Here is a 60948-nt window from a genome sequence, read left to right on the forward strand (position 1 = left end):
CGCTAGTTATCATTGGATTAAATTTTTTTTTTTTTATATAGGTTTTTTGGGCCTTTTTTTTTTTTTAATTCTTAAAAATTCTAATTTTTTTTTCCTATAAATACCTAAACCATTCATTCACCATTCCTTTAAATTTAATTTGTAGTTTTTAAATATAATTCGTCGTTTTTAAATATAAGTTGTAGTTTTTAAATTTAAGTTGTTGTTGGATTTGAATTTAAGTTGTTGTAGTTTTTAAATTTAAATAATAAATTATGTTTGGCCCTTTGGCCCTCGATTGGAGACGGAGACAAATATGGCTCTGTACTGTTCATTAAAATATTAATATCTTAAAGGGCCAGTGGGCTAAAACAAGCCCTCTAGCCAGCCCTCGGTTGGAGATGGTCTCAGTTCCCTCATCCTTCACCTCTCTCATCTCTCCCTCAACTCTCTCGCTCGTGCTCCCTATCTACAAGTGCAGAGATATTCTATCACCATCACCATCACCCCAACTTGTCCCATCTCCTTGTTCCCAAGCCCATAACCCAAACTTGAATAACCCTCAGATCTTACATCGGAGAATAATCGGAAATGGAGAACTCTGGCGAGTTCTCGTAGCCCCGGCGAAGGTAAGCCTCAAAAACCCCTAAGATCTTCGTAGATTGTGTTTAAGAGTATGATAAGGATGTTTTTGAGATGTTTTGATGATGTTTAGATGCAGGAAACACCTCGAGGAAATACTCCCCAGTTTTCAGACGAAGATCCGACCATTTCGAGCCCTTTTTCGGCCACCTCCGGCCACGGTCGAGGAAACCAAAGGTGTATTTCGATTCCTCGTTATCTGAGCTTCGATTTGATATATTGGAAGGCTAGGTTTAGTTAAGTTTTTGGTGTGGTCGGAATTGGGTGGAATCTAACGGATGCAGTGGCAACCAGCCAGAGAAGAAGAAAAGGGCAAAAAAAAAAAAAAAAAAAAAAAAAAAAGGGCCAAAGTACAAACTTGGCCCAAAAACCCAGTCCAAGTCCTTGGCCCAAACCTTTGAGCCACTACTCCAGCCCAGCCCAATTTTCAAATGGGCTAAGAATATTCTAGGAATATTCCTTATATTGATTTTTCGATTTTTTCTTTGGAATCTTCCTAGGCTAATTTCGACGCTCGAGTCCGTTTTTGATGTTCATTTAGTGAAATTTCAAAGTTTTAACGTAGTTGACCGTCGGGACATCTCCGTTGACTTTTTACAAAATTTATCGGGGACCATCATTAGTGTATTTCGACGCCCTAATTCCAAATTCGTACTCTATTTTCCCAAATTTAATTGTTTTAGTGGAGTTTTACTAATGGATCATAATATTATGCTTAGGTGCGATTATTATCGATGACTTCAGCTATTCTAGTTCGAACGGGTTCGACTTGACGACATGATCTGTAAGTGAATCTTTTCTTTATATATAAATAATAAATATATATATATATATATATATATATATATATATATATTGGTTAGTTTCCATATATACAATTATTAATAAATTCTCGACGTGATTGCCATGATTAAATTAACGTTTATAAGAAATGCCTTATTGTTGGGAAATGATGAAATAATCCTACGGAAAGCACATGTAAGCTTATTACTAAGGGGGATGCCTTAATTATATTTATGGTCATGAATAGTATTATAATGACTAGAATTGTTGAATTGTTGTGGCATGATTATATTTAAGTTATTTGCTTATCATTGATGCACCAACGTTAGTACTCGCCCGGGCCAAGGCCAGGCTTCATGTGTATGTTCACATCGCACCGCACACTCACCTTGGATCCATTGTAGGTGTCAGTTCTGTTGTACAGGTTGTAATAGGCAACTCCATCTCGTATGTGATGCGCTTAGCACCAATCTTCACTTGATTGTAGTACTAGAGCGTATATCATTATTACACTCATTCCTATTCATGTCATAATACCTCTGCATGAGCTTGTGTGTCAGCATTTGTCGATGAGCATTCGATGTGATATGTTTATTTAGGCGAAAATATGTGATTGTCATGTACTTATTTACAAAAGTTATGACGTATGGCATCCTTGAAATATTGCTGGTTATGGTAAGCATTTTTATACTATAAGTAGTATGTACATTTTGGAAACTATATTTGTTTTACATCGAGGGGTTATAACGTTTTCAAAAGGTTTTTATTAAAACTTTATTTTCAGGCCTACTCACCCTTGTTTTTCACCCCTCCAGGTTTTAGTGGCTGAGCTTTCGTATCGACGAGGATTCTTGACAAATTTTGGTATTGGAGATTACCTTCGTTGGTATAATTCTCATCTTATCTTATTGTACTTTACTTATGCTCTGACATCACGTGTAAAATGGGTTCATTTCCGCTCACAAGCGCACTCTTATAATTAGGTACTTTTAGGTTTAAATTTATTCACATTTTCCACATCACTACACTTTATGACTTCATCACCCTTTGGGTGTTGGTCATCACAGCTCGATTCAAAGTCCAGATGGACATTCTGAGCCGAAGTGTGTCAAATACTTTGATTGAAGGACAAAATGTTAAATTTCAGTATTAATTAATTAAGAAAATAATAACAAAATTATTAAACTCTTCCTAAAATCATGCAAAGATTAATATCGCGTAGGAGTTTTTTTTAATTTTATTTGATCCTCAAATTTGAATTGTGTGAAATCTGATCAGATTTTTTTATTTATTTTAAATATTGGTATGTTTTAGACTAAAAAGGTACATTACACAAAAAGGGTACATTTTACATATATATAATGTGGTACATAATTTATAGAAAATGGGTACATTATAAATAAATTATGTGTACAAATAAAAGAGGAAATTTTTATGGCACTCCAAAAATCTGCATTCCAAACTTTCTATAATTAGAAAAAGAAATACACTTGTAAGAAGTACAAAATGAGATTTTTGGAGTACTAATAACAGTTCTCCTAAAAGATTAAAAAAAAAAACCTATAGGTACAAACAAAAGTTTTAAAGTATGGGCACAAAAAAAAAAAAATATATATATATATATATAGGTACAAATTAAAATTAGAAAATAAATTGGTGCATGTTAAAAAAACATACAAATTAAAAATAGAAGTATATGATACAAAATTTAGCCATGAATATAAATTTATCAAATGTAACGTTTCTAACACTAAATAGATCTATTTGAAAATGGTTAAATTATTTTTCATTATAAAATTTAAATATGATGACATGTAAATAATTTATTATTGAGATTATGACGTGGATAAAAACCAAAAGCCCCTGATCAAAAATTAAAAAAGAATAAGACTTCAATCTATAAAATCGAAAATTAGGGATGAAAACCTAATTACTCCGCTTAAGGTTTAAGGAAGCTTTAGTAAACATTGATCGGAGTATACTAATAAAGTGTTTCAAGTGCTCATTCTCCTTCTCCATCTCATGGTTTGTTAATCCAATTGTCATCCTCCATCTGAAGATATAAATATAAAATCTGAGTTGTCTTGCCCCACAAAGGGAAAGTTTAAAATATGTGCATGCATGGGCTAGGTTGGAGTTAATATATAGAAAACACAAAACTCACACGGATTGTAGCTCTTACCCAGCACCATTGAAGCTAACCTTAGCATACCACTTTTATACTGGTCGGTGTGTTTTATAGTTCAGTAGCACTTGCTTCCAATTTGTTTTCTTTTCTTTAATAAAGGCTAAAACTCATAGACCTATTACATTTGTCAGGAAGTAATTTTGCTAGTGCAGTCCAACTAGCTAGATACACAATGCACACCAATAGCTTCTGTGCTGAACGAAGCAAATGTGGTGGTGACAGCACATGTCCCCTTAACTTTCAACTTTATTATTATTATTAGGGTTATATGAGCTAATGCGTAAGTTACATTTGCAATACATTGATAAAAAAAATTCATTAATTTAATGGAGAATCAGATATTCAAAGAGACTGAATGTGTAGATCAAATACACTTTTAAAATTGCACGGTGCAATATGAGAAAATTAAAAATCCATGACTCATTGTAAAATCACTTTAAATCTGGAGGTAGAAAATGTAATTAGCTCTTACTATTATTTTCATTATCTTGTTTCGTTCGCGTGTCATCAACTTATACCATCATTCATCCAAATAATTTATTTAGATCCAAGGTCAAGATCTAAGATGTGACAATATGCTCAAATAGAATCAAATAATAAAAACATTATCATCCAATCAAACCAGTCCAACTTAAACTGCTCCACAAAGGTCATACGTGTATGATTTAGTCATCTTGTTTTCAGTCTTTTAATAAGCATAAAAGCATAATACTTCGTCATTGCCTTGAACAACAAACAACACAAGATTCCTTTGCGCAAGTTTCATTAGTTAACTAATCAACTTGTTAAACCATTAGAAATAACCTGAAAAGCAAAGCAAACATCCCAAGAAACCAGACAATATCTGGCAAGACCTTAAAAAACTGAAACTTTCATATAAGCTAGTTGTCACAAAGAATCTTGTGACGGTGACAACCGAAAATTTTTCTCGTACAATTATGTAAGTTCATAAAATTGATTGGACGAAACTATAGAGATCGAGTTGACATAATTTAGATAAATAATAACCTAATAGTATTATTAGTACATTCATATATCTCGGACCACCTAAATTAATTAGGAGACTTTCTTTTGGTTCTTGGCCTTCCAATCTTTGATATCAGCTTCAATCTTTGCCGTAACACTTTTATGAAACCCTGGATAGGGTTCATACCCAAAAGTTGAGTGAATAAGCTCCAGCAGCACAAAGTACGGCCCCATTAGAAGTCCCTGAAGAAAGTTGTTTGAAGGGGCTCTCTTCTCAAATATCCCGTGGCCTATGACCTGTCCAGCCCAACTGCAGAACTGACCACCCAGAACAACCTTCCACGACTTAGTAAACCCTAGCTCACTGCCAAGAACACTGGCTCCAACCCAGCAGAGAATACAGATCAAAGCTGCCAAGGACCCAGCTTTCTTGTCCAATTTGACGTAATACAAACAATACGCCAACGTGAAAACAAACCCCAAATTTAATTCGAGGCCATGAATTGGGAAACTGTAGAGGGAAGGTGTGAAGTGGAAAAGAAGAACAGAAGTGAAGAACAATGGCCACACCAAGAAAGTGTGTATGAAAATGTTAATTGGGTTGTTGTGATATGCTCCATGGAAGGCAAAGTTTCCTTCAAGATCAAACAATCCAGTCCTCCCCATGAGTTTTTTTTTGCAGAACTGATTTTCTTTTGCTGGAAACAGGGAAGATTTTCCTGGGAAAATGAAGATTCTGTGGAAGACTTGGACTTGAAGGAAAACCAGTTGGGGGTATATATAGAAGGAAGAAGTAGATAGAACAAAAGTGTAGAAAGCAAAAAGCCAAAAGACAGTCAAGCACATTGGAACGTGCAACCTATTTGAACTTTCGTTTATGGATTGTTTAAAGATAGTGCTATCATTGTATCCATTTTTACTTTAGGTATATTATCAATTTCCCCCCTGAACTTATGACCATTAGCCAATTTCCCCCCTCAACTTTAATTTTGGCCAATTTCCCCCCTGAACTCTCATGATTAGTCAATTTCTCCCCTCAACTTTAATTTAGCCAATTTCCCCCCTCAACTCTTATAATTAGTCAATTTGCACCCTACTGTTAAATTTTTAATTTGATCATAATTAAACAAGTGTGTGTAAAAAACTAAATAAGATGTATGTTAATCATGTTCCTATATCTTTATCCTATTACAAATAGATTAAAATTTAGAATTTTACAATTTATCATAGATAGTATTATTAGTCATAATAAATCAGTATGGAGTAATTTTATTTGATTTTTGACTATACAAAATTGATAACAAAAAGGATTGATGTGTAAATTTTTGTATGTGAATACAATTTTCTTTATAAAAGTGAAAGCTAAGTTCAAGTAAATTGCGGAGAATCGAGCTTTAGTAAAAAAATGGCTAGTCTATTCATAATTTTCGACTCCTTATTAAGAATAACCCATTTTATTGAAATAGGTTTGATCCATGAGTTTAGGATTATTATTTCTTTTTGTTATTATTTCTTCTTCTACATGCTTTAAACCCGATTCATAACTTTTTCTTATAATCAACCCATGTCACATACTAACTGTATTATGTTTTTGTACATTTTACCCTATATTATGCAGGTGAGTTTATGTTAATTTTAGTACTTTGTTGGAAGCTATTAGAAAGATTGAAAATTAAGAAAAGAATAGATGGAAAATTAAAAAAAAAAAAAAAAAAAATTAACAGTAGGGTGCAAATTGACTAATTTTGAGAGTTGAGGGGGGAAATTGGCCAAATTAAAGTTCATGGGGGGAATTGACTAATTATGAGAGTTGAGGGGGGAAATTGGCCAAAATTAAAGTTCAGGGGGGGAATTGGCCAATGGTCACAAGTTCAGGGGGGAAATTGATAATATACCCTTTTACTTTTTATACATTCTTATTAGTTTTTTATTATTGATATTTTTTAATTTAGATGATCCAAAAAATTGAAAAAAATTTATGAAAAATAAAAATAAATTATGTAGACAACACTACCCTATTTAAAATGCATTGCATACGCGTCAATGGTCAATCAGTATAATATTGTGAAATTGTCGACTTGTATTGAGTCCATTGACTCGTGTGAAAAGGATATGAACGGATTGAACTCCACGTTATTGAGATGGATTAAGCTATACTTTACAGGAAAGGATTTGATTGGGCTATGTATTAAGACAAAACTCTACCTAATACCCACCATTTTGTCTCTATGGCTGGCAACCCTGCATACACTCTTTTGATTGGGTCAGGCCATCTATTTCTGCAGAGTCATCTAGTGGACTGTGGAACTGAGTAAGCAATCCAACAAATGACTTATATATATATATACACACACACACAACTGTACAAGAGGGAATCTTTTCCGTTTGAGCTACGAATTCATTGCATGACACTTTTGTTCAACTTAATTTGGATGATTTTGTTATGAGTTATCTTACCTTTTCGAACCTTCCATTTTTACATCTTTTTTCTTTCACATCTTGCAATCACTTTGATATTATCTTTTTTTTTTTTTTTGGTGACACATTTAGAGATAATCTCTGCAAAAGATATATCAACTAAAACTGAAATCATCTTGTAATATACCTAGTTTACAGTATATGAAGAGATTATATCTTGCCAACCTTTGCTAATACAAACTAGGGAAACTTGCTAATCTTTTAGCCTCAAACCAAAACCTTCGCAATAGCAATGCTATGCTTTTGGCATTTTACAAAATTAAATACTTTAGGCTATAAATACTAGTCTAAACTATCACAATGTTAATTGTCAAAGTTAGAAAATATGAAAATACATACAACATTCAAGTGCATGCAAAGGAATATATATATTAAGAAAATATTCAAAGGAATATGCCAATATCAGGGTGAGTAACAAGAATAAATAATCTCATGCCAGTAGACCTAGTGGGCCCGTTTACCAAAACCAGTAGACCTAGTGGGCCCGCTTACCAAAAAACCTAATGGGCCCGTTTACCAAAAAGACCTAGTGGTCCCTTTTCTGTAATTTCGGGCCTCATCTATTCCTCTACTCCCTTCCTAATCTGATTCTCTCTTCTTGCTGGGTTGGTTGGCATTCATATTGAAGTCCATCTTCAAAACATTTTTTTATAGGATAAATTGGATTAATGGTCCCCGTAGGAATAGGATAATCAGAAGATAGCTTTTGTAGTGAAAAAAACTTAGATTTAAACCCTCGTGGTATAGTCCGTTGGGATTGAATCTTAAAATTAACATTTTCGTCAACTCTCCGTTAACACAACACGGGTAATCAGAAGATAGCTCCCGTGGTGAAAAAATTTAAATTTAAACCCTCGTGATGAAGTCCCTTAAGATTCAAGCCCAAACTTAACATTTCCGTCATCTCTCCGCTAACATAAAATTTGTGTTGTGTTGAACTCAACCTTTAAGAACCTGCTTGCCACTGTCAAAAAGTTAACTCAAGCCAGAAACAGTAAGCAGGGGGAATAATTTCCTCCATCAAGATGAAATTTCATCCTTGGGCTTAGGCAAGTTCTTTCTTTTGCTTCTTCATTTTCACGCAAGAACACTAGCATTCCTTCTGTGCATCCATACTTGTTGGCGTATGCACACATATTTCATTTGAAATCGCTTTAACACCAAACTTTCATGAGGAAATCGGACTACTTTTCGTTAACACCGGAAAATAGATTTTATAGATGTCAAATTTGGGTGCTCTTTCATTAATATAGGGCTGAAAGCGAGATCTTACTTGCTGCTACTTGTACGCATGAATCGTTTGGTTGTTGAGACCGTAAACGGTTTAATATCATGCCGAGTTTTGTAACGGGATGTATATCATACCGTTAGGAGTTTTTTAGTGGGAACAAGAATAAGTGTGACAAGGGTGGAAAGTGTTAATTTTAGGTTAACAGAGAATTGATGGAAATGTCAATTTTGTTCTTGAATCATAACAGACTTCACCATGATGGTTTAAAATGAATTTTTTCACCACGGTCCTATCTCCCGATTATCCTATCACCACGGAGACTATTAATCTAATTTAGCATTTTTAATTTTTTTCTCTTTCTACACATTGATATTTATTTTTATTTATAATTAATTTTTCAATCCAAATACTGAAAATAACAGAGACGTGTTAGGAAAAAAAAATGTGTGAAAATTACTTTCTATAAAAATAAGGGTAAATTACATTTTCATACCTCAGGTTTGGGGCCTATTTCAATTCCTTACAACATCTTCAAAACATTTCACTTTCATACCTTAAGTACTATTTTATTGCAAACTAATACATCTGTTACATTTTTCATCCATGGATCCATTAAGTGCTGACGTGATTACCACATATATGCCACGTGGCAAAAAAAATTTAAATTTTTTTTTAAACGTGAATTTAAAATAAATAAATTTAAAAAAAAAAAAAAAAAAAAAAACCCCATCCCTGACCCATCCATCATCATCAACCCCAAAATCCCACCCGAACCACCCTTCTCTCCTATCCCCCATCACCCATCCTCAAAAATCCCACCCGAGATTAGGTGGATCTACCACAAAACCATCTCAAACTCATCCCCATCTCAAACTCCACAAGATGAATCTACCACAAAACCACCCGATTGGGAGGTGGGTCGTGGGTCCCCCGGGGGGGTGTGGTGGTGGTGGGACGAACTGGGTTGCGGTTTTTTTTCTTCCTCCTTCCTTTTCTTCCTCCTTCCTTTTCTTCTTCTTCTTGGGCAACTTTGTTTTGGGAGAAGAGAGGGGGGGGGGGGGGGGGGGGGGGGGGTGTGGTGTTGCATTTTTTTCCTCTTCTTCTTCTTACAGGTGGGGGAATAGGTTTGGGTTTTTTTTTTCCTCCCTCTTCTTCTTCTTCTTCTTCTTCTTCTTCTTCTTCTTCATGTTTTTGGGTTCTTTGGGGATGTGGGTCGCTGGGGGGAAGGGATAATGGTTTTTTTTTTTTTTTTTTTTTTGAGAAAATTCAGGTTTAAAAAAAAAAATTAAAAATTTTTTTTTTTGCCCCGTGGCACACATTTGGCAGCCACGTGGCATATATGTGGCAGCCACGTCAGCACTTAACAGATCCATGAATGGAAAATGTATCGGATGTATTATTTTGAAATCAAATAGTACTTAAGGTATGAAAGTGAAATGTTTTGAAGATGTTGTAAGGAATTGAAATAAGCCTCAAACCTAAGGTATGAAAATATAATTTACCCTAAAAATAAAAATAACCACAAATGTCTGCCAGTTGTTACATTTTCAACTTATATAGTATTTAACAACAATTTGCATGTAACATGTAGTTTTGGCTTTATTTGTTCCAAAGTTCAAACACAGTGCTGAAGTGTTTCTCCCATGTAAAAACAATCACACCATTGGCCCACGCTAATCATACAAAACAAGCAACAAGCCTACCAATTATGATAAAATAATAAGCCGTAAGAATTAAGAAATACAGGTGATTCTCGTGGTCAGCAGTTCTTTTTTTAAGAATTTCGGCAGCTCTCCAATTATACAGAGCAAAAAAAATGAAGCTTCGTACATCTGCACTCATTTTTATTTGTTTTACCAAATGATGGTAATGTAAACTGTGGGCGGTTGGTGGCTTGGGACCATGGACTTCACAAATTTGGCATCACATTTGGGAAATTTTCTTCCAAGGGTCATAGTTTTTGTGATAAAAGTTTGTAGGCCAATTACATTTCGTACTCTATAGGTTGGAGTGATTTTCAAAGCAAATGAAATAGTCCCACTTTTCATATTGCACTATGAATTTTTAGAATCGTATCAGTTTATGAATTTAAGTAATATGATGTCTGTTATTTCATTAAATTGATGACGCGTCAAATATAAAACATATTTTATGGGTGAATGTGATATAAAATATACTCATAATAGCATGGGTCAAGCTAGAAAACTAACTAGGGAACCTTAAAATATTTAAGCTCATTTTTATGATACATAAAGCTAAGTTTCTTTTTTTTTTAACAAAAATAAAGTTAAGTTTTAAGAATACTACAAAAATTAGTTACAAAATAACGTATCTTATATCCCTATTCTCTCATTTTTCTTATTAACTATCAATAATCAACAATTGCTCAAGCATGGTAACAAAATATAAGCAACTCAACAAGGTTTAAACATGAGTAGGTGAGAAACAAAGTGAGAGGAGGGCCCCTGGGCCTCACTTCCCTCCGTACCTAATAGTAAAGCTTCAGCTTCTCTTGAGTCGAGCTTTAGGCTAAGCCAAAGAGTGTGTTATTCATATTTAGGTATCAAACTCGCCATCTGAGGTGAGTTTAACCTGAGATTCTCTACAAATAGAGAAAGATATCATTAGATTGCAATGGTAATGCCTCAAATCATTGCTTTAAATTAGAGGAATGATTTCTATATGTCCACCTTATCTTTTGCACTTCTTAATTATGTTTGTTGATTTATTCAATTTAATGACTACCGACTAGAAGAAAAAAATGAGATGAGAAAGAAAATGCAATAAGCTAATTCTTTAAATTTAACTCGAAACTAATTCCTCAACCATTTAGAATTAGCTTTTGTTCGCCCCCTAAATTCACCATGGGCCTTGTGGGTTGGTCGAAAATTTACTCAAATATGAAATTGGAGATTGCGACCATGCCACTACTACCTACTACTAGTAGAGGAATTTGAATGATGAAGATTGCATGCGCTTAATTGACTTCTAACTAAAAGATTATGTCATTAAGTGGGAGTGACTCAACTTTAAGTTATTTCTTTGCCTGGTTTATTAAGAACTTCACTTATGTAGAGATATAAAAAAGATAGTTGGAATAGGGATTGAATATAAACTGATTATATTCAACTGAAATGCTTCATAAGTAAAACAGTTGAACATAGACAAAGAAAACACAACTTGTACCAAAGAAAATATGTATAAACTGAATTGTAAATATACAAATAAGTAAATACATAAGCAAATAAAGTTGTAGTGATCAACCCATCAACCAATGTGTGACCGGATTACAAACAAGGCCATCGGATTGGCCTCCTGCAAGTTTGTTTCTTTGAGGAAAAGAGTGTCCCCTTCTCCCAAGTTCACCTGCAATGGGAATGGAATGCAAACAAATACATATACTAATGGATTTGGCATAAGGGCACCGCCCGAAACATGCCCCCAGATGCGACTCAAAATATCCTGATGCAAGTTTAGCTTAATTTCACAACAATCTCATAAAATGCCATAATTTTAAACCCAAATATTGGATTAAGAAAATAAAAGAACTCTAACATTAAGAAGATATCATTGTCACTCATATTGTCATGACATACAATTCAGTCTACAAAAATGAAATTTTGACCATCATTAGGGATTTAAAAAGACCAAAAAATCCATTAATTAATTGATTAACATGTATTCCATTGGAGTATAAGACCCAAAAGAAACTCAAACTGACCTGTGGCATAAAATTCCCCCACATGGTCCATACTCTTTAACCCCAAACTAAACCTTACAATCAAAAGTCACAACACTCCAAACCAACCACATTGCCTAAAGGCAATAGGAACCTGTTCTTTGTGGCACAATAACTTTGGAGAAGACATAAAGTAGAAAGTTATACACATTAACAATGAAATTATATTCCCAAACATAACAATACTAAAATGAATATATGCTATTTGATTTTAACAAAATGATATATCTTAAATTATTCTAACTTGAAAAGAAAAGACTTCAAACTCAATTGCAAAGAAATTGACACACTTTTCTACTCAACCATCCTAAACCAAGCTATGAAAAACAAATTTAATTTTTTTACTGTTACTAAGACCATTTCCAACTCTTAGGTTAAAATCTAAAGCTTTTAACCTAGAAATAATTTTTCTTTTTCAATAACTTTTTTTGAAATAAAATTGCTAGGGATTGTCAAATAAAATTTTTATGAACATTTTAACCTAAAAATATTTATATTCCAATGAAATTTGAAAATTTACTAAACCGACCCCACAAAGCATGTATTTATAGAGTTTTTAAGCGACTTTTGATTTAAATAATTTTTTTAATTGTATTAGCTGTTGGATGTCATTTGGGGTATTTAGAACTTTTTTTTTTACCCTTGGATTTGATTATATTTTATCACAGCCGTTGAAGTGAATGTATTTAAAAATTTTAAATTAAATAGGTTTGAATCTAGACCGTTGGTTCCAACAGTCCAATAATTAAAACGGTCGAATTGAAAAAGAGCCGTTGGGCTCGTTTTGGGTGGTCAACATTCTCGTCAGGGGCAAACCCCACTTCCTGTCTGTCGTCGCGCATCTCATGCGTTGGGTGCTTTGCCTTGCTATAGCCTCCACTTAAGGTGGGCTAGCCTTTTAACGCTGGCCAAAATTCTAGGTTAAATTTGCCCAAATTCTAAGTTTTAACTCAAAACTTATTTTAGGTCAAACCATTGGAGAATGATTGAGTTTGTTTGAAACCTAAACTTTCAATAAAAATTCAAAAAAAAAAAGCCTTTTAAATTTTATCTAATTTCATAAACCATTGAAAAATGATTGGAGATGGTCTAACAGACATTTCAGAAAAACAAGTTATGGGTATTATCTAATTTCATAAAAATAAAAATAAAAAATAAAATAAAATAAAAAAAACTCAAGGGGTAGTAGTTATGAACGACATGTCTCTGTTACGCTTGCAAAAATGTAAGCAGATAGAAAGGCAGAGGCAGAGTGGAAGAGAGAGAAGCAAAAAGCTTATTATTTGCTTTGCTTAGGTCATCTTACGTTAACTTTGCCTTCCTTGCCATTTTTAACGTCCCCAATACTCACCCTCAAAACAGCCCCCGGCCCCCCGGCAACCCACCCCCACCCCTCTCTCTGTGAAATCCAAGCCGAAGCCTCCCCCTCCTCTCTATGGTATCGTTTGGTATGTAGACGGGACGGAACGGAATGGGACGGGACGGGACGGGATGGAACGGAACGGAACGGGAGCAAAGATGCCCTCGGATGGAAACAAGGAGGAAGAAGAAAGAGACGGAGAGGTTATAATTTTGTGTTCCACGAATGTGGAACGAGTCGTTCCAGGAGGTGAGGTGGAACAAAAATTCATCCAAAACTCGTCCCGTGAAACAGCTCGTTCCACCCGTTTTAGGCGCACCAAACGTGGGACGGAACGCCTTGTCCCACTCTGTTCCGTCTCGTCCCACGTACCAAACAGTACCTATGTGAAATCGAAGCCGAAGTACCAAACCCAAAAACCAAAATAAAAAAGGAAGATTATATCAGCATATCTTAAATTACTTTTCCCACGTCTTTTTAATTTTTGAATAATTTTTTTATCAAGTGTCAGTGGCATGTAAAAAATATTAAAAAATTAAAAAGGTATGAAAGAAGTAATTTAAGGTGTGTGAATATAATTTCTCAGTAAAAAAATGAAAATGACTTGAAAATTTTAAATTTTAATGATAAAAATAAAATAAAAGATCAAAAAAATATAAAAAAAAAACCACACAAGGAGAGAGAAAAGGGTTAGAAAGGTATGAAAGAAGTAATTTAAGGTGTTTGAATATAATTTTTCAGTAAAAAAATGAAAATGACTTGAAAATTTTAAATTTTAATGATAAAAATAAAATAAAAGATCAAAAAAATATAAAAAAAAAACCACACAAGGAGAGAGAAAAGGGTTAGAGCGTTAGCAAAAGAAGCCAAACCCAAAAGCTAACTGTTTCCTCCTCCCAACACCTCCATCTCCATCACCACCTCAGCTCCCTGATCATTGTCCACTAAACCCAATATTCATATTCCTCTTCCAACCATTTTATTCTTTCTCAATTCTTATAATTTCCAATAAATTTTCAATCTTTTTTCGTTTTTGTTATTTTTGTTCAATTACGCTCTAAATTCTCAAAGCTCTAATAAACCCTCATTTTCCGAGGGACAACTACATACACAGAGAGCACAAGAGCAACAAATAAAGTTTCATTTTTTCATTTAATTCTTATAAATTTTCAATCTTTTTTATTGTAGTAGCAGTTTTTTATTTATTTATTTATTTTTTTATTTTATATAAATCTCTGTGGTGGGTTTTGATTCTATGGCTGCGGTTGCTGAGATTTCCGGGGAGGCAGCCTCTGCCAAAAACTCCAACTTGGATTCAATGTCAAAACCCATGACTGAATCCAAATCAAAATTCGATGTGCAGAAGCTGGTGGATATGTTCACCAAGCTCAACCCTTTAGCCAAAGAGTTCTTCCCTTCATCTTATTCTCCCCAGCACCATTCCACTTTTGAAAACTCTTTGGCTGTCAATAACAATAAGCTCTCAGCCAATGGTAATCAGGCCAACAGTCGAAGGGTACTGATCATTCTCTTTGATCTCCTTTTGTTTTGTTTTTGTGTAATTTGAATAATGGTTTGTTTTTATATTTTGTTTTTCGTATGATTGTATATTGGATTTGATCTAAATGGGGTTTTTTTTTTTTTTTTTTTTTTTTTTTTTTTTTTTTTCTAATTGTTGTAATTTGAATTGGGTTTCTCGTTGAATTGGTAATTTTGGTAGCTATTCGGGTTGTTTCTTGAGTTTTCTGCTGCAACAATTTTTTCCTTACTGATCATTAATTTTCAAAGGGTATACTGATTGCTGATTACGATATAAATAAAAAAGGTGTATATGTTCCAGTAATGTAACTGTATCTGTAGTGTCGGATTAAAACTCACTTGTTTGCTGGTATAGTTTGAATTCATGATCTCATGTTCGAGTTTTTACTTGTACGTGTTGGGAGCATACGAATTCTATGTATTTGTTTGCCCTTTTGATTTTCAGTTTATATTCTGTTTTTGTATGGGCTGTGTGTTTGCGTTGTAAAGTCAGCTGCACGCTCGGTTAGCAAAGTCTTTTGGGATATGTATAGCAATCACTTTTGTCATTCGACATGGAGTTCTGCTTGGTGCATTTGTTCAAGCATGATGAGAAACTCTCATCATGATCATTACTGTTATTGTCATCATGACCGTGATTTTTAGTCTCGTCAGTATACTGATTATTTCTTGGAACTCTTATCGACTGAGACCTTTGAAACGACTTAGTTTCAGCAAAACAAACATTGACAGTTTCTTTAGGAACTAGGAAGTTGCTTGCGATAATGCTACACATGTAATTACTATTTTCCTTCATTATATTTGGTTATAATAATTTGTACTTTTTGTGTTTCCCAGAGAACAAATAACTTTAATCAGGGGAAGAGAAGACTTAGTGGGAGAGCTTACAGAGCTGAGCGAGAAAATAGTATTAGGCGAACAGTATATGTTTCTGATATTGATCAGCAAGTAAGTGAATTATAAGATCTTGATTCCTGGATTGAGTTTTCTGTTCCTATCTAGTTTCAAACAAATAGCTGTTATAAAAACTCTCCTTTTCTTGTTTAGGTTACCGAAGAGCGTCTTGCTGCCATATTTAGTAGTTGCGGACAAGTAAGTTGCATTGCTTTCCCGGATTCCAGTTGATGTTTTCTGATTTTACAAAGAGTGGTTATTTCAATAAATTTGTAAATTCAAAGTTGGAGGCTTCCTTTTGATTTCTTTGCTTTCTCTAGAATTCTGTGGTTCTACTTAAAGAGCATGAATTCCATAACATACTTTTTTCCTTCATAAGATAACCTATCTTCCACTTTTCCCTGAAATGAAGATATTCATTTTCTCTGCCACTACAAGTTACAACAATCATTCCTTTCTAAACAGTAAGGACTGAGTTCACGTGACAAATATTGTATTAGTGTTGGTAAATGCCATTGCCATTTTACATTTCAGAGTGTTGCCAATGTATTTTAACGTTGAAACTTCTATGGGGCATCAACGAGATAATGCACCATAATGGCAGACTGAAAATTACTTTCTATACTTTTGCCTCTGCTGTCTTGAATGTTCCAGTTTAGTCCCTGTATTTTTCTATTTTAGACTTGTTGTTAAGTTTTTGAAATTGTCTCAGTGTGGTCTGTCCATCCAGGGTTAAATTAATGCGAATGAATCTTGTATGCTTAACCCACTTCCACATTCTGATTTCCTGCACATTTCACTTACATTAACGATGTTAAGGGCACTGGAAGAAGATAGGGGCAGTACATAGTCACCATGTTCCCTTTATGCAGTCTATGAGGGGGTGAAATTTGCAGGACAAATTGGTGCCATGAGGATTTGAGTCACATAAAGCTTCTAAGTTTTTAAAATAAATGTTATGCAGGAGAAAAGTATATAAAGTTGTTTGCTTTCATTTTCCAGATCAATATCAGTTTCTCAGAGACAGCTTTCTATATAAACTGGGACAAAAAGGCTTCTTCTGAATGGAGATATTAATCTTGTAGATTCGTTTAACTTGATATTAAATCATTTATGCTTTTCCACTTTTTCCAAGGTCAAATAAACTTGTAACATTTTGTGAAGCCTTTGTGATCATATAATTATACTGTAAAACACTTACATGTTGGAAAAAAAAGTTAATTTTTTTCATCCAGTGTTTATACCTTTCATGCAGGTTTTTTCACTCGTGTTCAAAATTAAACTGTAGAGATTTATTTGGTTTGACGTAGCTCAAATATGAAGACTTGACGATTAGGTTAAATTTATAGACTTTGAAGGGATTCTTAAGCAAGGGGGGTTACATAAAAACAACGATAAAATGAAACGTTCCCCCTGTGATTCTGCATGTGTCTTGTTTCCATTCCCAACTCAAGTTTTATGAGTTTTCTAACTTCCCCGTACATTTTCTTTTGTGTTATGTTGTACACTATTCATGTTATATGATCTGGGAGAAACATAAGAAAGTGTACGCCATATGGCTTCCTTCATGAGGGTTCAAACGTTTTTCCTAATGTCTTTGTAATTAGGAACTGTTATATATGCCATAAGCATTGAAACTTGAAAGGCATGTTAAGCATTATTATTATTGTCAAATATGTAATTCACGTTCACATCTTTTGCAAGGATACTAGGTTCTACTAATGTGGTTGCTTCTTACTTAATGGTTAATACCTTAGATGGCTGACCTAAACTTTTGTTGTAATCTTTTTATTTGAAGGTTGTTGACTGCCGAATTTGTGGTGATCCGCATTCAGTGCTCCGTTTTGCATTTGTGGAGTTTGCTGATGAGTGTAAGATTTTCTCTTGGTCTGCCTGTAAAACCTTATGATGCCTGTATTGCATGTTACATTGTAGTTTTGCTAACAGATGGTGCGAGAGCAGCTTTGAGCCTCGGTGGGACAATGCTAGGGTACTATCCTGTTAGGGTCTTACCCTCAAAAACTGCCATCCTTCCTGTGAATCCTACATTCCTCCCCAGGGTATGAACAACTCTTTAAAAAAAAAATTGGCTTTATCCTCTGAATGATGCGTGCACAAATGTTTTGTTAAGGTTTCACTCTCAAGATTTTTGCTTCATAAGAATATTATATTGTCATTTGCAGTCAGAAGATGAACGGGAAATGTGTAGCAGGACTGTATATTGTACAAATATCGATAAGAAGGTATACAATTTTGCTGTTTTACCAGAATGAAATTTTTGGTTTCCTCAGTGCATCCTTGTGTCCCAGACGATGCAAGGTCTAGAAGTTGAAATGACTTGAATCCTCGGTAATTTCTGTATGTGCGCAGGTTGCTCAAGCTGATGTCAAGAATTTCTTTGAAACAGCTTGTGGTGAGGTAGGAAGAGTTCCAAAGCATGTTATTCATAAGTTATTTATTTATTAATTCTCGGTGAATGGTGTTTGTTATTACAGTCTGACTTCAGGTTGATATTTTCTTGAAACTTTTAGGTTACTCGTTTGAGGCTTTTGGGGGATCATGTGCATTCAACTCGTATAGCTTTTGTTGAATTTGCAATGGTAAGCTTGCAACATTAAAATTGATCAAGACTAGAGTCAAAGTTTTGTTATGATATGTTTATTTTGTTTAGCCCTTAATTGAACTTTATGCTGAATCTACTATGTTTGATCTTTGGGGATGATTTATAAGAATTTCCATTTGCATTTGTTTTTCATTACAAACCGTGTGGAAAATTGATATCTGATCACACAAGCACACACATTAAAAATCTGTATTAAATGACTCTTTGCTGGTCCGGTCTATTTCTGAGGTTGGCTGAGGGTTTTTGATGTCACTATGTTTTTGTATGCCCAAATGTATCAAAAATAAATGAAATGGGAAATGTTTATTGCATTCCAAAGGTAACTTCATGAGCTGCTTTTGTATTCGTGCATTGGGAAGGTCCTTTTGGAGTGAAAGTATCAATTACTATTATATTTAAGGGTTTTCTTTTTAGTTTTTATATTTGATTTTAGCTTTTACTTTTTGAAAGTTTTCCTAGGCTCTACTGCATACACTTTGGTATATAGCTTTGAATTTAGGAATACTGATCCTACCGTGTTATCTGCATAACTAATGAAAATATATGGAGCAAACGTCTGAATTGTTTCTCTGAGAAAGCTCCTGTTCCATCTATGGAAGTTTTTGTCATACCATCAGTTAGGATGAATTCTATAGGAATCTATATGTCATACCGTCAGTTAATAGTCTCATTTCGGGTAAAGATGTACACAGACATTTGTTTTTAAACTCGGAACTATTGTTCCAAGTAAAATGGAACTCTGCACATTAGTTTGTTTTGGAATGATATGAGCTATATCCTTTATGTCGTCATGATGTGTTTTTATGGTGCTGGACTCGACACCTCTGTCGCAGTTCTTTTAGTTTGGACACTCATGTGCCGTTCCATTCTTTTTCAATGTGATCATTCGACTTTAGAGTTTCCTCGTAATTTTTTACTGTAATCCCCCAACACAAAGGATCTTTGTCATGGAAGCTCTGTTGGCTTACTCTCTTGTTTCGATGAACAGGCAGAAAGTGCTATACTTGCGCTGAATTGCAGCGGAATGGTGTTGGGAACACAACCCATCAGGTGTGGTCTCTGATCCCATGAGGTTTATCGTAATTATTCAAATGATTCGATATTCTAATATCTTGCATATATCGTAATCCTGTAGGGTAAGTCCTTCAAAGACACCTGTGAGGCCACGCGTTACCCGTCCATTGCATTAACCAATACCACAGGAAAAGATCCGTGGATGGAGCTTGGAGGGCTTGACAAGTCTTGAGGAACTTTGTTGTTTTAGTCATCTATTCCTTTCAGTATTTCCATCTTTTCCGTCGCAGTTTACCCTGCTTCAGTTCAAGTTTTAAAAGATGGTTTGGATCTTGGCAATCGTACGCTTAACCTCGTTCATTTTAAAGTTCAAGTTCAGTTCGGTTCGGTTATGATCGAGCGTATGTCCTTTCTCACTCTGTGCACGCACTCTGAAAGCTTAAATACCAATTTGTATTTTCTGAATAAATGGTGCAGTGTTCCAGTTTACCAATGCTCTAGTTAAGTTCTGGTATGATCTAGTTCCGGGAGGGTTAAAACACCAGGCGACTAAGAAACCCGGCAACAAACTTTGCAGCAAGGAACCAGAATATATATTTTCTTGTCTGGTTGATGAGATGTTTTATGCCTTATAGGGTGTAGTAGGAATCATCGATGACGGATTACGGTGGGAATGGCTCCTAGTTCATTTTATGCATAGGTTGAGGTTGTCTAGTAAAATGGCAACAGATGAGTAGTGTCTACCATCACCACCACCATTACCATCGTCCCCGCCGCTCTTCCACCGCCATTGCCACTACCGCCACCTCAACGGCCCCTCCCTTAAAGTAGAATGTTATAGTATTAAAACAAACTTGATGACCAATTGAGGATGGTAAAGCTGCGTCTAACTGGCCATTTATGTCACGTTTGGTTCAAGATTGGATTGAATTAACAACTCATTCGATTTAATGGAAGTATGCTCAAGAAACAAATGAAGTCACACTTCCTAAGTTTTGTCTAAGTTGAAGGAGACGTTTTGACGTATTAGTTATATGGTGTTCACATCCTATAGTTTTGTGGGTATCAGAAAGCATAAGTTTCCTTCATGAATAATTTGTCTTATTCCTTCAACTTGGACAAAATGCTACTTTTATCACATTTTCTATACCACATTTGTAACATTTCTCTAATAGAGATGAGACTCACGTGTTGGTGGGCCCTATATCTATTAGAGAGATGGTATAAATGTGATATGAAAAATGTGGTAAGTGCAGCATTACTCAAATTTAAAAGTTACCCTTTATTTGTGTCTCCAAGAAAATTTTATGAATTATCTAATCCAATTCAATTCTAGACACCAAACATACCCTTAAGAGGCAAGGGGGTTCTAGTTCAACTAAGAGTCCTTGCACTCTGAATTTTGTGTTTGATTCCCCTTCTTTCAATGTACATTTGTGAAAATAACACGCATGTTTGAATCCCGTAAATGAAAAGTTCGATACTAATTTATTCTTCATCCCTAAGCATAAAGCTGATGGGGTTGTGAGCCATCTAAGACTTGAAATCATAAAGCTAATTCTTAGCTACAACTATAAACAAGATGGAGGGCTTTGTGAGCCATAAGAGGAGCCTTTGGCATACTTGCAGAAGGAACGCAAACGTCCTCTGGGATTAGAATGGGACATTTTGATGCTGTCCAGCAGTACGTTCTTGCATGGCCAGGTTTTGCTGCATCGGAAACTGACGGCTACTTCCGACGACGAACTTCCCCATATATTTTTGTACGTAACGTCGCTGATTTGCACATTCGAAGAAGTCTGCGCACAAGGAAGAAAAAGAAAACCTTGTTTAATTAAGTTCAAATTTCTTTGGTCGAATACTTGCAGTCTAAATCATGTGAGTAAGATATGAATCATGTATATATTATATTAGGCCATGCAAAGAGGTACTAGTATGAAGCTAGCAAATAGGTCATGTATAATATACCTGTTGATTGCAAGGAGGGTTGGGGCAATATTCTTGATCGATGGTAATAGGATTCAGAACATCATCCATGAAAATGTCTTGGAATGTAAAATTTGAAGCCTTGCTGGTATAAGGAGAAGCCCAAGTTTTGATCCTCACACCATTATCCGTCCCCAAAAAGGTGCAGTTTTTCACAGTTACTCCGACCACATCGTCTTCTTTGTCATTCCCTCCTAGGCTTCCGATGCTGATTCCATGCCCGGGACCGCACACAACTTTAGAAATGTGGATTTTCCTACTTCCGTGCACCATCGCGACACAGTCATCGCCCGTGGCGATCGTAGAGCGTGCGATTCTGATTCGGTATGAGCTTCCAATCTTAATGCCATCGGTGTTCGGACTGTCAGCCGGAGCTGAGATTTTGATTTTCCTAAAGCCCATATTGTGGCATCCGAAAATTTTGAAATGTGCATTTTTGCTGTCGTATGATCTTATGTATTCGACTCTTGCGTTTGTGATGAAATCAAAACTCATTGACTGATATGATATTTCACGGGACAGAACAAGATGTTAAATTGCGATCACTAGTGGAATAATTAACAACACAAATACTATGTATTTAGAGCATATTTAAGGGATGTAGCAAAATTTTAAGATACATACGTACTTTGATGGCTTACGTGACAATTGTTTTTAATATTTGCCTCAGTAAAATTTAAAAATTAGTGGCTCGAAAGAATAAGACAAGGAGAAATTAGGTTCTCATCATTCCTTTTGCTATTCCGTTGATTAAAATCTTATTCCTTTTCAATTTTCAATCAAGGTCCTTGGGTATTAATAACATCATTAATTATTTCATTAATAAAATATTTTTTTATTTCTAAATATATTCGTTTAATGTTAAAAATGTTACAATTATTATATTTATATTTATGACTAAATTTTTTATCATATATTTTTAGTTTTAGTTTGTCCCATTTTTAATATGTAATTCTTTTTTAATTTGTACCAATTTTCTTTTCAGTTTTAATTTGTACCCATATATTTTCTTTATTTGTACTTTTTATTTTGCTAAATGTACCCATGCTAATTATATGTACCCATTCATGTAAAACTTTTTAATCTTAAAATGTAATCATTCTTAAATATACCAATTTGTTATATGTTCATTTTTTTTAATCCATTTTTAAACTTATATGGGTACATTCTTTCTTCTCTGATTTTAAAATGTATCCATGTCAAGTTTAATCGAAGAAATTTACTAATGTTATTAAGCCTAATATCTTTCTTTCTTTTTTGTGATTTTGAAGAATGTACCTATGTTTTGATACAATAATTTTTTTGGTTAATTTTGATGAATGTACCCATGTTTATATATATATATATATATTTACATACAAACACACACAATAGTATATTTATATTTTAATATTTTTAATCCCACAAATTATGGTTTTTTTATTTAAAATCTCATTTATATAAACAATTAAAATTTCTAATTTTTAATTTAAAAAATATAGTAACGTACATAGAAATAAATTATCATATTGATTTCAGGGACCTCGATCAAAAATAAAAAACCAACAATGTTTTAATAAAAGAATATTCATAGCTAAGGATCGCATCCAAAATCTCCCGTAAGACAATTGGTCAGGCAAATGGATAACATTTCCATTAAAAAAACGAGAGAGAGAAGTATCAAGAACTTACAATAGGAAGAGCCTTGCATTGGGGATTGGTTTTGCAGTTGTTAAGATGCCAAGCCGAGGCTCCTTGGCCGTCCAAGGTACCGCCTCCGGTCACTGTCAACTGATCGATGTACCGGAAGTTTATCCAACTGTGAGCACTAAATGTTGATGGATTAGTCGTAGCCCTCAAAGTACCCTTAATCAGAAAGGCAATCGGACCATTGCATGGACCTGAGAATATCACTGGATACAACTTGAATGTTCCTATGGGAACCACAACCCTTGCCGTTCCTTTCCATTGACATGCTTCTTTCCATGCATCCAGAAATGCCTAAATGCATGTATTCACCGAAAGTTTTAATTAGTACTTATAACATAATTATGCACAAAATAAAATAGAAGATGAGGCGATGTTAGCTCCTCGAGGTAGGACGGACAAAGGCAAAGAGTACACTCTCTGCTGCCCAAGAGTCGTACAGTATAAATAAAAATTTGCAAGAGCCATACCTGGCTGTTATCAGTTTTTCCATCATCAACAGCTCCATATTTCCTCACGTCGAAATACTTGGTTTGATCACGACCTTCTGTTTCCCATACCAACAAGAAGAATAACAAGAAGACCCTACCTAGAGAATATATGATCGAACCCATATCCATATCTATCTGTTTTTTCTATTTTTTTTTTTTTTTTTTTTTGGGTTCCTAGTCTCTATCTTTCTCCAATGTTTTGGCTTCTTGCAGCCCTTCTTGTATATAAAAAAATAAGTTTATGGTTCATCGTAGGGATGAAGCGATTAAAAGATTTGTTTCCCCTTACTATGATGATTTCTGTTCATGGTACGGTCGTTATTTTTGGCATTTAATTAGTTTGAATTTTTTTTTTTCTATTTAGACTTATATTTGACTATTTCATTCTTTTGAAAAAAAAAATATCTAAAGGAGAAGGATGATTAAGTATGTAATCGAATAAAGATATGGGTAATTCTAACATTTTAAAGCATATCATTTCTTTCTATAAAAAATAATATCATTTCGTACAACATAATTAAATTAAATCTGACAATATTTTAGATAAAAATAGTAATAGAAAATATATGGTCGTAACAATGTGATTAAAAGATCATAATCATGTAACTAAAAATATTTTAAAAAATAAAAACATAAATCTATAGGGGTAAAGATGTAAACAAATCGTAAACCCTTTGACTCCATGGCAAATCAAAGTCAAAATTTGACATCCAGTTAGATAATTTTAAAACTATGTGCATGGTTACGCCTATACACATATTCTCAGAAAAAGATATGAATGGAAACTCTCTTAATTGTTTTTATGAAATTTTGGATTATACACATTTTTTTTTTTTGGTTAATTAATCTACCTTATTGTGTCACCAAGAAAGTATGTAGTCTCATTAGCGATGTATTTTGTTTTTGGGAAAACTTTCAAAAATCCCCTCTTCCATCAAATAAAAAATTTGTGACCCAAAATAATATAAAAATACTCTTGTTGGTGTACATGACCCTAGCTAACTATAAGTTTCTTCATAATATAAATTAACTTCCGTACCCTTAAACATAAAATGTCGAACTTGAAAATTAACGAGTGTTGTTATAGATAATTACTAGAGTACCTAGAGAGAAAGATCAGCAGAGAAGTTTACATTATGATGTAGAGTAACTTGCGGGTCAATTCTTGTGATAAAAGATATGTTCGAAGTTTTAGCTAGGATATTATTGTAATTTTATTTTTTTAAGCTAAGTTTTTATATTTGCTATTTTAATTTGTACTAACATCGTCGATGTTAAAAAATGGTTGAAGAATTGTAGAGTGTTCTCATCACGAATTTTAGAATTTACAAAATATGTAAGAGATCATTAACTTAAACAAGTAACCATAGAAAACACGTAGTTGGTGGTGAGGCATGATTCTTCTCCGATCGATGTGGGGGCGAGGTCCAGTCATAGACTTCATGATGTGGGAAAATTTCTTCTTGTTTTCATCCTACTTGGGATTCTTCCGAGGCAGACATGCTACAAACAACATCGTACCTCATATCTCAAATCTCAAATTGTGAAAATTCTATCCTTGCTCCCGATGTTTTATGTTTAATTATCTCCTCATTCAACATCACTTTTATCCAAATCCAGCTTTTAAATTTTTCCTTTTTCCGAGGATTTGGATCTTTTGCTTGATTTTATGATGTTGATCATGTGGTAACAGTAGTATTTTTGTTCTTGATGAGGATAACCCCAAGCATTGGCTTTAATTGGAGATGCTTGAATTAGTATTATATGTAATTGATGAAATAATATACCTCCGATATAGTGTATGTTTGGGAAAATCCTCACGTAAAGATCTAAAGTTTCTTTTTGGAGGCTGCTTCTTGTATTCTGTAACAAATTGTTGAATTTCATGGTTAGAGGATTGGGATCCAATTCTTTCCGGATCTAAGGATCCTGAGCCTAGAGATCAATTGATCTGGCCCGTTAAAATTTGATCAAACGGCTACAAATAGGAGGTGCCACTAAAAGTTATAATAATTATAGCCGTTGGATCAAATTTCAAGGGGTTGGATCAATTGATCCCTAGGCTCAAGATCCTTAAATCCAAAGAGGATCTGGATCCAGAGGATTGAGGATTGCAGTTGTACGAGTTGAAAACTTAAGTTGATGCATTACCAAATGCAAATGAACGAGTCTATATATAGATTTTCATGGAACTCTTCAAGTAATTGTGGTATCCAACCTACCCTATCTCTACTCCTTTATCTCGATAGAGAAGTGACAAAGTCTGGCATTCTTTTCAAGCAATGTTTTCGTTTCCTGGCATTCTTTTCAGACGACGCTTTATTGTAATGGTAAAAAACAATTATGTCTATGTGGGGTGAGAAAAATTTGTATGGAAGAACTTTACTGAGTAGCATTGTAATCCAATCAAAACTTGTCACATGGCAAGTCTTAAATATAATATTTCATATTTAAAATTTTCATAATTATTTTTCCTACTAACTGATTATACACCTTGAGGTTAATCTAATGATTCATTTTTTTCCCTTCTTTTCCCCTTATTTTTTCTTTAATTTCCAAATTTTCCCTCCAGTACGTTTATGTTTTTCCGTAGGAGTCTTCACTTTCTTCTCTCTCACATTTCTACCATCATGTTAAAGATGGACAATCAAGTTGTCATATGGAATAGATTGCACTTGTGAAAGTGAGAGGGTGAACCATATTTATGCATTGTAGAAATAGTTGTATTTCAACCAAGGTTCTAAAAAACGCTAGGCGCTAGTCGGCAGCCATCTAGGGCCTAGCACCTAAGTGGCTAAGCTGAGCCTAGCCAAGGGCTTAGGTTGAATAAATGGATTAAAATAAATTTATTACATATCGTATAATAAGTGCCAGGTTTTTATACAAAATGATTCATGAGATTTGCATGATCAATAGAAATGGTCCCTGAGATTAAAAATCAATAGAAATGGTCCCTGAGATTGTCCACCATTCATGATTTTGGTCATTCCGTTAAAAATGATTTTGGGCAATTTTCAAAGCTTTGTAACTCAATCGTTTCTTAACCAAATTCAATCCATAATTTATCAAAATGAAGATAGGAAAGTGTAGAATAAGATTATACCTATTTGGAAGTCCAATGATTGTTGGAGATGGCCGGAAAATAGCCTAAAAGGTGACTGGTCCGCTGGAAAACTCGAAAACTCGCCAGAAACTGGGTAAACTTTAAACGTTCATAACTTCTTCAATACTTAACCAAATCGAGTGATTCAAAAACTAAAATAATACTTCTTGATGAGACGAAGAGAATGGTACCTTTTTCGAAGGCTAACTCGTCGTGGTTTGGAAGGACAATGGCTCGAAAGTGGCTAACCATTTTCGAGTTAGCCACTTTTGAGCAGTTTTCCGGCCGAACCACGGAGATTTAGCAGTAAAGAAAGATACCATTATCTTCTTCTCATTGAGAAGTATGATTTTTGGTTTGAATCACTCGATTTCGTTGAGTATTGAAGAAGTTATGAACGTTTAAAATTTACCCAGTTCCCGACGAGTTTTCCAGTTTTCCAGTTTTCCTACGGACCAGTCACCTTTTAGGCTATTTTCCGGCTATCTACGGCAATCATTGGGCTTCCAAATAGGTATAATCTTGTTCTATACTTTCTTATCTTCATTTTGATATATTATGAGTCGAATTTGGTTAAGAATCGATTGAGTTACAAAGCTTTAAAAATTGCCCAAAGAGTTTTTAACGGAAGGACCAAAATCATGGATGGTAGACAATCTTAGAGATTATTTCTATTGATTTTCAATCTCAGTGATCATTTCTATTGATCATACAAATCTTAGAGATCATTTTGGATAATAACCCAATAAGTGCCTATACTTAAAAAATACATAATTATATTAGGATATATAAATTACAAAAAATAATGACATATAAATTGAAAAGTATTAGAACATATTAAAAAATGGGGAACAAACATATAATAAGTGTTCATACAAGTATCCACTATATCTCTAATAATTTATTGCAAAAAAAATAAAATGCGCAATGAAAGTTTTGATTTTCTATCTAAGTGAGAGTCACGACCTAGGCGGGTGACTGGGCGGGTGCCTAAGTGGGCTAGGCGCTCTTTCTTAATTTTCAAACACCTTGAAATTAATCAGTCGGTGACCAGTCGCCTAGCGCCTAGACGGAGCCTAAGCAGCGCTAGGCATGAATTTTTAGAACAGTGATTTCAACCAAAACAAAGTGACAAATAACAAATAAATTGTGAAAAAATGAACTCCATAATCTGGACTAAGTCTGTTCGTTGTTTGCAGCAAAAAATTCTGATACCTGTAGGAGAAATAAACACACAAATTACAACCCAAAAATATATAGAACAGGACGACCTTGGCATGACGTACTGGGAAATGATGTGTTGGGCAATGAAATGTTGCTCATAACTGAAAAAAATATGTACACACAAACTTTTGTAAAAATGAAGTATGTGTTGGATTTTTCTTTTTTTATTTTTTTTTTTATTTTTTTAGGATAGTTGGAGAAGATGTCTTAATTGTTTTTTTCCCCCACATTCTTATGAAGAAGGGAAACATAGAGCGGGGAAGAGACTACATACTGCGAAGAAAATTTAGGAAAAAAAGGATAGAGAGAGAGGAAAAGAGGAAAAAATGATAAAAGGAACATAAGTTTTGTTAAAAATGAAGCCTGTGTTAGAATATAGGGTACTTCTCACTTTAATTCCCTAAAGTGTTGTGGTTTTTAAACTTTCATACATCAAATTTTTTTTATCTTAGTGCCATACCTAAAGTGAGAACTGCGGGACACTTTCGTACATCTATTATGTTTTCCGTCAGAACTTTCGTTCGTGGCGGCCACATAGACCATGATTAGATGCCGCGCGCCAATCTAACCTCACGTGGACATTAAAAAAATAAAAATTAAAAAACTAAGCCTTGCCCTTGGTTCTCCCTCCCCAAACCCCTTCTTTGTCTCCCCAACCTCATTTCGTTTCCCTTTCACAATTAACGCATAACTCTCTGCCTCCCATTACTTCTCTCTGTTCCTCCTCCATTCTTTCAAGCCAAGAAGCTCAAATTCTGGTGCATTGATTCGACCTAGAAGCCAAAACACTTCATAAATCTTGGATCTTTGGTTGTTCCTAAATCCTAAGCCTCCACTAAGACAAACCCCAGAAGCCAAAATGCTATCAATTTGTGCAAATGTGACAGGTTCGATCCCTGTTGGAAATATGCCTAAAGCTAATCATGAGATGGTATTTTATTGAAATTTCATATGTTAAATTAATCTAATTTAATTTAAAGACAAAGATTATGTTTAAAGTTGTCTTATAAAATGATATATGCTTGAACAATAAGTCCAGTGAATATGTAACTAAGAGAATGTAATCTAAAGAAGTTAGATTCATGAGACCCTTCTTTTTCATATACATATCCTAAACGTTCCTGATTATAGGATTGTCAATTGGGCATTGACATTCTCGATAGATCAGTACATATTATGTCTTTCCTTTGGAGTGTGACTGGTCTCGAGTCATTGGTGTGAATGACACCAAGACAAGTATGTATGTGCTCAATAGAGAGTGAGTCCACTGAATGCGATCAACCAAGAGTTCTCAGAGCAACTCCACCGTTGCTTATTGATTTGGGGATAGGTGACCCAATTCACTTTCTTCTCCCCCCCCCCCTCCCTAAAACACTCCAGCCCACTAGGGCAATTGGACCCAAGGTGAGCCCGATAGAGAACTCAGGCAATAATCGCTTAGCAAAGTGGGCCTATGTGACGTAAGGCTGATGTCATCATGACGTCAACCACAATTAACATTATTTAAAAATTATAGAAATTATTAAAAATTAATTAAAAATACAAAAAATTATAATTTCTCTCTATAAATACATAACCATGTTCTTCCACTTTACACTACATTTCAATATTTTCAAATACTTTTAGTCAATCTTTTATTATTATCCGAAATTAAAATAAAGTATCTTTTATAATTTTATAAAATAAAAAATACTAATATTTTAATATGGGCTATTCAATTTAGCGGTGGAGATGCACTTGGGTAGTTAATGTTCATTGCAAACAGTTAATGTTCATTTAAGGGGATTGAGTTGCCTATTGCCCAGGGGGCCTTCCTACATTGGAAGTGCTCTCATACTCATGTCATATAAGAACTCATAGTTGGGATAATGCAAAGTAGTTCTTTGGCCTGAGACACCATAGTTGTCTGGTGGTTAGGTCCTTAGTCTTTGGCTTTGCTAAAGGCTTCCATTTGAGGGTGTCCATGACATAGGGTTTAAGCTAAGTCATGTGGGCATGTGAGGGATCTCTAACCTTCAAACTATTGAGGGAGAATACTCCATAATAAGATAAAGAATCTCTAATCGGAGTATGAATGAGATTTAGGAAGTTGTACCAAATCACATCCAAGGTAATCATATAGACAACAAAATCACATTACATAGTAGACATGAATAAACTATCAACCAAATAATATGATCAAGAGTATTGATTTAGAGAAGAAATGTGTTGCATTGTTCCCAAACTGAATAGGTTTTCCAACCTTTTCTAATTAGCTTAGATAGCCATGACATATTGGCAGGTGTCACTCATAGTTTGTGAAAGCCGTGAAGATGAATAATCACGAAAAGAAGAATTGAAAGTAAGTTTCAATTCACAATTGATCAGTAAGAGTTTTAATCGCAATTTGCCTAGCTCAAACCTAATGAATCACACACTGTGTAAGTAATGATTCAAGATATAACAGAGTTGAGTAAAGACAATTAAATAATTTAATTATCTTTTTTATAGGAATAATTAATATGTTAATTAATCAACTAATAAGTTTGTGTTAGACCTCGGGTCAGTTTGGGCCTCGAGGCCAAATGGACATTGAATGGTCAAGCCCATTAGCTTAAGTTGTACGACAACTTATAGGGCACAAGGCCCTCTAACAAGCTTAGGCCGCCCATAGAGAGAGAATGAGGACTTTGGTCCAGTTCACTCACAATAGTTGGTGAGTATAAAAGAGGCATTATAGTCTCATCTTTCATTATGGTTTATTAAAGGAAAGAAGAGATAGCACAAGTTCTCTCTTTCTCTCAAGAGACCGGACAACATGAGAGGAAATAGCTAGCAATCTCTTCCTCCCATATGTGTTGGTGGCGAAAATTAGAACCCCTCTACTTTGAGGACTTTTACAGAATCCATTCAAGCTTCTGAATCCATGAATCCAATGAGACAAAGTGATGAAGATGAAGGCTATGGAGTTCAACCTAAGATAGGAATGAAGGCCCTCACCTTGGGTGATTACCCTTTCTTTATGCAAAGAGGAGCTTCAAAAGGTACAAAAAAAAAAAATTTCTCAACTCTCTTTGTGATTTGAGTTGAGCCCTTGGTAACCAAATTACTAGGCTTTGAATTTTATGGCTTAAGTTATTTTTTTGTGCATACAAGCATGTTTTCGTTATTTAATTGTTAAAATGCATGTAATATGTTGTTCCATAAACTTAGTATATAAAATAAAAAAATTCTTCAACCCCCACCGATCCCCCTCCCCCAATTAACAAATTAACATATTAATGCTATCGTTTGTAAAAATAAAATAAAATTGTTTTATGACAAATGAAATTAAGGGTGGGCAAATGGGTAGAGGAACCGCATGTCAAGTCGGGTAGACAAGGTTCGGGGCGAGTCCAATTTTTTTAGAGGATAAACGGGACGAGGCGGGACGTGTGTATTTTAGAGGCGGGCCGAGTCCCATTATTTAGAATAACGGGGCCCGGATCAGCCCATTCTAAATATAATGGATGTAGTATCAATTTGGTACTACAGTGATTTAAAAATAAAAAAAATAAAAATAAAAAAAGATGAGACATTTTTAGCGTTTGGTAACCTCTTAGAATCATCTTTTTTTTCACAAATTAAGATGAAAAAAAGCCAAAAAGCCAAAGCAGCAATTCCTAACTTTGAAAAACCAGCTTTTGACAAACCTCCAGAAGGCACTGAGGCTTTAATGAAATTTCAGATACCCATATTAACCTTAACCAATTCAATCATTTACATTATCATATCAAACTGGACTGCTTCAGAATCCCACCTAAAGCCATCCCCCCGTAGCCACCTGAAGCCATTCCTCTTCCATTAATCTATCAATCTGATCAAACTTGACATATTGGGAGATCCACGTGAAGCCATCCTCGTACCCTATCTTGATCTGGAAAAAAAATTCAAAGAGGGGTTGGGGAAAAAGATCCTAAAATCGCGAATTTGGTGAAGAAGGGCCTGAATTCAAGCGAAGAAGAGCCTGAAATCGTGTGATCTGCTTTAGGAATTTGTGGATTTTGATTCGAGGTTCAGTTTGAGTTGTTGGCAAGGAAAATGAAGACGTAAAAGAAAGGGTGACGGAGAAAGGATGGTAAGAAGAGTATCCGGGAGCAAGGATGACAAGGAAGAAGATGGAGAAGGAAAAGAAAAAAAAATAATAATTGAGGATGAGAAAGAAGAGATTCACGAAGGAAGGAGGTTCTGGAAGAAGATGGAGAGAAAATAAACGAAAAAAAAATTTGGAATGATAACGAAAGAGTATCATGGTCCAAGAGGGAGAAATGGGCCATAAATGACTAATAAATATATAAATTAATCATTCCTCCACACTCTATACTCTTTTTAATAAATTATAAATAAAAAAATAAATATATAAATTATAAATAAAAATAAAATAAAATGGGAATTATTATTGACACTCCAAAAATCTCATTTTACGCTCCAAACTTTCTATAATTAGAAAGAAAAATATACTAATGAAGAGTGTAGAATGAGATTTTTGAAGTGCTAATAACAATTCCTAATAAAATATTATTATATCATCATACTCTTTTTTATTATATCATTTTTAACCAGTTAACATATTCACACTATTTTTGTATAAAAGTTTACTGAACCCTTAAGAAAAAAAAAAAAAAAAAATTTTACAAAAATTTTACCAAACAGTAAACTACTTAATTTTACCGTTATTTATTTTCACATGATAACGAAAACAGTTTTTTTAAAGGGCGAGCAATATCAAACTAGCCGTGCTCTTCTCCTGCTCCATCTCTCTTAGAATCCAGAGTCTCCAGAGTCCCAGACCATCCACTCCTGTCAACCTTTGCGACTCCGACTCCGACTCCGTACTCACTCTTCTCACTGCCGTCTCGACCACCACGACGGCACCAGCTGTCTCTCCTCTTGGACACATCCCAGAGAACCTAGGTCCCAGAACCACGACGACACCACCCGTCTCTTCTCCTCGACGACATCGGTGCCGTCGAGAACACTGCCAGCGGCCGATGAGATGAGGTTCTTCAATTTCGAGGTATAATTACGGCCAATGAGGTTCGGCTTTTAAATATAAGATGAATTTCAGTTAGCATCTCGATTGGGCATGCTGAAATCCTCTCGATTTCTGAATCTAGGGTTCTGATTCTTATTCAGGCCAATCGATTCTTCAATTTCGTCTGGAGGAATTGTTCAGTTGTGAGCTGAGCTGCTGACGATCATAAAAAATCACCAGCTTTTTGCAGCAACCGACATTTTATTTCTCTTTGCAGGTGATTTTCTTCTGCTCTATATTATCTGGGTTTACGTGTTTTTATGGTGTGGAAACTGGGATTGTGGACTTTGAGCCACCAAGCTTGTAGCTTTTGGATTTCTGATGCTTTCGTTTTTGTTTTGGTGGCACTGGGATTGGGATTGGAGTTCATAAAATTTTGGTTTTGGATTTCCATGCTTTGTTGAATCATATGCTTATATCCCATAATTTATTTTCATGAAATTTTGATGAATTGGGTCTCTTTATTTTAGTTTAAGATATATTCTTCAGTAGATAATTATCATATTTAGCACACATGAACTATAGAAAGTATTTTCCTTTACGGCGGAAATGATCCACACACCTCTATTTATTTTTGGACTGAAAAGGGCTGTGAGGAATGTATTTTCCTTTATTTTAATCAAGAAGTTATGCAATCGTTGGCCCCGGAATTGTATGCATATAGATATAGACAAGTGTTATGTCAAAATTAAAGTGGTTTGTTTTTAAAGAAAACTAATGGAAATGGTTTGAAATTTTAACGATAAGGACAAAATAAAAGGTAAAGTGGATAGTACCAGCATTAACTTTTTAGTATAAAAATATAGTTTTTCGTTCAAGTGAACAATACCGCGAGTTCTTTTTTTTTTTGTTAAAACTCCCTTGTGAGTTTTTTTTTTGTTAAAACTCCCTTGTTTTTAATGTTGCAGCAGTGAGAGCTCATACATAATGGAGGACCTCAAAGAGAAGCTGCTTTCACCAAAAGTCCCAAAACCTGCGTCAGCTGTAAACCTTCGCGAAGCATCGTATCGATCATCGGCCTTTGGAAGGTAACCTTTTCAAGGAGTAGTTGTTCTGGGGCTGAAGAATATATAAGAATTCATGTCTGTGTTGCTGCAATGCTGCTGTGCAATGCAGTTTGTAAATTACCCAAAAAAATAAAAAGAGTTGGACCCGCTCCAAATCGGTCCGTTTGAAACGGGCCGGGTTAGATTCGGTTTCAAAACTCAAAATTCTTCTACCCGACCCATCCCATCCTGTTTAAAACAGGTAAGGTTCGGTCCCTTCAAAATTAAGCCCAATTAAGCCCGGCCCAGCCCGTGCCCACTCCTAAATGAAATGATTATTATTTTTTCTTTCTTTAAAGATAGCAAAGAAAATCAAACCCTCACCTTATTTTATCAACATTGGCTGCAAATCACACATTAACCAAATCCTAATAAAATTAATATCAATTAATATAGACCATTTTCATCGATACATTTACAACAGGCAAACACCTTCAAAACAAATAGGTTAGCTACAATTAGAGATCAAACTTATCACAAATATATATCGTTCTCATATACGTTGAACCTGTGACATCAGATGAAGTCTGAAGACAACTATCCTATTAAACCAAAGGCTGGTTGATTAATTGTGTTAGACTTAATCAATTATTTAAAATAAACCCTGAGTTGTTGTTTGACTTAACTATTCATGACACCCTGATGAAGTTCATCAAAACTATTTTATACATTAGCGTCAAAAGGATAAAAATATAATCTGACTTCCTCACGTATAGGTCGTGTTTCCTTATTGTACAGATTCTACATATATTATTAGGAATAGGATCCTCTCCAGATCCTCTTTGTGCGGATCTGGGAGATTAATCAATCGTGTCCGTTCATCGTACATCGTGCGGATAGAAATCATTTAAAATTTAAAATTGAATATAAATAGTACTTAACGAAAACTGACCGCACGATGTACGATGAACGAACACAATTGATTAATCCCTCAGATCCCCACAAAGAGGATCCTTGTCCATATTATTAAGCCTCAATACTGACGGCTGGAAAAAGTGCAAATTAGACTATCTCTAAATCAGATGTCAAATTTTAAATGTAGGGAATTGTTATTGACATTCCAAATTTCTCATTCTACATCTCAAACTTTCTATATTTAGAAAGAAAAATACAGTGTAGAATGAGATTTTTGGAATGTCAATAACACTTCCCTAAATGAAATGTCATTCAATCAAATTTGAGATTGACATATAAAATTTCTGCTGCCAAATTTGACATATGAGAAAAGATGCTGTCAAATTTTTTTAATTATTTATTTTAATGATTTCTTTTTGAAAGTGGGTTTTACAAATATCATATATAACAAGAAACCATATGGGTTGGAGAAGGAGAAAATCTACATTGTCACGTCAACCATCTAATTAATATTTGACATTTATCTTTTAACACTTTCTATTGAAGATGCTCTTGTATGGTTAAGGTAGAGTATGTCAATGCGCGTGTGGCTTCGACTCTGGAGGGTACCAACTACCAGGTGGAGGTTGCTATATATAAGTACTTTGTCAATGGAAGAAAATAAGATTTGCTTGTAACGTTATACAACATTTACCAATATTTAAAGGTTTGAGAGTGTTAATTTTTTATTAGGAGTAAAATATTAATTTTGTAAGATCGTATAAGGAAGCAAGTTATTCTTCTATGGTCAATTAGTTTTAGGGTCAATCTTTAATTTCTTTCATAATATTAGAGTCAAGTTAATCCACACATCAATTAGTTTTAGGGTCAATCTTTAATTTCTTTCATAATTTTAGAGTCAAGCTAATCAACACAGTAAGCATAATAGCTTACGTACTCACATATCACCCACTACGTGTTGTTCATATGTTACACTTAAATAATGTCATAGGTGAAGAAACGTAAGAGTGTAAACTGCAAGTTAAAATTTGTAAACTGCAAGTTAAGATTTATAAAGAAATTAGGTTATTCTCCATGTAGCCAACTGATTTTTAAAATAAACCTCAGTGGGCTAGTAGCCAACAAGATCCTCTCTGGTTCCTTTTGGCGAGGATCATAAGGATTTGTAATCATTTTCGTTCATTATACATCATGCAGTCAGTTTTTGCTAGGTACTATTTGTATTTAATTTTAAATAAAAATATTTAAAATAATTTTTGACCGCACAATATACTATGAACGGATATGATTCACAGATCTTCAGGATCCTCACAAAGAGGATCTAACGAGTATCTGGATTCGGCTAGTAGTAGGACAAACTTGGACTTTCATGACAGTTGGACAATGAATAGCAGTTAAAATCTTTTACGTTTTTTGTCATATCTGAATCCGTAAAAGAATCAATTTGACATGTAATTGTCGAAAAACAATGAACCCTCCCCGCCACGTAATTTAAATTAACATGTGTTAATTTTGACGCATCCATGCATGCATATTTCAAAGTTTGATCATTTCACCACTTACTAGATGTACTTGATAATATCCTACGTTAAAATATAAAATTACTTGAATCTTTTAGATGAATGAGTTAAGTTGAGCACGTTGTAATTTATTGCTTTGTGATTTTAATTAGGTGAGGTATACAAGTTTGTGGTCCAAACCAAAACTTGACACATGGTAATTTAACGTTTGATTTGTGATTTTAACCAGTGATTTAGATGCATACATATATTTTTAGTTTTAGGTAAACAAAGCACCAGTAAATACATTTAGTCCTCACCTTTGTGGCACATGCATGGACTGATGAGGACAAGCAAGACTTTCTCAATTCTGAATTGCGCGCTTTGACTGAATCTGGTCCTTCTAGACTGCCTATTACCCAAGCATTCCATAACATATTAACAAACAGATACAACGGTCAACTTTAACTGTCAACCCCTCCCCCACCAGCCGTACAAGTCTTCCATGCACCACCAATTCTTCCCTTTCCACATCCACCTTCCACTATAAAACCCCAGATACCTAATAATTCAAATAGCAAAACAAACCCCATTTACCAGATTAACCCTTCTCAAAACCAGCCTGTATAGAGAGAGAGAGAGAGAGAGACAGAGAGAGAGGGAGAGTTTTCCGATGTCCAGTGTCGGTAGAAGTCAGTCTGTGAAGGTTGTGATCATCAACACCAAGTACGTGGAGACGGATGCTATGAGCTTCAAAGATGTCGTGCAAAGGCTAACTGGGAAGGACTCGAGGGTGGCATACGAAGCGCAGGAGCCAGTTACAAAGAGCCCAAAGTACTTTTTGAAAGAGGAAATCAATGGGAGGACTAGTAATAATGTTATGGAATCATCAAATACTTCTACTACTAGTACTATGTCTCGGGATAACTCTTCAGTTTTGATGAGAAATATCTCGTTCAAGGAGTTCGAAAGATTGTTCAGAGAGATGCCTCCAGTAGAGGAGTTTTGGGCTGAGTAATATATTCTTTAGAAAAATTACTCTATATATATAGTTGTATGTGCTAGCTTATAATTGCATAACGTTAATTTGGTTACCCAGTTATTCCATATAAATCATTTCTTCATTCTATACATTTGATTATTACCTGACCGATCAATTTCAGATACAGTAGCATTACAAGTATCATATTTACTAACCCAACTACAAGTCGCATTTCCAAACAAGGAAGATAGATAAAACCCTACTTATACAAGTGTGCATATATATATATAAAAGGTGGATCTGACCTATATAATGCGATCAGAAAACATGCTTGGCCGAAATAATTTATTTTCTCTATATTTAACTGGAAACTAAACTAGCCTTACCATGATTTAAGATTAATTAATAGTGATAAAGCTGGAACCACTTCAAAATTGGTTACACATATCACATAAATAATTAATGTAAGTGCCTGGATTGTGGGGCAGCATGCGGCAATAACATCGATATTACTTAATTCTCACCTGCGTGGCTTTATTTTTGTCACAGAAATTATGGGGTTGATATCCGTTGGCCATCCTTTCATTTGCGCCCTCTTGTGCTACAGAGTATCTGTGGACCAAGCCAACTGGGGATGACCTACTTCTTCTCAACTTGTTTTTGTCATCTTAGGTTTGGTGATTTAGTACACTAGAATATATAAACCAGGGAAAAGGAATGTCCATTCCATTATGATGTATGTATACTTTGGATAATCACGATTCTCAATTTGTTATTCCCTCGCCAAACATATACTTCCTTTTGAGGAATTTTTAAGGGTGACAGAAAAATAGTATATCATGTGTTATAATATAGATAAATGACAATAAATTAATATGTCTCATCTTTAGAGTATATTAACAAAAATCAAATGTACGTGTTATGATTTGAATGGTACAGTAACGCCATGTGGTTGTTAAAGCATGGCTCTTTTTGATGTTATTAAAATGGTAAAGAGTCTCACCTATCAGTATGAGTCTCCTAAAGGAACCAACAAGAGAGGCTCCAAACCGAGCGCTTCGTCATGAGCTACCGCGCACTACAACTAAAGCTCGACCTAATCGCTTTCCGATTTTCACAACCCCTCATTTCAACATAGCTTCATTATCAATACAAACAAAAGCATCTTTCTCAATGTAAAAAACTAAACCATCACTCAACTAATTGAACTACTTGACCTAATCGGGTTACTTGAGCTATCAACTGGAATACTTGAACTAATCAGGTTACTTGACTAGAATCAACCGGACTAGTTTATGGACCAAAGAAAAACTCCCTAACAATTAACCAAAATAAAACCCATAAACTCAATCAATCAACTATTAACAAAAAATCCTAACAATTAACCAAAACAAAAGCCCATATCAAGTCATATCAAATATCCATAAAAATACGTTGGGCTTCCGGTTGTTTGGGTTTGGGGGTTAGATTTATTTAATTAGTTTGTTTTATTTTATTTTATAAGAAACAATAATATCTACACTAAGGAGAGTTGGTTAAACCTCACAATGAATTAGTCATAATAATTAGTTTCAAAAAAAAATTAAGCATTAAAGAAAAATTAAGGACTCGGTCAAAACAACATTGATTTGAGCTAGATTGTTTTAAGCATTAAAGAAAAATTAAGAACTCGGTTAAAACGATGTTGATTTGAGCATTAAAGGTGCAACAAACTTTTGAGCTGATTCAGGCATTTAGTCGAACTATATGAATTTCTGGTTTGATAGTGTTGAGAAAGTGAAGATTCTGGACAACAAAGGGGCGATACAGTTGCTTATCAACCACTGTTTTGGCTTTCACAAGGCACATGATCACTCTTGTCCCTTGATGGATCCATCATTGTGTTTGCTAATTTCTTTTGGAACTTTTGTTAGCCTGCTTTTGCAAGATCTTTGTACGATATCCTTTTGAACTTTGTTGCATGAATTAATCACCTATGTACATGCATCCAATTGATCACATTAATAAAGGTAAACTTACTAAACTTAGCTTCCCTACAATGTTGCCCACAAGTAGTATGGAATCCACCTCAATTACAATACTAGAAAATTCTCAAATTGGTTTAACAGCTACACTACAGCCCAAGGAAGTGCCTTTTTACTTCCATGTCTTTCACACAAACCTAGATAAAACCAAGATTACACAATTGGAAATGTTAATTAGTAAAAGAAAAACGTATTACTATTTGATTGAATCATTTTTGTAGGTGTTAATATGGTTAAATAATTTTATGGGTCAGAGAGATAGAGATAGAGGACAAAATACGAGTAATAGATACAAGACACAGTTGCACCCTCCATAACCAATTTAGATGAACCAACACGTATGTATTCATTTACATCTTAAATGTATTAATTTAAACCTTAAATTATCCACTTTGTAGGATTACATACATTTTTTATGTTTTAAGACAAGAGTCAAAAATACCGGTTTTGGCGTGAGATCATAGTCCAAGTCATATGGGTGTCGACAAAAGCAAACCATGTCATGGGCAATGCAATTTGCTTTATTAAAATTTTCCATTTTTATATATAGATGTATGGTAAAATGTATGGTATAAGATTCCTACCTTAGCTCATGGAGCGTTGAAAACACTCAACCTCTTTTTTTTATAACACTCACTTAGTGGGATAGATAAAATCGAGTGTAATGGTGTCCTAGAATTTATATCGTCGATTCTACTTAGTTGGTTAAGACTTTGTTATTGTGAATAGTACCACAATTGACTTTTTAATGTAAAAATTAAATGGTAAAATGAATAGTACCACAATTGACTTTTTAATGTAAAAATTAAATGGTTAAAATTTTGAGTTTTAATTATAAAGACAAATTAAATAGTAAAGTGAATAGTACCACAATTGACTTTTTAATGTAAAAATATGATTTTTCGTTAAAGTAAACAATACTGTGAACTTTTTGTTAAAACTCCCTATATATATATATATATGGGTGATGCATTTTATTATATCAGTTTGAACTTTGGGTTCATTAGGGTTTTTGAGTGAACCACTGAACATTCACCCCTCCCTTTTCGTTTTGTTCCTCCGGTGCAAGCTGATAAGGACAGGGCTGTATTTTATGTATATAACTTTTTTTTTGTCAGTATGTATATAACTTTAGAATAATACTATTTTGGCACGCGAACATATGTAATTTGTTGACAATTTTAGATGAAGGTTCGTCGTTATATTGTATACTAGACTCGTATGAATTTGAAAGTGTGTTAAAAAATATCAATTTTTATTCTTTACGTAATATATGTTTGCCTCTTCATGGAGCTAGTCGTAAAGGAATGGATGAGGATGGATATAACTATTACATTCTAAATATCTGTCCAATTAAATATATATTGAATTGAATTTGCTACAATGCAAGATCGGATAGAGATAAAAAAAAAAAAAATAGTTTTAAAAATAATCACCATGATAACTATATGTTTTGTCGAAGAAACACTTCAAAGAGCTCTATTGGAGAAAAATTTCTAATCTACCTAATTTTCATGTTGTAAATTATTGTAATTGTTTTTTTAGAGCGATAATGTTAGGTGGTTAGATAGTTAATTGTTAGGAAGGAAGAGAGTCGGTAAGATTCTAACTTGCACCAAGAGTGTATAGACGTGATTGATTTTTGTCACTATGATAAAGTGTCATATAAACTATAATTGATGTGTACAAAATTTTACATACAAAACGCTTTATTAAAAAAACTCACAATGACTTGATTTTATTTTGAGTAGAAAAGGAATGTCATGTTATACTCGTCTACATTGATTAAGAGAGTTTTTCTTTTAATTAGAATGTTATTTTAACCATAGTTCAATTACAGTTCATATGACAAATTTACGATATTGATTTTCCTCAACTGTTATACATTATGAAAATTCTAAAAAGACAACTTTTATTTATTTATCATATTGTAGTTATTAAATTCGAAGAAACATCAAACACTATTATTCACCCATATTATAAAAAAAACCTAATGATCAAGATTGATCAAACTCGTGAAAAAAAGAACAAAAACCTAATGATCATAATTGATCAAACTCGTGAAAAAAAAAGAAGAAGACCATTATTGACCAAACAAATTGTAAGTTGGGGGGGGGGGGGGGGGGGGGCGGCGGGGGGGAAGTGGTGGTGTGTTTCAGAATGTTCAGATTAGAAATAATGTTTTCAAATTCTGAATTTTTAGCATATTTCAAAAAAATTTAAATTGGAGTAATCTGAAAAATTTGAGAACATAAATCGAAAATTTCATATATTATATAAGTTTTTGAATATTCTCTAATGTTTTTGTAAATACAAGTTATTATTCTTTTTAATATTTAATATATGGTTATGTATAAATTCAATTAATTATGTGGTAAACTAGTATGCTATTGCTTACTCTTTTTAATGTAAAAAATATGTTTAATATAAAAACAATGAGCAAAATATATTCAAAAGCAACAATAAAATACTAAAGTTGATCACAAAATATAAAATATATAATTTGAGTAACTATAAAAATCAGTATTTCAGAAGTTTTCATATCAAAATAAGCTCGAAACATTTAAAAAAAATCAGATAGGTAATTCAGAAGCCTCTTAATTTCTAAATATATTCCAATTTTCGTTCTAACTTTTTGGAAATATTACTATCTGAATCGAAAACACCATTCCAACTTGCAGCTTAAGACGATGAGAGATTTTTCAATGTATCCGGATCACGGAACCGTATGTCACATATTATTATAGAAGTATAGGAAATGTTTTTTTAAAAATTTCCATCTACTTGAATAATGATATATAACGTATGTGTGTGTTTCGAGTACACTAAAAAATCTTTTGTAGGTGAGAGAGATCAAATGAAGACGAATAATCATCGCTTTCCTTTTTAGACAGTTGGAAACCAACCCCCAAAAACAAAAAATCATTCGACACAAAAAGCACAGCAGAAAATAAATTATCAGACAAAAAAAAAGAAAGAAACGAAAACAGAAAATAAATTAGAAAAAAAAAATAAAGCGGGAGTGTGGTGGACGCGGGAAACGAGGCGCGTGGAGGGAAACAGAAGCGTTGGGGCTTCTCTTGCTCTACCCTTCCTTGTACTTATTCTTTCCTCGCCGACTACTCCCACCGTCCCTTGCCTTGCCTCCTCCTGTTGACCCCTCTCTCTCTCTCTCTCTCATATTTTTGTATAAAACTTTCCGTCCGGAAGAAAACAACCAATTACGCGAAAGTAACCAGTTTAAAAATTAATAAAAAAGCATCGAAATTATTATTATTTTTTAAATAAATAAAAAGAAGAAAAGTATAAGAGGAAATTGTGTGTCTGAGAGAAAGTTGTAGTCGTGTTTTCTGTTCCTCTTCTCGTCAACAAATCACTCTTCCTACTTCATCCCCTTCCTCCACTCTCTCTAGCATCTGGAAGTGTTCTTCTCCGCTCTCAACAATTCCAAGGTTCGTTTTTCGGTTTCCGATTGCTTATTGTTACTGCTTCTGGATTTTCAGCTTAATTGCAAACTTTGCGTCCGGCTAAACGGTTGTTAATTCGTAATTATTGTGTTGTTAATGTTCTTTTGAAATTTGGAAGTGGAAATTTTGAATTTTGGAGTGAATTTTGGGGGTTTTGTGTTCGGATTTTGCTTTTGGTTGTGTATTTGCTGTTGCGGAGTTGTGTTGCGGAAGCAGATTGTTGCCATTGCGACTCGTGAAGTGTCGCGGCCGTTTAAATTAGGGTTCTTCACGTTGCTCCGCCGAGTGCGGCGTTTTCAGTTGACTTGTGCTTCATTTTCTTTGTTTCTCGAGCTTTCAATGTTCTTCTAATGGAGTTCAGGGGTTTGTTTTAGGAGTTTTTTTGCTTCCGCTTTTCAATTTTATAACTCTGGCAATGTAAAATAGAGGAAATTGCCGCCAGTTGAAGTGCAGGTAGAGTCTTTAGTAAAGATGACATGGTTCGGGTATACTGTGAGGTTTCTTAGGGTTCTTGGTGAAGTGCATGTGCTTTATTGTAGTGTGAAATTGGAAAATATCATTCGGAGTTTTGCACGTTATTGTTTACACTACTCTTTGCTTAATTGTTGTTAAAGAAAAGCATTGGGATGACTTCAGGTTCCATGTTTGGTTTGTGCTTTTGTGTATTCATTTTAATATGATAGCGACCATATTTTTTGACCCCAAAGTGAGGTCAATTGAATTCTTTGCTGTAAAGTTTGTAATATGCATCAGGATTTTTTTTGTTTATGGATGAAGTTTTCCTTTTCTTTTTCTTTCGGAGGACTTTATGATGAGGTTGTTGCTTTTGTCTTAATCAACTGCAGGATTCCGAGGGTTTATTTTGGCTGCAAATGTTGGCTGTTCAATTGAAAGCATTTTTCTGGTTTGCTAAATGTGTTGGAATACAATAGTTAATACCAAATTCTCGCTTCTCGTTGAATATTTCCAAAAGTAAAGTTGACTGTGTAACAATATGTTTTCATGGTTCATAGAAATTGGGAACTTCGAGAAATTGGTATGTTATTCTTGTTACTCTCGTTGATTTGTTTTGATAAATTGAAGAATAAGTGAGAAGAAGAGAACCATATTCAATGGGTAATAAGCTCGGAAGAAGTAGACAGGTGATTGATGAGAAATACACAAGGCCTCAGGGGCTTTACCACCACAAAGATGTGGATCATAAGAAACTGAAGAAGCTCATACTTGAGTCCAAACTTGCTCCTTGCTATCCTGGAGATGAAGAAGGCACTTGCGATCTTGAAGAATGTCCAATTTGCTTTCTGGTACAACTTCTACTGTGATCCTTTTTATTGTTCTTATACGTTTTCTTCTTGGTATTCTATGTACCCTGTCTTTTGCTTTCTTTGAATTGAAGTTTACTCGAAAATCCAAATTCCCTTCTACTTTTCTGTTTCCTGACCTGAACCATACAGAATTAAGTTGAATATTTTGGATAGATTTCTGGTACATGGTAAATGGGAAGCTTTATCTTAATTTCTTCTTAGACACCATTATGGGAAGAACCCACATAATTTGAATTTATGAAGTAGTTAATTGAATTTTAATTCGTAATTATTGGTGTTGTGCAAGACTTCTGACTATCCTATTTCATCCTTTTCTTTCTTGTTTCAGTATTATCCAAGTCTTAATAGATCAAGATGTTGCATGAAAGGCATTTGTACAGGTTACAATCGTGCAAACTTTTACATTTGATATGTCAGCTGTTTGCATGTGAATTGATTAGTTTTCATTTCCCCGCAGAGTGTTTCCTGCAGATGAAAGTTCCCAATTCAACTCGTCCTACGCAGTATCCTTTGTTATTGATGTTATACCTCCATTATTCATTTGTTACTTCCTGCTCTTTGTGCTTGTTTTACTTAACATAATTAGGTGCCCTTTTTGTAAAACAACCAATTATGCTGTGGAGTTCCGTGGTGTGAAAACAAAGGAAGAGAAGGGCCTGGAGCAGATTGTAAGCATAGATCTGTTATAAAAGCTGATTTTATTTGAATTGTGGATTCTTGTTCTACTGATTTTATCTAGCAGATGGAACTTGGAAATTACTTACATTTCTGAAAACTCTGTAGGAAGAACAAAGAGTCATAGAAGCAAAAATCAGGATGCGACAGCAAGAACTTCGGGATGAAGAAGAAAGAATGCAGAAAAGACAACCGAGCTCTCCAAGAAGAAGCATGGCACCAATGGGAGATGAATACAGCTCAGTAACTGGTATGCTATCTTTAAGATTGTGGATTGTACTAGTGTACTGGTATTCATTTGTTAACGTAATGACAAAATTTTCTGGCAGTTCCATCTTCCATTTCTCCGGAAGGAGAGGAAATAGTTTCTTCTCAAGATTCATGTGCTGTCTCAACATTTAGACAGCCTCCATCTCCAAGAGTGTACAGGTTTACACTTTTATTTTTTATTTACTTTAGTTTATCTTTTTATTTCTGGCCTGTGTATTTAACCATGGAACAAATTGGGTTCAAAATATTTGAGATATCTGTTTCCTTGTGTTGTCGTGTCCTAGTTTGTAGATTAGAAAAATATATGATTGCATCTAGAAAAGAAAGAAAACAAAGAGTAGGAAATTACTGCAGCATAATTATCCGAATCAGAATAGCTTTCCATATCTTCATGAAACTTTAACTAGTTAGATCCCAGTTTGTTTACAAGTGAACAGGTTCTCTAGTTTTTCCAATCAAAACCCTTCATGTATGCATCTTTGTCCATGTCTGTACCTATGTAGTGCAATTGTGTGAAAAATTAAAAAATTTCCGCCAGGGAGTTATCTGGCTTTTCACATCAGAAATGCCAAAATTTTGAGATTAAAAGGCTCTTAAGTGTAGTTGTTGTACGAGATACATGACAATTCGAATACGACTCAAGCATGATATGGCACAACTTGATTGCCAGCCATGATCCTATTATCTATTTTAAATTCTGAAATTGCTAGGGAGGATGAATTCGACGTGGATCTTGAGGATTTAATGGTCATGGAAGCAATTTGGCTTTCTATTCAGGTAAAAGTTGTAAATTTGTTGAAGTAACTATTTCTGCTTGAAATATACTTCATTTCAAACTGCATGAAAACCATGTGTTACACTGTTCAAAGTGAAACCCAATACTTTTTAATGATTCTCTTTTCTTATTTATTTTACTTTGAAATCTAGTATGTGGTTGCTTAAGTGCTTCTATGAAGGTAATGTGATTTTCATTGAGTACTCATAACTGGAGTGTAAGTAGTGATATATTCAACTAACACCCGATAGTGAAATGAAGGCAAGGATGCTTAGGTGAACAGAGAGTTGTGAACTGCATATCCTTGAGGCTGAAATGCTCAGTTTGCAATATGTATAGCGTTGGAGCTTGTACTTTTGACATATGTATCAGACATAATTAAACTATTTTGAGTTAAAGGTCCCTCTTATCAAACTATTTTGAGTTAAAGATATCTCTACGTGGATAATAGTTGATCTAATCTTTATATTTAATAATCCTACTTTAATCTTGAGTTTAGAACTTTAGATGAGCGGTTACTAGGAAAGATAAGATGACAGTATTTCTAATACGGATGAAAAGTGTTCATCAGACAAAATATTGTTGCTGTTCCCAAAATTTGTTGATTGCATCCTTGCTATTGGTTTCAAAAATTCTGAAAACATTTATATTCCTAGATGTAAAACTCTTAAAAGTGAAATAACAAAATGAACAACAATTTCTATCCAGCAATGGGAATCTTGTTTACAGCAGTTATCTCAAAAATATGTATATACTTCGAACATGAGTATATCATGATGTGTGCACACCTCCACAAGAGTATTTCAAATGTTTTGGTGTTGCTTTCATTGATGATGCAACCAATAACTGTTTTCATTTGTGATAGTTACAAGTAAGTTTTGTAGTATTTGAAGTTTATACCTTCACTTTAGATACTAGAAGACACATACATGCGTGTGGAGAGGTTGTGTCACGTTAAATATTTGATATATGGGTGTTATAAAGATTGTCATTTAGTCAACAATTGCTAACTTGAGTGCACTGGGAAATTATTGAAGTGTTGGCTTTGTTCGATATTAGTTTCTTTGGGGCATTTTCTCTTGTATGCTTCCTGTGTACCAGGATCACACCTTTTCTTTTTCACTTTTTATATCTGTTAATTTATGATGTTAATTTTCCGGCCTTCCAACTCTTCTTCTTTTCTGCACAAAAATTTTAATTTCAGGAGAATGGGAGACAAAAGTCTTCATCTTATGTTGATGCTGCTCCACCTGAACAATTTGTCTCAAGACAAAACGTTGTCTCACAGGCCATGGCTTCAGTTTCCGGTTCATCTTCACCATCCGGGGGTCTTGCCTGTGCAATAGCTGCCCTTGCAGAACGACAACAAACGATTGGAGAATCCTCTACAAATCCTGGTGGCAACGTGTCGGGGTTTAGTATGGTTCCTGGCACTAGCAGATTTTACAACAGGGTGGACAGAGGACCTGAGAATTATCAAGTTGCAGTGACCTCTTCTGAAATGTCAATCAATCACAGGATGCCTTTGACGCAGGATGACAGAGAATGGGACGCTGACACAACACGGACGGGTTATGCAAGTTCTGACACAACAGAAGATGTCGGGAGTACATCTGCACGACCAGCGGGGAGTGAGATTGAGGGTGATCTTCAAAATGCCCCCGGCACTATCGTTCCCGAGAGTTTTGAGGAGCAGATGATGCTGGCCATGGCCGTTTCTTTGGCTGAGGCTGGAGCCGTGGCTAGTGGATCTGGAGTTTCCTGGCAGTAGTTGGAAGTCAATATACAAGTGATAGTTAATCCTGAAACAGATATGTTGTGGCCATTGCAGTTGCTAGCTGAGTCTCGAGCACGGAAACTGCACAAAAATGGAAGGGAAAAAATTCACGTAACTAGTCGAAAGGTCAAGGCAGTGATGAATCTCCCTCACTTTCTCAGTCCCTCTATGTTTCTATATAGATGTGAAAGGAAAACAGATTATTCTAGTGAAACGAAAGGCTTCTGGTTTTGCTATTCGTTCTGATTTCTACCCTTACAGCTTGATTAGCGAGTAACGAGGATCGTTATCATTCTTTTTACGTGTTTAAAATGTGCGACTCATTGTTACCATGTCGACGGTGAAATGGAATTCTTTCCTGGTTGCACCTCCGTACATTGGAAAAGAAATACAGTTGAATCTGGAAATATGAAATGGAGTTTTCGATTGTTGTAATCCTAGTCCATTCAAACTTCGGTAACGAAGGGAAAACAGTAAAGCCCAAAATTGTTCACAAAACAAGTTGTACATAGGTTTTCGATTGTTTGCATGGAATCAATCAATGATAACTACCAAATTTTGTTCGAGGTGAAGATAAACAATGAATTAATGGGGAAGGAAAAGTTTTCTTTTACCCAATAAAAATTGGGGTTGATAGGAAGAAATTAGGGGTACAAGTTGGATTGGGTTTCTGATTTTGGACAGTTTCCTAAAAATTGGAATGGAAATCAGAATCCATTCAGCAAACGCGATAATTCTGAATCTTTCCAAAGTGATCCGAACTTATTCCGAAAAAGTACTTCCAATTAGTCCGATTTTCCTACATTCTTGTTAGAGTAATGCTAGGGAGACTATCAACGTTGAAGTAATAAACCAATCATCAACTTCCATATCCTTTAATTTTCAAAACTTTATCTATAAATTTAGTCTCTCTAGCATTGCTCTTATTGGTATCATAGTTAATTTTATGGCCCACTAGACTAGTCACCGATGGGATTCGAAATCCACGACATCATGCAAGAGCTCAGTTCCTTTTCACCACTGTGGTAAATGACTACTTGTAGTCTTAAGGTCTGTTTGATAATCATTTCATTTCACTTTTTTAGTTTTGAGTTTTTATTATTTTAAAAATTGAAAATCAAAAATACAAAACTGAAAGCTATTTTTTGAGCTTTCAGTTTTCAAAAAGAGTTCAAACAAAAACTAAAAACATAATAGATATCGAACAACCCTAAATGTACTGTATCTTCTACTTTCAACTCGGACACAATTTGCTTCCATTTCATCCTAGTAACTCCAAAAGGTTTCCGAGAGCGAGGGGAAGTGCCAAGTGCCAACAGCTAACAATTGGTGTTTTGGGGGGTCGGGTGGTGGGCATAAACTATGGCCAATCTTGAAGTGTCAAGTCTTAACTAATAATGTGTGGTGGAGAGGTGGATTTTATGAGACCGGGCCTCAGAGTAGGTGAAGAGATATCATAAAACATTAAGTTTCACATGCAGTGTCTCTTTCTACAGTTCAACAAAACTCAGCTACTCATCTTTTGGTTCCATTGCATATCCATGAGACTCAAAACTTTTCAAGCTTTGCAATTTCAGTGAGGACCACACGATGACCTACATTCCTCACTCTTTCACTGCACAAATGCCCCCATATCACATAGAGAGACCAAAGGGACCAGTACCTTGGTTTGCCAACAATTTGAACTCGTCAAATTTGACTTTGGACCAAAGTTAGGGTTTCACCACTACTAACTAACTAAAACATTTGATTCTGCAAAGGCCTCGTAGCTCTTTCCTCCGTTTAAGGTATTGTATTCGAGTTTTTATTCTTTTTTCTAAATATCAATTTTCTCTATATTATGTCAGTTTTGCGTTAGGATTCATCTCAAAGGATATGTTGGGGTTAGTCTCTAAAGAAATTTAATCACGATTTAGTGCCGTGTTTGCTCTTCACTGCAATGTCTCTTGAAATTTGGGCTGATGAATCTGTTGTTTTTGCAATTGCTTGTGCATTGTATTTTTTTAATTTGATAGTATAATATCTCTTCTTTTCAAAATATGCTTGTTTAAAAAAGTATAACATTTGAATCCAACTTTAATTTGTCTTCTCAAAACAAAGTTTTGGGGCTGCAAATTTATATATCAACTAGGAAGGCAGCCAAATCCCATCTAATTTCAACAGTTCTTAGGTTTGACTTATGACAAATGAGTGATTGAGAACCAATCCCATCTACTTTCAATAAGAATGTGGTGTTATCTAGAGATGCAAATGCTAATGCTCAATGCCAAAATTCGAATAAAAGAAAGAGAAAACAAATGGACATCAAATGTTTCGTTGCATATAATGATCTCAAACGATACGTCTTCTGTTGCGATTTCAAAGGTACTTCATCTAGTTATTTTTTCAATCCAATATCATTTAAATTTCGTACCAAATTGAATCCAAAATATAGTATAAAAACTTCAGAATGTGAGTACCAATGGAACCCAAGAGGTTGAGGCGTAGGAGCCAAGTTGAGTCAACAGGTTTTGATTCTTGTGTAATAGTACCGAATTGTATTTTGTTACGAACACATTACTTGCTTCCATATGGAGCACGTTTCCTTCAGATGGCACATTAATAAACTCCATTACTTGCTTCCATATGAAGCATATTAATAAGCACGTTTCCTTGGTTCAGTGAAAAAGTACGAACAACAGCTTTTTAAAGGAAAAAAATGAGAGGTCTTGGTTCAATATTTTCATGAATTTGCTTAATCGTGATTTCGCGTATGATGCAATTCTCAACTAACTTTTCCTAGACTGAAAAAGAGTGGATAATAATGTTTCATCACCATTTATCATCTTTTTTTTTTTCTTTTTTTTGAAGAAAAAAATCATTGGTTGGATAAGGCACACTTGAGTAATGACAGTGTGACCCCATTGAATTATTGTTAATTAGTACCAGTCATGTTAACGTGACACTATCTTTTATTTAAAACCATGATTATACCTAGGAAATTATTAATATGAAATATGAGTGGGGTCAATACACTAATAATTATGAAATTATGAGTACTGTAAAGATTATAAACAAATTATTAGTTCTAAGTGGCATTGTGTTAAGTCTAGAGTCTAGACTCCCCTGCAATTTAGAATTGAGAACGAATTTGCTCACCATCTTTAGTGAGCAGTGAAGATACATTACTACAGCAATATGTTTGTTTCATGAGTTTGATTGAATCTAATCACCGCACAAATTTCAGAAACTAAATTCAACAACTTATATATATATATATATATATATATATATATATTGACGTACTACTTAATTTAACGGCATAAATTTGGTGACAATGCTCCTCGCAAATTAATGATGGTGAGCAATTTTATTGTGTTTTGGATTTAGTAAGAGGAGAAATGTTAACGGCACGTAACTTTCTATAGACTCTTTGTCAGATTAGAATTCTCTCCTATCCTCTTTCCATCTCTCTGCCCTTTTCATCTCTCTTCTCACATTCTCTATTTTGTCTTTCTTTTTCTATAAAAAAATTAATATAAGATGTGGCTTAACCGTGACCGTTCAAATAGGAGGGAAGGAAAAAAAAGAGAGGAGAGAATCCTACTTCCTCTTTGTCACCTCATGCTTTTAGCACAATGTTTTATAATTTTGGCACATCAATTAACGTCAAACTGTGAGGTGGTAAAGAGTCCACAAAAAATCTTATTTTTGAGAGAGTTTTCCTAACATTTCTCTGCTAAGAGTTATACAATTCTTATCTCAACACTCTCACATCCAATATATTTTAAATAATTTTACAATAATATAAAATACACATTACAAGAGAGAATCGGAATAAAAGTTGAATAACTTTTGATATCTATAGAATGTGAAAAATGTAAATAGAATGTGCACAAGAAACTCCCCTTTTTGTTTTGGTTTTGAAGTTTGGTTATCAAACACTTTTTTGCCGCCGAATCAAATGAATAAAACAAATGAATGATAAAAGATTACAAAAAGTATGTAAAATGTAAAAATAAGTGCGTAAATAACTATTTTGAGTAATTATTTCCTTGGTTATATTGTTTGGAACGAAGGAAGACAAAGAAGGTGATTCCAACTTGTCTATTTATATGGATGCACATTGTCAAAATGCACATATATATACATGCATGGTCAAAATGCACATATGTTTACATGCATGGTCAAAATGCACGCATTGTCATTAAAGAAACAAGAAGAAAACGTCCACAGATTTAAAAAAAAAAAAAGGTTTGAACTTTGAAGAAGTTCGAAACAAGACAAAAAGACAAGAGAGAAAGGGTTGGATTTTCCCAAGATCCTTTACTTTCACATTGAATTATTTAGCAGTCCTTTCTTTAAAATTACTCCTTTGTCCTCTTCTTCTCACCCATTTCTTGAAAAGCTGAATGCGCCACTATCACTCTCACTCACCTTTAATTCAAACTTCGAACTTTCAACACACCTCTCTCTCTCTCTCTCTCTCTCTCTCTCTCTATGTTGATGGCTCTTCTGAGCACAGCTTTTACCGCCTAGTCTTTCATGTTTCAAAAAAAGTTGTCACTTTTTAACACCAAAACCCAACTTGTTGAGCTCAAAAAACCATCCTTTACCATTTTCTAGCAAATGGGTTATTTTCTGTAGTCCCCCAATATTCAAAAGGAGAGGTCTTTCGTGGAGTTCTTCTTCCATTTCAGATGCTACTCAGATCACAAAAGAGAGTGTTAGTGTTAGCTCAGCAACTGCCATTGTTTTGCTGGAATCTGCAAGGTGAAAATTATGTTTCTTTTGCCCATTTATAACTAGTATTTTCTCAATATATATGATTTTTATTTTTTTTATTTGATGTTGTTCTTTTACCTTTACTGTCACATTTTGTGTCAGTGGGGTGTTTAATTGTTAGCTGATTTCTTAGTGACTATCTAAAATTTCCTTACAATTTTGAGATCTTCCGACTCACAACTTTGTTTCCCTTATTGGTCAAGGATCTGTGTCTAGGCATTTTTTTTTGTCTTAATTTGGAAGTGTGAGGTACACTTTCTTATGATTTTTACTTCCCTTCGGAATTTCGGACCCTCCAGAAAATGTAAAATTACAATTGAAAAAAGGAGTGTAGTTCGGTTAAAACATGCAGTGTCTGCATGTTTAAGATTCTGAGAATCCTTGATGGTTTGTATGCTTCAATCTTATGCTGATAGGTAGGAAATTTGTACTCCCTAGATCAGTAATTAAGTCACCTCTTATAAAGTACATGAGATTGGTGGTGTCAATTTGAAGGCTTTAAGATCAATAATTGTTAGGAGTTTCAGAGAGGGTGAGCGGCCCATTACTAATCAACACCGATGCAAAGGCCGGCAGGTGTGAAGTTCTACCACAAAAGGCCTTGGTTAAAAGTAGTTTAGATCAAATGTATTTTTTTTTTTTTTTTGGTAAGATTTCGGAAGTAGGACTTTACATTCTTCAACTACTATTAACTCTAAGCAATACGAAATTAGCTAGTCATGCATGGTTATTGCTTGATACAATATGATAATGAACATCATAGGACACATTAGTTTTCAACTTTCCAGCACATTTTATGATCTTTTTCAGGGGAACAAAAGAAAAGTGGATGCAATTTTTGAGCCAAAATGCCGAGTGGCAATATTGCCACTGCAACATTTCAACCTCAAGAAATAGTTTGAACCTTTAGGTTGAAAAATATGCCTGCATTTGATAATGTGGGGAAAGAGAGACTTTTAAGAATGCTTTCGCACTGTCCCAGAAGCATACTAGCAGAGATATGCAGTCCTTGAGGAACATGGGGTTTTGTAAAAGTGAGATAAAGCCTTGAGTTATGTAACCACTCAAATGCATTGCATTTTTTTTCTCTCTCTAGGACCATTTGGTGTGTAAATCTGCAATCACATGTATCTTCTGATGAGCAGAGAGCACCCGAAGATGGAAACATGTCACATGTTTAGCACATCATTTTTGCAGATGGGTTCATCTGTGCTTGTAGATTATGCTGCCTCTTGTGCTTAGCAAGGATATTTGAATGTCGTTGCCCCAATATGTTTAGGCATTGATATGCAAGAGCATGGAGTTTTTAATCTGTAGTACGACATTATATTTCAAATACCATTCTTATGTTACTATCTTAGTTATGTGTTTTATTCTAACTATTTTTTTTTTTTTCTTATGATCACAACTTAGCAGAACACAAGCCTTCGACTTACTAGTCCTTATATCTCTTTTCTCCAGCCAATCTTCTAAGCGCAACAAATGCTGCGATCAAGGTTAGATAATCTGGGTTTGACTTTTGTGTATGTGTTTATGTATTTTCCTGAATCTTGTGGATTCAGTGTAAATCTAAAGATAAGGGTTGTGTTATGCGGTAGATTTTTTGTCCTTCTTAACCTTGATGGTCTGATGATTATCATTTTCGAGTACATTATGGTTCATAGTTATGCAGCATAACTTGACAACAGAACCAATCAAAATTATAAATGTGATCTGTATTCTGTGTCTAGAAGGTTCTTTTGCTTAATCAGGACATTATTTGAGCTCTAGTGGTTTATATATGTCCTAAGCTTTACCCTGAGAGATGCGATTACATATAAAAATGGAATAAATATCTGATAGAAAATTCTTGTCTTGATTTTGAGGAATAGGGGCTCTGAAATGGTTCAAAGGCCGTCTCCTCGAGGTTCACATCAGCTCAGGACATCAAGCTCTGATTCAGATCCACTCCATCATCGACCAATAACTGACCGAAGTCCAAAGCTAGGAGTGGATCGCCGTTCCCCAAGAGGTACACAATCTGATCCACTAAACCAAAAGAAAATTGGAATGCGCCTTGCTGATTTGGAATCTCAGCTTGGGCAAGCACAAGAAGAGCTAAAGATACTGAAAGAGCAGTTGGCTTCAGCTGAGGCTGCAAAGAAAGAAGCACAAGAGAAACTGGAAAAGAAAATTAAGAACCGAGTTGTGACTTCTGAGCCAGCGAAGATCCATAAAACGCATCCTACATTGGAAATTCAAGATTCTAACAAAACGGACAGTTGTTCCTCTGATGAAGTTCCAGTTGACATCCAAAAGGAAACTGATGTTTTTGAAGTCCCAGTAGAAAAAGTTACAGTTGAGCTGATGGTTGAACCTAGTGAGACTGATCAGGTGGAAAATGAAACCAAACAAGTTGATAAATCAGATGAACCAACATCGATTTTGGAAGCAGAGAAACTTTCAGCCTTACGTGACCTAGCTTTGAAGAATGATGAGATAAACATGCTAAGAGCTGAGTTGGAAGAGAAGGCAAAGCAGTTAGAAGTGTCTGGTGAAGAAAGTCGGGGTGTAAAGAATCAGCTAAACGAAGCGGCATTAAATATTTTATCTGCCCAAGAAAAGGAGAAGGAAATGTCCTTGAAGTTAAGTCAGCTTGAAGAAGAGCTGGAAGTAAGTAAGGGAAATGCAGGTCAGTTGAACGAGAAGCTGCAAGCAACGGAAAGAGCAAAGGAAGCACTGGAAGCGGAGATGAAGAAGATGAGAGTGCAGACAGAGCAGTGGAGAAAGGCAGCAGATGCTGCTGCTGCTGTACTTGCCGGGGGTGTGGAGATAAATGGTAGAGTAATTGAGCCATCAACTGGTGGCTACACGGGCTTTGTGGGGTCACCAGCTGATGACTTGGACGATGGATTCGGTAGTGGTAAAAGAAAGGGCTCCGGCAAAAAAATGTTCGGTGACTTGTGGAAAAAGAAAGGCCAGAGATAGAGTTCTTTTTTTTTTTTTGTATCTCTCGCCCACACTCGTGTTTAACTTTGAAAATCTGTTTTTCCGTTGATGTGTGATAGTGGCAAAACAGTTTCTTACTGTTTCAGATTCGGTAGGCAGTGGGTTTTGGATCTGCCGTCGTAGTAGGCATTGTTTTCCTAGTAATTTCAGAGTCCTGTAGAATTGTTTAAATGATCTCGACATGTTTTATTTCAGTTTATGAGTAGGGCCTTATTTCCTGTGATGCTAGACAAAGAAAATGCTCTTTTGTTGAACATTACTTTAATTTAATTTAATTTAATTTTTTTTTTTGCGATATTATCTACACTAGGAGGGGGTGGGTTTAGTTTCACAATGAGCTAGCAATAATGTGGTTTAAATTCACTTTTGACGAGAACTGAATTTAAGACTTCTCACTTACAATCGAACTCAAGACCTCTCACTTTAAATATTGAAAGCTTGTGTTTCCCCTTTAGATGAGCCTACTTTCCCTTCACTTATGAAAACATAATTTCACCGTATGAACATTATAATCGAAACTGCTTTTTTCTTTGTCATCAACTAAAGTTCACATATGTGAAAATCATTCAATATGTAAATCTTTTAGACATTCATACACATCAAACAAATGGACAGTTCACCGTCAGGATGCTACTTGTTACCAAATTTGTCAATTGGTTTGACACTATGGATGACTAAACGATCTCCAAATTAAGTGAATAAACAGTTATGATTATGATGTCCATACGATGAAGATATGTTAATCATAATTGAAAGGACAAGTAGGTTTATTCACGAGTGAAACACAAGTATTACTTTTTAGAATTCTTACGATGTATAAGAGATGTGTGAGAAGATCAAAGGACACTCCTTTTACTTCTCACACACCCTTCTAATTTTCGGCCGTCGGATCAGATGAATTAAAAAAGATCAAATAACAGAATTTAACAAGGAATGTATGAGAAGTAAAAATTGGTATGTGGATAGCACACCCCTAAGTTATTCCTCTGTCATGATGATGTGATATCATTTTACTGTACAAGCATCAATTTAAACAATCAATTAGTTTGAAATTCAAGAATACCTTTTAGAATTTTTACAATGATACACTAAAAATTTGCTCAAGAGCAGCAACACGAGTAGTCCAACAACACTAATTGACACCAAACAATTTGAACCCGCATAAAAGCCTGACTTGCGGCTTAATATGACCTAACCTCAACACCTCTCCATCTGATTTATATTATTGAACGAAAGTGAATATTCATACTCAAATTAATATATACATATAAAAAGACTGAATCAGAGAGAGTAGCTAAAATAAAGCCTATAAAAAAACAAAAAAAACCAATCCACTTGACTTCGTTTCTTAATGTTTTTTTTTTAATTTTTTAACAAACGATAATATCTACACTAAGGGGTAAAGAGTAGGCTAAGTCTTGTAATGGGATAATCATATTAATGTGGTTCAACTTCGCATTTGGCTAGATTTGAATTTAAGACCTTTTACTTACAAGTGAAAAAGAATATAACTTGATCGTAGTATTAAGTAACTGACTTCATTCGTTAATGTTTTCTTCCAAACTGGACAACGTATTGGTTCAAACGCCAATAAGCATATACCTCAAAAACATAATACATTTATATACTACATATATTTATGCACGTAATTTATATACTAAGTGCAGTTATGCAATAGATTACAACTGTAACTTCATCTTCCTTGTAAAGAATTCAAAATTTGAAGAAAATATTGAGCAGCAGTAGAACAAATTAGGAAAACATGTATTTTACTTTCTTCTATGGTATTCCACTTTTACAACCTTTCGAAGAATATTCGACTGAATCACCTACCGCACAATAAATTCTCATTTTTGTTGTCTTAAGTTTCTAGATAGTCAAGACTATTGACTGTTCAATAAGCATTTGTAAGACAATTGCATGCGTCAGAAAACATGATTTTCTTGAGTTTACCGGTTCAAGCTGTTGCATAATTGAAAATTTGCTCTTTTATAACCGAAAGGTTACAGTTTTGAGTCGTTGAAAAAGTTTCTTTGCAAAGTAAAGATAAGATTGCATATGATAGACGTTCCCCTCTTTTGTTGTCGTCGCTCGCAAAGCAGGAAGTCTTGTTGGCTTAAGCTTCTCCTTTATGGTTCATGAGCTCAATTTTTATTAGATAAAAAACAATAATGAAAAAGAAAGGATTAGTGTTGTGAAATTGAGGATATGTGTCCAGTAGAATATAAAGTAAATAAGACCCAATATTTACGAGGTTCTACAAATATGCCTAATAGTAGTCACTGTCATCATACTGAAATTACAAAAGTGATAAAAACAATGCAGTGTATCTATTCTTCTTTATAATATTTGTGAGCATTCTTTATATAGGAAAACTATATCTTCTCTGTTAAAGCCAATAAATGTGAAAGTAGGCGGCACACTTCAACATTTGTTGGCTATTGCGGCCTTTTTCTCCAAGTGGGTCATCCACTTTTATAACATTCCCCTTTGATGACCCCAAATCTTTGATTGATAGTCTTCATTAGAGCTTTTCTAATACTGATTCATGATATTAATAGGTGGCGTATATATATACACACACACACACATACATATATTATATAGAGCAAATCCTTGACGTATCAATTTTTTTTACACAACTTTTGATACAGTTTTTTGTGAGACCAACTATGTAATGTATCTTAGTGATCCAAACTGTCTATCTTTCAGAACATCATTCATAAATCTTTACAAAAAAATTAGATAAAGAAATATATATATATATATATATATATATATATATATATATAGATCGAATTAAAGTGGCGTTCGACTGAATAAAATCATGGAATATACAGCCAAAGAGAGAGAAGATTCCTATATATGCCAACTGCCAAGTATTCACCAGCCTTCGAACACCATATAATAAGTTTACTAAACATCGTATTCATCAACTGAATTATAGAAAATAATTCTTTATCCTCCTATTCTCATCTTCTTCCATCACTTTCTCTCATACATTATTTTTTGTCTTATTATCTCTATAAAAAAATCAATATAAGATGTTGGCGTGATTTAATCGTGACCGTTTAAATAGAAGAACATAAAAGAGTAAAAAGATTAGAAGGGTAGACAATCATTCTCTGTCAATTATGGTTCTAATTTTCCCTAAACAAGAATTGAAAAGTCCAAGTTTACCAGATAATAATATTAAACAAACAATAATTTCAATCGAGACGTGCCCTATTAGCACGTGGCTCTCTTTTGGCAACCGATACTAGCACTACTTGCCATTAACGAACAGAAAGCTCTTGAAAAAAATAATAATAATAAGAAAAAACCAAAAATATTTCTTTACAATCATTCGTTTGTAAGGGCTTTTTTTTGTTGTTGTTCCACCCGCCAAAATTGCAGATCCGGTAATGATTAATAATAAAGAAAAAATAATGAAAATGGTTTTAAAATTTTGAGTTTTAACGATAAGGATAAAATAAAGGGTAAAGTAAATAGTATCATGATTGATTTTTTAGTATAAAAATATGATTTTTTGTTAAAGTAAACAGTACCGGCGCTTTTCGTTAAAATTTCCTAATAATAACGTTATATTTTTTTTAATACATACGATATTATTTACATTAAAGTAAGGAAGTGGCCAAGACTTACAAAAAGTTAGTTATAATAATTTAATTCAAATTCGTTTTTGGTCAAATCAAACATAAGTTCTTTCACTTATAAAAAAAAAAAAAGGAATAACAGTACATCTCTCCCTTACTTTATAGTTTTGAATTTGCATTCACCACAAGAGGAGAAATAATATATTATACATTATATTGGTTTAAATTTGTCAATGCGTACCTACTCAGACCATGGTACATATTAACAAAACTTGGATATTTAATGATGATCCATTGTGAAGAAAATTGTACTTGTCATCAAGGTTCTAAAAAACAGTAGGCGCTAGTCGGGCGGTGAATTGGGGTCTAAGATCCAGGTAGTGCGTAGGCAGGAGCAGTAAACTTATTATGTATCGTATAAATAAATGCATGTTTATACTTAAAAATACATAATTGCATTGGGTATATATAAATTGACAAGTAGAATGGCATATAGATTAGAAAGTATTAGAACATATTGAAAACATGGGTAACCAGAATATAATGAGTGTTCATCCAAGTAGTCAGCAAGTCTTACAATTTATATAATAAAAAAAAAAAAAAAAAGCAAATGAAAGTTTTCTACTTTTTTTTTCTAATTTAGAGTCGCGACCTAGGCTGGCACCTAGACTGGCTAGGCGGGGGCCTAAATGGGTTAGGCAGGTGCCTAAACAGGTATATGCACAATTTCTTAATTTTCAAATGTCTAGGATTTAATTGGGGCGGTGACCAACTTCCTAGCGCCTAAGCAGGACCTAGGCGGGGATTTTTAGAAAAGTGCTTATCATAGAATGCATACACATGATTGATAATCAAGTAGTTAAATATTTAACAAAAGTTATTTGGTTAGGGTTTAACAGAAATTATCATAGAGGATAGCATTGTGGAGACAAAACGAGATACTCACTTGGGCTATTTACATTCAATATTGGAGTCTTACAAATACCACAAGAGCTTTTCCGAGAAGATGATGAACAATGGTACCGTTCATTACTCTCGGCTTCAGCTAGTGTAGATGTTTCTCAAAAAAACAAAGGCCGTCAATCGACTCCTCCAAAAAGTCCAATCCATTGGGCGTGAAAGAGGGAACTAAACCTTCCCTGGCTAATAAGCCTAACTTCATTGGGCTTGAAAGATGTAATCAATTGTGTCATATAAGCCTAATTAACTTCATGTTATATAACTTACAGTAGGCCATTTTACAACTGAAGCGAAATCTCCCCCTTCCCCCTTATAATAATAATAAAAAATAGGGGTTTTTGAACTTTAATCCTTCAAGAAGGTTAAAATTTAATAAAAACATGGTGTTAGATTTGATATTCATTACTTAATTCAAATTTATTTTATATTTTTGGTTTAATATTTAATATATATCTTATTTAATGTCACTACATTAAATTTTAAATTTATTATTATACACATTTTAATTAATTAATTTTATTTAACTTCCTCTAACTAGTGTACCTAAACATCCGTATCACAATATATTTTACTAAGTAAGTGTACCGAAATATCCGCACCTAAATATATTGTAGTAAATTACTGGCACATAAGAAAATATGCAAAAATATAAGTGTACCGAAAATTCTGTACCTAACTATATGATACTAAACTAGTGTACAAAAATGTCGATACCTAAATATATTATACTAAACTAGTGTACCTAAATGTCCGTACCTAAACATATTATAGTAACCGAGTGTATCAAAATTTTCATACCTAAATACATTGTAATGAATTATTGACACGTAAGAAAATATGCAAAAACATAAGTATACCGAAAAATCTCTACGAAAATATTTTCTTATATAAGATACTCAGCATAATGAAAATGAAAATTTATAATATTTTCATAAAATTTAATTTATGAACACCATAAGATTATAA

The 60948-nt window shown here is 34.3% G+C and overlaps 6 protein-coding genes and 1 long non-coding RNA gene across 14 annotated transcripts; 5 read left to right on the top strand and 2 right to left on the bottom strand.

Moving 5' to 3' along the window:
* Positions 1-4447: 4447 nt before the first annotated feature.
* LOC137727315 (2-hydroxy-palmitic acid dioxygenase MPO1) lies at positions 4448-5316 on the bottom strand. The gene has a single exon (XM_068466181.2). It carries the CDS (start codon positions 5222-5224, stop codon positions 4649-4651), a length of 576 nt encoding a protein of 191 aa, XP_068322282.2. The 5' UTR covers positions 5225-5316; the 3' UTR covers positions 4448-4648.
* An 8883-nt stretch (positions 5317-14199) lies between these two features.
* LOC137728732 (polyadenylate-binding protein-interacting protein 9) lies at positions 14200-19905 on the top strand. Its single transcript, XM_068467482.2, has 10 exons — positions 14200-14882; positions 15743-15853; positions 15953-15997; positions 17598-17670; positions 17747-17859; positions 17983-18042; positions 18170-18217; positions 18331-18399; positions 19411-19472; positions 19558-19905. The coding sequence occupies exons 1-10, from the start codon at positions 14622-14624 to the stop codon at positions 19610-19612; spliced, it is 897 nt and encodes a 298-aa protein (XP_068323583.1). The 5' UTR covers positions 14200-14621; the 3' UTR covers positions 19613-19905.
* A 1051-nt stretch (positions 19906-20956) lies between these two features.
* LOC137728413 (exopolygalacturonase-like) lies at positions 20957-23728 on the bottom strand. The gene is made up of 4 exons (XM_068467208.2): positions 23579-23728; positions 23094-23402; positions 21405-21920; positions 20957-21235 (listed from the first exon to the last, which is right to left on the bottom strand). The coding sequence occupies exons 1-4, from the start codon at positions 23726-23728 to the stop codon at positions 21008-21010; spliced, it is 1203 nt and encodes a 400-aa protein (XP_068323309.2). The 3' UTR covers positions 20957-21007.
* Positions 23729-32672: 8944 nt separating this feature from the next.
* Positions 32673-35671, top strand: LOC148693757 (uncharacterized). 4 transcript variants are annotated; one of them, XR_015952672.1, is made up of 4 exons: positions 32673-32981; positions 33081-33196; positions 33888-34007; positions 35446-35671. It is a non-coding gene; the product is annotated as an uncharacterized LOC148693757 (long non-coding RNA). The 4 variants fall into 4 exon arrangements; XR_015952673.1 differs by having other exon boundaries at positions 35450-35671; XR_015952670.1 differs by lacking the exon at positions 35446-35671 and having other exon boundaries at positions 33888-34122.
* A 1278-nt stretch (positions 35672-36949) lies between these two features.
* On the top strand, positions 36950-37473 carry LOC137728414 (VQ motif-containing protein 1-like). Its single transcript, XM_068467209.2, has one exon. It carries the CDS (start codon positions 37053-37055, stop codon positions 37395-37397), a length of 345 nt encoding a protein of 114 aa, XP_068323310.2. The 5' UTR covers positions 36950-37052; the 3' UTR covers positions 37398-37473.
* Positions 37474-42455: 4982 nt separating this feature from the next.
* LOC137729592 (E3 ubiquitin-protein ligase DA2L) lies at positions 42456-47913 on the top strand. 4 transcript variants are annotated; one of them, XM_088677791.1, is made up of 10 exons: positions 42646-42837; positions 43698-43783; positions 43936-44156; positions 44506-44557; positions 44635-44680; positions 44764-44845; positions 44961-45102; positions 45182-45281; positions 45833-45899; positions 47102-47913. In XM_088677791.1, exons 3-10 carry the CDS (start codon positions 43965-43967, stop codon positions 47666-47668), a joined length of 1248 nt encoding a protein of 415 aa, XP_088533917.1. In that variant the 5' UTR covers positions 42646-42837; positions 43698-43783; positions 43936-43964; the 3' UTR covers positions 47669-47913. The 4 variants fall into 4 exon arrangements, with proteins under 4 accessions (XP_068324670.2, XP_088533917.1, XP_068324673.2 ...); XM_068468569.2 differs by having other exon boundaries at positions 42456-42837; positions 43698-44156; XM_068468572.2 differs by lacking the exon at positions 43698-43783 and having other exon boundaries at positions 42700-42837.
* Positions 47914-52092: 4179 nt separating this feature from the next.
* Positions 52093-55649, top strand: LOC137730050 (interactor of constitutive active ROPs 1). Of its 2 annotated transcripts, none has more exons than XM_088677145.1 (3): positions 52093-52426; positions 53847-53934; positions 54310-55649. In XM_088677145.1, the coding sequence occupies exons 2-3, from the start codon at positions 53921-53923 to the stop codon at positions 55403-55405; spliced, it is 1110 nt and encodes a 369-aa protein (XP_088533271.1). In that variant the 5' UTR covers positions 52093-52426; positions 53847-53920; the 3' UTR covers positions 55406-55649. The 2 variants fall into 2 exon arrangements, with proteins under 2 accessions (XP_088533271.1, XP_068325217.2); XM_068469116.2 differs by having other exon boundaries at positions 53855-53934.
* Positions 55650-60948: the final 5299 nt, after the last annotated feature.

Source organism: Pyrus communis, chromosome 10 (genome assembly GCF_041283825.1).
Source record: "Pyrus communis isolate YQ-2024b chromosome 10, ASM4128382v1, whole genome shotgun sequence".
Taxonomy (NCBI): Eukaryota; Viridiplantae; Streptophyta; class Magnoliopsida; order Rosales; family Rosaceae; genus Pyrus; species Pyrus communis.

Bases quoted from the DNA above. Each gene is read 5' to 3' on its own strand.
- LOC137727315 (XM_068466181.2), bottom strand. From the start codon at position 5,224: ATGGGGAGGACTGGATTGTTTGATCTTGAAGGAAACTTTGCCTTCCAT.
- LOC137728732 (XM_068467482.2), top strand. From the start codon at position 14,622: ATGGCTGCGGTTGCTGAGATTTCCGGGGAGGCAGCCTCTGCCAAAAAC. The intron at 18,400-19,410 runs GTAAGCTTGCAA...TTCGATGAACAG, and splicing joins CTTTTGTTGAATTTGCAATG to GCAGAAAGTGCTATACTTGC. The intron at 19,473-19,557 runs GTGTGGTCTCTG...GTAATCCTGTAG, and splicing joins TTGGGAACACAACCCATCAG to GGTAAGTCCTTCAAAGACAC.
- LOC137728413 (XM_068467208.2), bottom strand. From the start codon at position 23,728: ATGGATATGGGTTCGATCATATATTCTCTAGGTAGGGTCTTCTTGTTA. The intron at 23,403-23,578 runs GTATGGCTCTTG...ACATGCATTTAG, and splicing joins GAAAAACTGATAACAGCCAG to GCATTTCTGGATGCATGGAA. The intron at 21,236-21,404 runs GTATATTATACA...CCTTGTGCGCAG, and splicing joins ACCCTCCTTGCAATCAACAG to ACTTCTTCGAATGTGCAAAT.
- LOC137728414 (XM_068467209.2), top strand. From the start codon at position 37,053: ATGTCCAGTGTCGGTAGAAGTCAGTCTGTGAAGGTTGTGATCATCAAC.
- LOC137729592 (XM_068468569.2), top strand. From the start codon at position 43,965: ATGGGTAATAAGCTCGGAAGAAGTAGACAGGTGATTGATGAGAAATAC. The intron at 44,558-44,634 runs GTTACAATCGTG...ATTTCCCCGCAG, and splicing joins CATGAAAGGCATTTGTACAG to AGTGTTTCCTGCAGATGAAA. The intron at 44,681-44,763 runs GTATCCTTTGTT...TAACATAATTAG, and splicing joins AATTCAACTCGTCCTACGCA to GTGCCCTTTTTGTAAAACAA.